The 71,011-nt window shown below is 40.6% G+C and overlaps 1 protein-coding gene across 1 annotated transcript; it reads left to right on the top strand.

The window, feature by feature from the left end:
* The first annotated feature begins 1,549 nt into the window (after nt 1-1,549).
* scn8aa (sodium channel, voltage gated, type VIII, alpha subunit a) lies at nt 1,550-36,609 on the top strand. The gene is made up of 26 exons (XM_068306509.1): nt 1,550-1,828; nt 6,504-6,622; nt 8,031-8,120; nt 8,937-9,065; nt 9,918-10,009; nt 13,043-13,264; nt 13,409-13,472; nt 13,621-13,762; nt 15,201-15,407; nt 15,624-15,905; nt 16,773-17,087; nt 18,601-18,736; nt 18,969-19,207; nt 20,008-20,181; nt 20,379-20,735; nt 20,837-21,310; nt 22,538-22,655; nt 22,872-23,026; nt 23,515-23,688; nt 29,238-29,360; nt 33,777-34,061; nt 34,422-34,475; nt 34,622-34,759; nt 34,856-34,960; nt 35,054-35,324; nt 35,450-36,609. The coding sequence occupies exons 1-26, from the start codon at nt 1,550-1,552 to the stop codon at nt 36,607-36,609; spliced, it is 5,904 nt and encodes a 1,967-aa protein (XP_068162610.1).
* Nucleotides 36,610-71,011: the final 34,402 nt, after the last annotated feature.

Here is a 71,011-nt window from a genome sequence, read left to right on the forward strand (position 1 = left end):
AAAATACTTGATGTGGGTAAAGTTAAGAATAGAAACATAATTATCCTTTATTTTCCCATCATTTTAAAAACACAACAGTGGAATAACAAGGTTATTGCACAAATGTAACTCATCAACCTCTGTACATGATCAACTGCACAGATTGTAGGCATATCTGATATGAAGAACTATAAGGACTTATTTTGAATTATAATACTTATCTGTCTGTTATATTTAAAATATATTTTCTTTAATGTAAATTTGTTGAAATGTTTGACGGGAGCATGCGGAAGCCTCTCCCTTTGTCGTCACCTCAGTATATCATTAATTTACTGTTTGTTCTTTCTGTGTTGTTTTAGTTTTATATGTTGAACTCAAGAGACATTGAACCAAATTAGTTTATGTTCATTGTATTTTTACATGATCTTAATATAATGTCCTTTAAAGGAATATTTCACTGAAACAGAATAAGTAATCATACAGTTTTCACTCTTAATAAATACAAATGTTATGAATCATTTAAGGTCTTCCTGACAGTTTTAGTATTAAAAGGTGTCACATCTCTTCATCTCAGTAGCTGTTCTTATCACTGACTGTTGAGAACTGTATAAACATTATAGTGAACACGATCATGGTGTATCCAGTTACACTTGCTGTAGGTTTGTAGGGCTGCTGTCTATTGATTCCTATTAATCAAGCATTTATTATTTACCTGAATTTAAATAAAGGAAAATCAATTTGCAAAATGGGCCTGTGAATAAATAATGTGGCTTTCAAAATTCAAAGAGTTGTGTGTTTTATGTTTCCTTTATTCATGCTATAGATCCAGAATCAGTGGCACAGTTTAAATTGTTTTTTCTAATATCACAACACACTAGAAAAAAAATCTTTAAACCTTCGCATTGAATACTTCTGGGCGTTTGTTATGTTATGCATTTTGTCACTTGCTCCAAAGCCCCTTCTATTTCCAACTCGTTTTTAATCATGTCTGTCCTCCTGACATAAAATTGACTTGATCAACCATAATGATGAAGGCAGTATCTGGCTGATTTTACATTCCAGTTTCACACATATATTAACTACGATAGTTGATTAAAAGCCTCTTTGAAAACGTGACATTTTTACAAATGAAGTGTGTCATTTATTCCATGGAAACTTGATTTTACAGATGAATCTGAAGGATGGACATCTTGTCCTGAGCCCATCACCCAAATTTTACTCACTAATATGATTTGTTACATCTCATGATACTTAACTTCAGTTACATTCAGCTTAGATATTACATTTATTTTAACAAGAAATTTTTTTTTTTTTTTGCCAACTTAGAAAATCAGTCATGTTCCCCATGGTATAAATACAGATTTATAGAGTCTAGTCTGGACCCACCAGGGTCATACATACTCCTGTCTCGTAAATAACATGCGCCGATCGTTTCCTCCACGCTCCCGAAGAACGGTTATGTGAAGGAATGTATTTCTAGAAGTTTCTTTGACACCCTGTCTGCTTCTCCTGCAGAGCTACTACTGTGGATGGTACAAACCTAAAAACCAAGCAGCTGCAGGATGAAAACATGGCTGCACCCCTTCTTGCACCGCCAGGACCTGATAGCTTCAGAAAGTTTACTTTGGAATCTTTGGTGGCCCTTGAGCAGCGCATCAATGAGGAGAAGAACAAGAAGCCACCGAAACAGGACAGCAGCTACCGTGATGATGATGACGAGAACAAACCCAAGCCCAACAGCGACCTGGAGGCTGGGAAGAGTCTGCCCTACATCTACGGGGACATCCCTAAGGGAATGGTGGCGGTACCACTGGAGGACCTGGACCCATACTACGTGAACTCTCAGAAAGTCAGTTTACACATGCACGCATGCACGCACACAAGCACGCGCACACACACACACACACACACACACACACACACACACACACACACACACACACACACACACACACACACACACACACACACACACACACACACACACACACATAGATAATAAATAACTTGTTTCTAATGAAACCTGGGTATCAAATCTCTGCATTTTAGTGCCTTTCTTTGTAGTTTCTCTTTAAATATTAAGTTCTTTTGTTTGCTGATCTTTATTCTATGTATATATGTTTAATAAATGACAGTATTTATTATCTTATATGTTTCAGTATATCACAAAACTTTATACTGGCACTGGTATCTCAAACTGTCAAATGACGCCCAGTTTTTCAGTCGAATGGTATTTGTCCCTCTCCCTCATGTGCGTATCTAAAACAGCAAAAATAAATTCTATTAATTAGCTCTAACTTAACACTGGAGCCATATTGTTAGGATGCTAACATCTGTGGCATGAAGCATGTTTATTTGCTTCAAACATTCAGATTGTTTAACGCATTGTTTCAAACATTTTGACTCAGAACGATTGGAATCTAAATTCAACACGACCATGTTTGAATTTCATCAGATAATTTCATTTATTTTAATTTGTTGAGCTTCTTTCCAGTCAGTGACAACCAGCAGTTTGTTTGTTTTTTCCGTCTGATCAATCTATATGAAAGCTGCCTTTACTGCACAGACAGGTTGACATCTGTTCAGAAGTATCCCTGGAGCCCTAACATATGTGTTATTCATTCACATGGTCAGCAGATGGGTCGCCTCATGATGTCAGGATGAGTCACACGTCATGACTGGAATTTATGCAGGCAAAGCAGCGCCGTGTGGATTTAGATGTTTTGGCTTCCAGGTGTGCTGCTTTTTTCGGTAATTTTAATTCAGCGATAAGGTTGCAGATTATAATTATATTTCCTTGCTTGAAGACCTTTGAGAGTCGAGCTCTCGATTTGTCGAGTGGGCCTTCGGCGTATCTCTGATGTGCTCACAGGGCTTTGGGGAAAAGGTCAGAAGTGGGAACGGCAGAGAGACCGTTGTTCCACATGACGGACTTCTCTAATTATTCCAAAATGAATTTGTAGCAGAGAAAAGCTGCAGCGGGACAGAGAGGACTACGGTTTGTTGGGGGAGGCATGTGTCTCTCTCTGGGGTTTCAGTAGTGTCTGATGCTCAGTCTGAGGGTGGTGGGGTGACCTTGAGAGCCTCTGAACATCCTCATCATGTATACCTGTCAACCAGTAAAGGAGGCTATTTATTTCTAGTGGCTGTGCCTCGTCAGACCAACGAGCCTTCCAACAAAAACCGTAAAATAGACAAACCATCACTGACCAGGTGAAATTTGCAGCCATTTTGGGAAACCTGATGTACCATAGAGCTAATGAGTTCTAAGAAAGTGTTTTACATGTGTCACTTTTTAAAGAGGCAAGAATTCATTACCATAAAATGGCTGCCAATGTTTAAACGTTGCCGGAGAGGCAAACTGTGCTGAGGTCAGTTTAAAGCTACTGTGTTTGGGAACAGGAGGGAGCAGCAGGTTTAAGTCTTCTACTATAGTGATGTTGTCTATATATATCAAAGACTTATATAACAAATCTGTTTTTTATGTTCGAAATGGTCTCCTCCTACCACACAGGATGGTAAAGAGTGCTGCACCTCTCCATAGCAATACTCTCTAACTTGTTCTCAGTGTAACTTCAGCTATAGAATGACCTACCTGGAAAGCAAGCTGGTGTTGATTTGTATGTGTGTGTGTGTGTGTGTGTGTGTGTGTTATCACTAGCTGGAGGTTTTTATGATGCTCATTCGTTCATCCAGGTGCTCAGCGTCTGTGTCTACATTTCTGTCTTATAATTTACACTTTTTTTTCCTCATTCTTCGCTGACTGTTATGTAACCAGTCCGGTGCACCAGGATGAGACACGATTCCAACACGTCCAGCAATATCGATAAATCTACTCACTGACACCTCACTTTGCCTTCATGCAAGTCACCGATTTGCCATGAGAGATACGAACAAATTGTGCAAAGCTTCTTTGTCTTCCTTAATTTTTGTTTTTCCCCTTGCCTCCGCCAGCCGTCCTGTCACCTCACAGCTTCAGACAAATCTAATTATGGCCCTGGATGTAGTCTCTTTCTGATGTCAAATGGAGCAGACGCTGGTTTGGATGTAGCCATAACGTTCGATCAGGTGATGACCTTGATCGTAGAACGTCCCTCTAGGTGGCTTTGTCACCGAAGGGTGGCAGGGCTGGTTTTGGGAGGTGGGTACTGGTGGGTTGTTGCAAAAAAAGATGCAGGAAAGCAGATCATCTTTTTCATCAGATGTCTAATTGTGGTTCTTTTTGATTGTGTCAGGCTAGCTTAGTGATGACGCAGCATCCAGCTCTCCCTGTTAGCTGTCAGCTAGAACTGGACTGTGCCATTTTGAGCCAAACCACGCTACAGTACGTGCAGACCACAGGCACCAGGCTGATGAAAACGATTTTGAAGGAGAGGGGACAGAGATATATTGGGAGAGAGGGATGGAGGGAGAGAGGAAGGTGTGAGGATGCAGAGGCTCACCTCCTTTCCTTCTCCCTTCGACATGTTTTGATGGGGAAGACCTGAGGCTGTAAAAAAAAAAAAAAAGCCATATTCATGATAACGCTACAGAGCTTTTTGCAATGTCCTCATTTTTTAATTTAATGAAGGAAATAAACACAATTTCTCCTCCACACCTGTCTGTGTTTTTCAGAGAGTAGTCAACATCTGCTCATCTTTACATGGATTGAAGATGAGTATTTACAATGATATCTCAAAAGTCAAAGATTTGACAGACTGTGATGTAAAGAAACTGGCAGAATATCTCTGCGTCATTTTGATGGAAATCAGCACATTTTTTTCCACAGGCATTTTTTTAGGGGTGTAAAATGGCAGTAACTGGGAAAAGGCATAACGAGGAATACATGAGCACCTAGTATGGCAGCTGAGGCTTACGCCATTGCTTGTGTGTGTGTGTGTGTGTGTGTGTGTGTGTGTGTGTGTGGGTGTGTGTGTGTGTCTCTCTTTGGTTAAAAGACCCATAAATCGCAGTCCATTTACCATTTACCACTCTGGTTGAGAGGAGAGGCTCTTTGAAAGGCTGCTGCAGCCCCCATAGATGCAGATTTTGTAGTCCTGCCTGTTCGCTGTAGCTTTTGTGTTTTAGCTTCTCTCTCTCTCTCTCTCTCTCTCTCTCTCTCTCTCTCTCTCTCTCTCTCTCTCTCTCTCCCACCCATCCCCCTTCTTCTTGTCCTCTTCTCCCACCCAGCTCTTTCGCTCAGCCTCCCTCCACCCCTGCGTCCCCAGCCTGCTGGTGCTACAGTTGCTTCCTGCCGGCTTGCTTCACTCACCCTCCATCTCCCCTGGTTTTCTGCCTATTTCCATCAGCTCTGGATTATGAAATTTTCAGTAGCTTTGCAGAAGTTTAGTCATGCGTTACATCAAAAACACTCCTTACATACAGCGATCACACGTGTGAGCGTGTAGATGACAATATTGACGACTCATTTTTGAGTTTTTGCACCAGCGTTGCTGGTGTGTGTGAACATGTCAGACCGTGTGCATGATTATGCGGTAGTTTATGTGTGTCGGTCATGCGCGTGCACGGAACACACATGTGATGGTGGTATTTAACAGAAATGTCATGCTATAGGCCCTTATAGTCAATGTATGTCTCTACCAATGATGGCCGTGCTCACAGGGAATGTTTAGAGTAAATGCGAGTGTATTAACACTCGTGGGACCGTCTGCCGCTCTGACCTATAATGGTATCTAGAGAGTGAGATTATCAAATCATGTTTAACATGCTGCTTGTTAGTTCCCATCAAATTAAAAGGACGGAACTGGGTCTCATCCAACAAGCAGTAATTCTCTTCCTTTCAGTTTCCTTTTCCTCCCTGAGATGTTTCTGTTTATTGTCGACAACATTTACACACGTGTCTCATTTTGAGTGCACACATTACATCAAGTCATGTGACACCACCAGAGCCACCCCCTCACTTCATTTTTCCTCCTCCACTCCATCTTCTCTTCTGAATTCTCTGTCTCTGGCCTTCAACACTGGTGAGGGGGTAGGAGGTGGTGGTGGTGGTGGGGCTCTGCCGGGCTTAATGTAGTGAGGGACGCCTTGTTAAAAGCACATGGGCTCATATCACTTGTGCAAATGCACAGAGTCTCATTAAAGTTTCATGCAAATCCCCATATTTTATTTAAACAATTATGAGGTTATCCTCAGGAAGATGCTTGCCCACCCCTCACGGTTTTACTTGTTTCCTTCTCCTGAAACCGCCAAAGCCATGATGTGCAGAACGGCACTGAGTGACTGGGACAACATACCAACATTAGAAACATCCTGGCCGTCATTTTCACTGTTAGAGTATTGTGTGTTTCAGCTGATTTAATAGGACAGGAAATGCACATTTTATCTTTTATGTCTTATCTGCTTATTTGTATGGTGAGATATGTATTTGCAGAGAACATTCTCATCATGATTCGTGATTTGGATAACATGTTTGCTTTTGAACCATATTGTTTTTCATAAATGCTAAATGATGTACACAATTGCATGTCTTGTTTGATCTGTTTTGTTGTTGATTAATTCTCTCTTCTTTCTGCTCTCCACAGACATTTATAGTGCTAAATAAAGGGAAGACAATCTTCCGTTTTAGTGCCACACCTGCCTTGTACTTCATAAGTCCTTTTAATTTGGCTAGGCGAATAGCTATTAAAATTTTGATACATTCATATCCTTTGAACTGGTGTCTTAACAGCAGACAAAAGTGTTTCCTGTTCATTTGTATTATTCATAATGATATGTCCTGTCCTTCTGCTTTTACCCTCGTATATTGATGTTTCACTGCAGGAGAGAACACAGACAATTGAACCGTAGTAAGGGAAGAGTAGCACACATGATGACTCATCCTTAACAAAAAACCAGGCCAGATCCCTAAATTAGCCTATTAAATGCTGAGTCATCAATCTCAGTGGCCAGATCGATCATTTGAAGGTGATGCTCCTCTTTCTATAGCGAGAGCCGTTAAATGAGCTGGAAATAAATCTGTGGTAGACAACAAGCTGCAGCAGAGAAAAACTGGAATTCTATCAGGCTTATTTTTTAATCTTTTAATGAAAATAACATCATCCATTTTAACACAGCCTCCTTTAACTAATGGATGTGTTGGGCGATGAGCTGTTACACCTTTGAGTGGCCAATGGATGTAGTACCAGCCTCAGATTTAATGCCTGTGCACCAAGGCAGTATAAATCTTCTCTATGTATATAAAAGCCCATTAATAACTTTAAAAATCACATGATTGATGCCGAAAACCTGAAAGTAACGTTTTGTAAACAAACTTTGTGAAGAACAAATAAAGGTGGAGTGCGTGTATCTCAGTGGTTCGAGAATACAGCCCTTGTTCAGTATGGAGGCTTGTCATCCGTCACCCCTCTCCTACGTTTCCTGTCATCTGTTAGGCTATCATTGCCATTTGAAGGCCAAAAGGCCTGAAAAATAAATTACACAAAGAAAAGATTTTATAGATTAGGTGAAAAGTATTTCAAAAAAATGTGTGGGCAGTTTCCCCAGTTGATTTTTCCCTTTGGCCACTTTTTCAATTTCTTTAGTAATCTTGGAAACAGCATCTAAACTGAAAAGGTTTTCATTCTAAACACCAAACATCAGTTTTGATCTCTGATTACATTTACATACTTTTCTCTCTTTAATAGCCACAGCTATTATTGACTTCTGCTATCCGTAAAGCTCCTTCAGAGGTTTTCCTTTGGATTTGAATGACACTAACCCCTCTGAGATCCACTGGTACCCACTGACACCCACGCAGCTTTCAAGCATTCCGTAGTTTTACAATGTTATTGCATTTCCATTAAATATACTGTATACCATTTAAATATTTCATGGGTAAAATAATGGCCTTTGTGGTGAAGAGCACACATAACCATCCATTGTTAAGTGCGGAGTGACTTCCATGACATTAACTATGAGGGCTGACTGGGCTGTAGAACACATAGGCTGCTGGAGGCCCTTGGTACTCTATTTGTTTATTGTTATGTAATGCATGTCAAGTGAGGTTTCACAAGGTGTATGAGGTCTGTCATCTCTTCTATTATCCTTATTTTCCTTAACCCACTCCTTACTCTTTTCAGCATGATCATTATGTGTACTATTTTGACCAACTGTATATTCATGACCTTTAGTGATCCTCCAGAGTGGTCAAAACAAGTAGAGTAAGTACATATCTGGTATTTCACTCATTATTATCAATGAATGCTAACTCCTAGCCCCAGTTGTACCTCCCTATTACCATTACATTGGCATATAGAGCTCATGTGTTCAAGAACAATAAAGGATAACACTGATCTCCTTTTGGAATTGCCTTGACCTTTACTTGACCCAGTCATGTTGACACAGTATAAATAAAGCTAGAGTAGACTGGGTTCATATCAGTGATTGTTTAACTGTAATATTGGCAGCTTCACTATGATGTAAAAAAGGAAACGTATCACTTGCAATCGTAAAGATTTGTTAAAAGTCCTGTAAATCAAAGCAGACCATGCATGTACAGTAAGTCATTCAGGATTTTGTAATTTCCAAACTTCAAATGTGTTATGAATGCAACCCCTTTCTCCAACAAATAGCAGTGATATTATTTTAAAAAGACATTTACTGTATCGTCAAAACTTTCTCATGACTTGGATAATAAATATTTGGTCCTCTGATGGATAATGTTGTGACCAATTAGCCTATTGGCAATTTAATACCGCTACAATAAAACTGACAATCACATCATCCTCAACTGCATTTTGTCCCTCTTTAAGCTAACATGGTGTTACTGTAATATTTATGGTCTAAATAGCTGACCATGCATTTATTTTACATAAAATCCGATCTCATGTGACTTGAATAATAATTAAAAGTAAAAACTGTGGCTAACAGCCTACTCCAAAAACTTTATCATTTTGCATTAATGTTCTGATTGCCTCAAGGCTACATTTAGATTGAGTGAACTTTATTCTGATTTTGTCATTGCTTTTTATTTTCAGGTACACATTCACAGGAATTTATACATTCGAGTCTCTTGTAAAAATCACTGCACGAGGATTCTGTATAGATGGGTTTACATTCCTTAGAGACCCATGGAACTGGCTGGATTTCATGGTCATTTCAATGGCGTAAGTATTTTTGTTATAATTCAGACTTAAATTAATGGATTAAATGAAATTATATGCACAAATCTTGCCATATTTGTTAAAGTGGGCGGGCAAAAACAAAGTGAGTTTCCAGTGCTGCTGATGACTGTTCATTTTTCTGTCTTGTTATTTCTTTCTCTTCTGTATGATAACCAATCTGTGTCTCCCTCATTGATCTGAGACATCCCTGTTCTTTCTCTTTGGGAACTGAAGGTTACATCTGATACACTGTGGCCTCCCTGACAAAACCCACACCTTGGTCTCATTCATCCGATTTATTTTCCTCCTGTCGTCTAACTCTCCATTCATTCACTTTGAACGTCTCAGAATTTGCGACATTCAGTTAAAGGCCCATAGACTGTATACCAACTAGCATATAACACCTACAAGTAAACATCCCAAAATGTTAGGTACCATGGAAAATGCATCCTTATCGTTTTGAGAGCTCTCACGTAGCCCATCTGTGCGTCAATTTTGCTTTTGGTCTAATATCTGCGTGTAAATAATCGGATGTTGTAACTGTGGTTTGATCCTGCAGGTATATAACAGAGTTTGTAAACCTAGGCAATGTCTCAGCTCTGCGCACGTTCAGGGTGTTGAGGGCATTGAAAACTATTTCTGTAATTCCAGGTAAGACAGGATGGGGCAAGGGAGGTGGGGCGGGGTCGGTGTTAGGTGTGTGTGTCTTTCTTTCCTTTTACCTTCCACCCTTCTCCTCAGTGGACAGGCTCTGTGAGTGGCGTCGTTTCCTCCTGGTTCGGTGGTGTTGTGCTCTTGGCGTGTGTGGTTTTTGTCATCGTGTTTGTTCTGTGTGTGATCCTTCCCCTATTTCAGATATATAACAGAGTTTGTGGACCTGGGCAATGTATCTGCGCTGAGAACATTCAGAGTTCTCCGAGCATTGAAAACTATCTCTGTCATTCCAGGTGAGACTCAGTTTAAACACTAAGGCTGATCCTCTCACCCTTTCCTTTCTACTCACTATTATTATGGTTACAATTATGATTTAAGCAGCAACAAAAGAATTGGAGACAACCATTTTTTGATTTATTTTTCCTCCAAAATTATCAAAAATGGTACTAATACATTTTTGATAGGCTTTGCAGTCTCCTCTAGAGCCTTCCAAACTGCACTATTCCCTAGTAGAAATCCTGTTCTGAGGCTTTTTTCAAGGCAGCTGTGTTCCTCCTTGGAAAAAGCTTTAACCTTCTTTTTATCACACCAGGTTTCATAATATAATAAGTTAATTTATTTTTCATTAGCAAAGCAACTGTTAAAGAAAACTATATATTGGTAGTTTAGTGAAGAAAGCATGATCATTATGCCTGGTATACACTAACTAAAGTACAAATAATAGCTTTTTAAAAATTGTCAGAGGATCCATAAGGAAATAATAGTGTAAGTAAAATGAAGTCAAACAATTTCTGGCACTAGTTGTAAACTAGTGGTTGAAATGAAAAGAGAACAATCCGAGTTCCTGGCATCAAAAACATATTGTCCATGTGAAAGTTCATGTGAGAAAGCTTTTAGAGATTCCACAGGATCCATCCGTTATTAATGTATGAAGACTGCCAAGCCTAGTTTGTGAACATATCTCTTATGCTGCATGATGCTTTTCAGTCACTTGCTTTTACAATATTAGCCTTCAAAGAGCTTGGCTGACTAATGGCATTGAAAGTTTCATTTGCCCTCTTTTGTTTTTTAGTTTGATTATTGATTTTCTTCTTGATTTTTTACTTGAATGATGTAACACAAAGAAAAAGGAACAACATACTTCCATCATAGAAGTTGGGAACACAGATGGGATGCTTGAATAACCCCTAGATCTTTTTTTTTTAGTGATACTGACCGCATATTTATTGATAGGGAATGCAGAATAGATGTACTTTAGAACTGTTTGAGGATGGCCTTTTTTAAAGGTTGCCACATTATTTCTACAAATGAATCATGAAATCCATTCAGTGCAAGAGAAAATGGATCATCTTTTGATGGTCATGAAAAGTTCTGAGATTTTGGAAATTTGGTATGCATGTTTGCAGAATTAGAGAAGATCACTACCACTTTTGTGTCTGGAAAGTAAGTATGAAGCTACTGTACATTTATTTTAACAGCAACAACAACAACAACATTAAGGTCTAAGGAGTAACCTAACACATAAAATTCACATCAATAAACTCATGTTTTAATTGAGGATAAAGAACAGGCCAGTCTGATCACCTTAAGGAGATTGTACCAAAGCACAAAGGCCTTGACAGAGAGACCAGCCACCCTTAGTTCTGAGTCAAGACTCTGTCAGTGCCTCGGCTGTCGACCTCAGGTTACGACTGGACACGTAAAGAATCAGGAGACCAGAGATATATTTTTGTGCGATACAGCACAGGCTTTAAAAATTATCAGTAGAATCTTAAAAACAATTATGAAATGAACCAGAAGCCCATGGAGGGGAAACAGGAGTAACATGTCTGCTCATTTTGATCTGGTGAGGAGTTTAGTTGCTGCGTTTAGTACAATCTGAAGTTTACATGTGAACGTCATTTAAAAAACGAAATTAAATGTTTATAATTCCCAAAATATCATAGTACTTCTCCAGTATACAGAAAACCAGTTTTATGATAAAAAGCATTACTAGAAATAAAAGCCGTCACATCCAGTGCAACTTTTTCTTTATGTTGGGTGTGTTTTGTTACTGATCTTTCACTGGCAGTCCCATTTTGTTCTCTGTGGACCTGACCGTGCTAACACTAACTAACTAATTGGCTGCTACTGTAATGTTAGGTTTAATTGAATGACATGAAAGTGGTATTGATCTTTTTTTAAAATACAGTTTTCCTGCTTGTAGCTGCTGAACTGGATGTCATGATTACAGTAAATTTAGATAAATGAAGGCTGTATATAAGGCTGAATATAACAGTAGACTACAATTGAAATGCTAATTCATTTTGTCAATTTTATTTGCTCCACAATATTGTTCTTTGGATTAATTAGAAAACTTGCTTCTGTCAGGTTTGTGTAGTTTTTATTAATAGTTTAAAACTTCATGTAGGCCATATTATATGAGCAGATCCAGCATAAATCTGTTCATTGCACCCATGAACAGAAATGGGGGTGTGGGTCTTTTGGGTTTTATGTTTCCGTATTTGAGTTCCTTGTGGACACATGAGAAAGCTGCCAGAGGATAACCAGAAGGTAACCTGATTCTGTCTTTAGTAAAGGTGTGGATGAGACAAACTGCAGGGTCTTGGTACGGGGAGTCAGTGCTTTCCCAATAACACCTTCCAGGCAGTTCAAGAAAGTGCCCACACTGGCACTGGCATTGAATTGCTCCTGTTCAGCCTTGGAGTTTAAATGTCCTGCATGTGGTTTCTAGCCCCCCCTTGCCTGTGCCTCTGTCCTTCTCATGGCCCCTCTTTGTGCTGCTGTGCTCTATATGGATTTTCCTCTCACTTCTTGAAGTCTTCCCCCTCTTTTATTTTTTTAATCAACGATGATCATTTTAATGAATTTGGTCATTACAAAACATTACAAATCAGTAAAATAATATAGAGGTCTGAAAAGAATGGGAATGCTTCTAAATATTTCCTGTCTGTATTGTTTCCTGAGATGTGATGTATGGAATATGTCAGCTTTTGTGGAAAAAATTTAGGACTAACTATACAGCTAAGTCAACGCAGCATCATGTGATACTTAGTTGTGTTATAACATTTATAATTAACTAATTTAATAGAGATATAGTTATTTGAATAGGTAAAGTTAAAATGAAGTCAGTATCCATTTCTAAGATCATTTCCTAAATCCTGCCAGAACTCCAAATGTAGCATTGGTCAATCCCTAAAAGGGACTAGCATATTAGCTGTAGCAGAAGTCATAATGGCACCACGTGGAAAAGATTTCTACTTGGGTCATCAGCATCTCCTGTCATCTTTGTGGTTTGTGTATGTGTGTGCGTGATTACTCCCCAGGCCTGAAGACCATTGTTGGAGCCCTGATCCAGTCTGTAAAGAAGCTTTCGGATGTGATGATCCTGACTGTTTTCTGCCTGAGTGTTTTTGCCCTCATCGGTCTCCAGCTCTTCATGGGCAACCTGCGCCACAAGTGTGTGATCTGGCCAATCAACATCACTGAGACCCACCCAGCCAATAGCAGCAAGGCCTTTGACTGGGACGAGTACATCATGAACGAAAGTAAGTGTCAAAGCTTCAACAATTTTCATACTGGCAGCGAAGTCGAAGTCCGACTGGTCTCAACTGATCTGCAAACTAAACAACTGCAGTTATGACAGAATGTGAGTGAAAGGACTCATCGTGACCGTTTCTGTTTCTCTTCAGCCAATTTCTACTTCTTGCCTGGCCAGCTGGATGCTCTTCTCTGTGGGAACAGCTCCGACTCTGGGTGAATTGACTCTTGTAGCCTCCAAATGCTGCAACCTCAACAAATCCTTCTGTCACTCTTTAACCTGCTCGAAGAAAATAAATAGTGTTTTCATTTTCTGGGAGTGTCCTTCTCATTTTTCTCCGCCCCCCTCCCCCCACCCTCATAGCCGCTGCCCAGAGGGCTACACATGCATGAAAGCTGGGAGGAATCCAAACTACGGCTACACCAGCTTTGACAGCTTCGGCTGGGCATTCCTGGCTCTCTTCCGACTCATGACACAGGACTTCTGGGAAAATCTTTACATGCTGGTAAAAAGCTGATGCATCAATTAGCTGAGCTCCTTTCATGAGAGGCAGAAAAGACACACACACACATGCACATACACACACACACACACACACACACACACACACACACACACACACACACACACACACACACACACACACAGACACACACATTCTGAAATACGACTAACAATTAACAGTAGAATTACACATAAAGCTGTACGGATATAATTGCCCAAAATTTGTGGGTGATTCATATAAAAACAAAGAAGAATATTTACAGGTTTAAATTCTCGCCATTGGATGTTGGCATTGGATGTTTATATAAAAAAATAAATGAATTGATTCCTTTTAGATTTATTGTACTTATAAGACATCTGCTATTTTGTTGCATTTTAAGGATTCAATTACTTATTGATTACTCAGGGACATACTCAATAGATTAATCAATAATTAAAATCTAATTCATTACTAATATCTAGTCATAATTGCAGCCTTGTGTCACAGTGCAAGGTGTAAATGTTAAATGATAGAAATGCTATCAAATACTTTAATATGTCATCATTTCATGCATATTAAAGAGCAGCAGATACCTGTCAAACTCCTGAGATGCTACAAGCTGCTACGCTGACTCTGGTGTCATGTGTTCCATCAGTCAAGCTGTGTGTGTGCATGCTGTAGCAGGAGAAGGCCATTCGTTGAGTTTTTCTCTCGTTTTCCATTTTGACTGACCTCATCTGCACATCACAGTCATGTCTGTTATGTCTGTCAGCCTTTTCCACCTAGACACTCCGCTCAGCCTCCATGTATGCAAGGAAATATGAAATATTAACAGCTGAGGATTGCCGTTTGGCCGATGAGGAGATAAAACATGGTGGGAGCATTCCAACTCAAATTTTCTTTTTTTTTCTTTCTTTAGGCTCTCACTGCTATTGTGTTTTATATTTTTGGAATAGTTATTACACAACCAATCTCAGGTCTGATGTGGAATCTTCTTGTAGGCATGTTCAGAATTGTACAAAAACCAATGCCTCTTATATTTATTTTTAACTTGTCACATGATATTTGGTGTTACTCAATTTGACCCTTCAATTATTTTGCGCTTCTTTTGATTGAAATGCTGTATACTGTATTTCCAAATACATCTTAAATTATAGCACTTTTTTGACTGTGCAGTGTTCTACATGCTAATACCAATACCAGATATTTTTTTGCGGCTTTTGTCTGGACCGGAGATTCAGACATTTATGCTGAGCTGTTTTTTGCTCCCAGAAATGCTCGGTTTGGCCAATCGCTCTCTTTTCACCACCAACAGCTTACGCAGTTCATTTCTGATGAGTCACTGTGAGATATGACCCCGGGCTTGACTCTGGGGTTGAGGTCATGTGTCAGATGTCACAAATGTCTCTGAGATTTCCTTACCCTATCTTCTCCCCTTATTTCTGCTGCCTTTCAACAGACTTTGAGGGCAGCAGGGAAGACCTACATGATCTTCTTCGTGCTGGTGATCTTTGTGGGCTCGTTCTACTTGGTGAATCTGATCTTGGCTGTGGTGGCCATGGCTTATGAGGAGCAGAATCAAGCCACCATGGAAGAAGCCCAGCAGAAGGAGGAGGAATTCAAGGCCATGCTGGAGCAGCTCAAGAAACAGCAGGAAGATGCTCAGGTCAGCGATCTGCATGACAGAGCATGAAATTATTCCTTACTCATGTCAGATCATAATTCCTCTGCACCAGGATCAGCCATGGCCAGATGTATTATGTTTTGGATTTAAAGTTCCTGTTGACCTGAGACATACAGTATAACTGTGAGGTGGTTATTCCAGCACGGAGTTTTATTTGTTGTTGTTGTTGTTTTTAAAAAAAATCTTTTGTTTTTGCAGGCTGCTGCCATGGCAACTTCTGCGGGCACAGTGTCAGAGGATGCAGTGGAGGATGACGGAGGAGGGCGGTTGTCATGCAGTTCGTCTGAGATGTCAAAGCTCAGCTCCAAGAGTGCCAAAGAGCGGCGTAATCGTAAAAAGAAGTGGCGACAGAAAGAGCAAGAAAAAGAGAAAGGTGACAGTGAAAAATTTGTCAAATCAGAGTCGGATGATGGCAGCAAAAGGAGCCGCTTCCGTTTTCCTGATAATCGCCTGGGTCGAAAGTCTTCAATTATGAACCAGGTGAGGAAAACAGAGGTTTTATCTTTGGCTTATTTAGTCATTTGCTAGGAAAAAAAGAAAAATAATGGTATATTTTTAATTATTTATACTATACCGACCAAGATTTTCGTGATAATTCTTAGCATCAGACACAAAGAGACCAAACAAGAGCTACAGGATGATGTTTTGTTATGTTTTGTTATTTTAGAGAGTATAGATAAATAAGTATGTTGATGTCACTGAATACATGGACTATGCTCGATTTCCTGTTCCCATTTTGGGAACACGGCTGCTATACAATATGGTTTTGCCCCAGCTTATATACAAAGGAGCATATAGTGACCAGAAATGCAGGAGCCCACGTCCGCATGCTGAATTATTCACAGCGATTACATGAATGTTTCAAAGGAAGCATTTCTGCAGCTTTGTTCAGGGCTCATATGGTCCCCACTGACTTTCAGTTGCAGTGTTTTTTGTTTTGCAGCTCTCTTCATATTTGGATCAATACTTGAAGATTGATGGTGTCATGATGCATGTTCCTCCCCATGCGGTTTCAGCTACCTGTGTGTGTGTGTGTGTGTGTGTGTGTGTGTGTGTATGGGTGTGTGTGTGTGTGTGTGTGTGTGTGTGACCTTGAAGGTGTAGGATATCACTGACCTAATTATGTATTTCTCTCTTGTTTATCAAGTCACAGCTGCTCCAGCAGTATTTGCTTCATCAGGGAAAATGTTCTGGTTGCATAAATGTCCCACACCCCTTAATGCTGCCTTTCACAATGACCTCCAAACCTGATGACACACAGCATAAAAATGAGGGTGCAATTAATTGCAATTCAGAAACACCTTGAACTACTCACAAATGTCACCTTTGTGTTTCTTTTACCTTTAGTCCCTCCTCAGTATACCCGGATCGCCCTTCCTGTCCCGGCACAATAGCAAGAGCAGCATCTTTAGTTTCAAAGGCCGCGGGAAGGACGTGGGTTCGGAAAACGAGTTTGCAGACGACGAACACAGCACGGTGGAGGAATGTGAGGAGCGTCGAGGCTCCTTGTTCAGCCCTTATCGGCGGAGCAGCTACAGCGGCTTTCACGGCAAGAGGAACAGCACGGTGGATTGCAACGGCGTGGTGTCGCTCATTGGCCCTGGGCCTGGTGGACGTCTTCTGCCTGAGGTGAAAATAGATAAGGCAGCTACTGATGACAGTGTAAGGAAGTCAATGACTAGACCTATCGTATCTAGGCATGGCCCCCTCTCGTCCGTTCCTTTCCTTTTTTCTTCTCTATCTTCTACTATGTCATCTTTGCAAGTCCGTATGTATCTCTTGGCTAAGCGCTCGTGCCTCCCCCCCTCCCAGCTCTTGCAGTGTATGCTGCCCTCCAACAGTAGGCAAAGAATGGAGAAATAATAGTGAGCATTTGTCAGGTTAGTGGAACGGGGTCTATCAGTGACTTCCAGACAATTTTGTTGTTTGATTTTAACAATGAATGTCATTGTTTTGAATGTTCATATCAAATTACATTCATATTTGCACCATGCTCACACTATCATAAACAAACACAGCTCAGTATCCCATTGGCTCATAAGATTTGATTATATATCAAAGTCTGATTAAATCACTGCACAAATCATATGTAGGATGTCATTAACTTCCTGCTTTATACAGTGTAGTCATGAAACAGCATTCTTCTTAACTAATAGCATACAATGATGAGTTAACATGCTTCAGTGTGTTGATGTGTTCCTCCTCCAGGCATCCAGGTCCTCTGCTAGCCTGTGTGGGTAGATCTACAGTAGGAGGCGGAGAAAACAGAGTGAACCAGCACTATAGAGCCACATTTTATCTACTTCCCTGCTGTTAATATCTCAAATCAGGCACACAAGTAACACACACACCTTCCTATCTGGCCTCACTAGTTTAATTTAATACAAGGAGGGCTGCTGTCCTTGTCTGTCTCTATCTTTCTCTGTTTCCCAAACTCCCCCTGGTCAAAATTAGTGAATTGGTTGTGTCTCATTCCAGTTAGCATGGTAGATTCAAACCCTCAATTCAAACCAGCATGACATAGAGTAGTTTAATAACAGCCATGGTGTCTGTAGTTTCTTCTCCTTCTCTTTGACTTTGAGCATGCTCATGCATGACAACTGGATGAATTTGAACAACCTGCCCCATACGATCTCTTTACAATGCTCTGGACTTGATGGTTGCAATATAAATTATATGGTTTCAAAGTAGAAAGAAACCATAGCATCAATTTGCGAGTGACATTAAAATGGCCAGATTTGGGAGACATTTTCTATTATGATCTCATGATTATATTGCAATGGCAGCAAAGCCTCCATTATTGCATGACAGGACTGAAAATGCATTCATGCAGAAGCAGTTCTCCCAGCACTATACTTCACAATCCATTTATTATTCAATCAGGATGAGCTAATTACATTCAAACACAATTAGGTCAAGCATTTCTTGACTGCTGCTCCCACTTTGGCCAAGGCTTGCATGTATTAACAGTTCACACAAATTTTCCTTGAAACCAATATTGAGAAAGAAACGTCTAAAAAATGCCCTGCCCCCAACCCAAAAATCTGACCCTCAACTACAGTACTTTCTCCTGCCAACGCTGTCGTGCACTTCCCTCTGCCGGCCACCGGTGGTGCTGTGGGATGGTGTTCATGTCCTCTCCATGGGTGCTTGATTCTTCCTCTCCTCCTGACAGCCGACTACTGAGGTTGAGGTGAAGAAGAAGCTGTCGGGCTCCCTGATGGTGTCTGTGGACCAGCTCAATACCTCCTTTGGGCGGAAAGAGCGGGCCAACAGTGTCATGAGCGTCATAACCAACACACTAGTGGAGGGTACTGCCACTTTAACCCAGCTATTTAACCTGCTCTCTCATTATTCTTTAACTAGGGCTGCTCTCATTGGTTGATTAATTTGACATGAATTTCCTGCTTATCTGCTTTGCATATCCAACAGTACCAGATACATACAATGCATACAGTTTTATCATTTGATACCATTGCATGCGGTATACTCAAACACGCATGTATTTTTGATTTTTACTTGTGGTCCACGCTATGTCTTCAGAACTGGAGGAGTCTCAGCGTAAATGTCCGCCATGCTGGTATAAGTTTGCGAACACTTTCCTGATTTGGGAGTGTTCTCCTCAGTGGATAAGGATAAAGGAGATTGTCAACCTAATTGTCATGGATCCCTTTGTGGACTTGGCCATCACCATCTGTATCGTTCTCAACACCCTCTTCATGGCGATGGAGCACTACCCCATGACCCCTGACTTTGAAGACATGCTGTCTGTAGGCAATCTGGTGAGTGGTAATGTTTTTGTTCATTTATTTTAACCTCTGCTTCCTCTTTGCAGCTCAGAGAGGGGTGTTGTCTTTAGGGCTGTAACTGGTAGCCCTTTCATTGCAAATTAAAAGTTGAAAGGGAAAAGAAAACATTTTCAAGCATCCCTTCCCCACCTGTATCTTTTATCAATGCATTTCTCATTTCTTCACTCACACAATCATTGTATTTTTCCCCTACTGCTCTCTTTTTCCCTTGGTCAAATGGGGTTCCTGTTTGCTTCTTTCTGCCTGTTTGCTGACTGGTGGGAGGTTGCATTAGTATTTCACAGAGCCTGATCGATGAACTCTAAAATGGTGCCTGAATCATGGCATGGATGACTCAGCCTATCCATTTTAAGTTTTAACATTTATATAGGTGCAAAGAAAATCCTGCATCTTGACTGTTTTTCAGTATCACATAACTGAAAATATTTTTGTCAGGATCTCAAAAATGAGATGAGAAATAGTGTGTGCACACACACACACACGCACGCACACACACGCACACACACACACACACACACACACACACACACACACACACACACACACACACACACACACACACACACACACACACACACACACGCACACACACACTTAGTCTTTATACTTGCTTTAGATAATGTGATTTACCCCACAAGTGGTAATGGTTGTTTCTTTAATGCACAAATCATATTGGAAATGTCACCAACCATCATGCATCTCCTGCGTCCCGTGAATCATGGTGCCGAGCTGCATTCATTTGTTCCAATCTGTTCTTAAATTCTACCTGCCAGGTGTTCACCGGGATCTTTGCAGGGGAGATGCTTTTTAAGCTGGTGGCCATGGATCCGTACTACTACTTCCAAGAGGCCTGGAACTGTTTTGATGGTTTTATTGTGACGCTGAGTTTAGTGGAGCTGGCACTGGCTGACGTTGAGGGCCTGTCTGTGCTGCGGTCATTTCGTTTGGTAAATCCTATTTTAGCTCCTATCTAACTAAAACAAAAATAAAGTTAAACCGTGAAGTTCAAGCCTTTCTGTTTTGTTGTCTTGTATGGTTTATTCCCTGTTTATGTTTGACATCTACCGAACTGTATGCTGACAAGGTTTTTATGTCATAATTGAAATATCCCTCTTCTCTTTCCATCCATCCCATCCCATCCCAGTTGAGAGTTTTTAAACTGGCCAAGTCATGGCCCACCCTCAACATGCTGATCAAGATCATCGGTAACTCTGTGGGAGCCTTGGGGAACCTGACTCTGGTGCTGGCCATCATCGTCTTCATCTTTGCTGTGGTGGGAATGCAGCTGTTTGGAAAAAGCTACAAAGACTGTGTGTGTAAAATCGACGCCGACTGTGAGCTTCCCCGCTGGCACATGAACGACTTCTTCCACTCCTTCCTTATTGTCTTCCGGGTACTGTGTGGTGAGTGGATCGAGACCATGTGGGACTGCATGGAGGTGGCTGGTCAGGGCATGTGCCTCATCGTCTTCATGATGGTTATGGTCATCGGTAACCTGGTGGTGAGTGTATTGAGTGGGAGGGTTTTCAGACAAACAGTGCTCTTGGCTCTGTCCTCTTCAGGAATTCAAATGTCAATCATTTCTCATTGTACGTCCAAAAGGTGCTGAACCTGTTCCTTGCCTTGCTCCTGAGCTCATTCAGCGCTGACAACTTGGCTGCAACAGATGACGATGGCGAGCCCAACAACCTGCAAATTTCCGTCATGCGTATCAAGAAAGGCATTGCATGGATAAAAGCGAAGGTAAGGATACTGATGGCCAGTCTGCTGAAGAAACCACAGATGGAGGATGAGCAGAAGCCACTGGACGACATGTATGATAAAAAGCTAAACTGCATCGCTAACCACACTGGGGTGGACATCAATCGTGACCTGGACTATGCCAAGAATGGCAACGGCACCACCAGCGGTATTGGCAGCAGCGTGGGGAAGTATATGATTGATGAGGACCACATGTCGTTCATCCACAACCCGAACCTGACCGTCTGCGTGCCCATAGCTGTGGGAGAGTCCGACTTTGAGAACCTCAACACAGAAGACTTCAGCAGCGAGTCTGACATCGAGAATAGCAAAGAGGTCAGTTAAAGTTTGTCACACATGTTTGCAGCTGGGAAACAATAAAAATCAAATATAATCTACCAAAATGTCACAACAACAACAACAACAACAACAACAACAGCAACAATTAGGCAGTTAGAGACTACAACATCCCGCGACACCCCTGAATTCAAAATTTTACCCTGACCTACTTCATGGGTCAGGGTCATTTAATAAAAGACCCATGATCCAACATGAAACTGGTGCATTCTATTTGCCACGAGGTTTCAGAGATGTATACTTAAAAACGTATAAAAGTGAAAATGTGACCTTGACCTAGTTATTCACGGTCAAGGTTGTGATTTAATTTTTATTCCCTTGCCTCCCTGAATATAACGCCTTTTGTTTCGTCTTTCTATCTTATCCGGTATATTAATGAGTGTACAAACATTTAAATTTGACCTTGACCTAGTTTTCTCAAGGTCAAAGTCATCATCTCATTTTCCGAACGGACGGACGAATGGACGTACGTACGAACGTACGAATGAACAAACAAACACACAAACACTTACAATTACAGTACATTACTGCTTTGCGGGATGTAAAAACTAACAAACTGACAAAATACGTTTTTTTTAGAGTAGTGGCGTGTGCCATGTCTTGTTTTTGTGGTTTAATCCTTGGATTCAGTTTCCTCTCTCTTGATCAGTGAAACCATGGGTGCGGCTAAATGCGTTGCAATGCCAGACACTAGTTTCCTTACTCAACAGAGTCCTCTGGAGTGCCTGGAGCAGGCAGGCGATGTAGATGAAATGGATCTGCTGACGTCTGTTTTTTGACTAAATGCATTTAGAAGACTCTCAGAGCAGATGATCTGCCATTTGATAGTCCATTTCACAGTTCGTGTGGATGCTATGTGATGTTAAGAATGGTTGTTGTGTCCATCACTATACAGGAAAAGAGCCAGTGTGATCAAATTATACTCATGATTTTTTTTGTCTTTTTTTTTTGAGCTAATGCAATTTGTTATCACATGTACCGTACATTTCCTGACAAGCTCCAGAAGGAATCATGAGTTCATTTCTGTTCCCTATAAGTGAAGCTGTAGCTATGTCATGCAAACATTAATGTTTATGAATCTGCGTGTGTGTTTGGTGTGTGTGTGTGTGTGTGTGTGTGTGTGTGTGTGTGTGTGTGTGTGTGTGTGTGTGTGTGTGTGTGTGTGTGTGTGTGTGTGTGTGTGTGTGTGTGTGTGTACGTGTGAAGCTGGATGACACCAGCTCATCAGAGGGCAGTACGATCGACATCAAGCCAGATGTAGAGGAGGTGGTTGTGGTGGAGACAGTAGAGGAATACATGGAACCAGAGGCCTGCTGGACAGATGGTGAGACCCCCACTCCCACTGCACCCACTGATCTCATAGATTCACCTGGATGCTTTGTCCTTATATAGGATGACTATATTTCCAAATTCATACGCTGGAATCTTATATTGGAATCTGTCCTGGCTCCCTCAGTCTGCTTCTCTCCCACCAGTGGATCACAGAGTCTTACTTTATCCAACTAAATGAAATTATGTCTCTCCTCCTGTGTGTCTGCAGCTTGTGTGGCCAAGTATAAGTGCTGTGATGTCGACATTAGCACTGGCTGGTGGAAGAACTGGTGGTACTTGAGAAAAACCTGCTACCTGATTGTGGAGCACAACTGGTTTGAGACCTTGATCATCTTCATGATCCTGCTGAGCAGCGGTGCCCTGGTAAGGAGGCCAGCATTAGCATCTGTATCCTCTGTAGTCAGTTGTTTAAAACCCTTAAAATAGAAATCAAAGAAAAAAAGTCTTCATAGAAATGTGAGTTTAATCTATAAATTAACAACCCTAGCCCTGGACAGTGGAAATCTGAAATGGATGATGTTTGAATGAAGTTGGCTCATTAAAAATAACTGTATACCTGCAGTGTGAGGGGAGCATAAAACTCTGTTGCTCCATTTTGTCAGGCAGGGATAGCTGCTTGTTAGCATGTGTGCAAAATGCTAATATAAATAAGGAGGATTGCTGCAAATCTATACTTGCTATCGAGATATTGAAATATTTCAGACACCATTTTTGTAATCAATGTTAATGATTTGCAATGGAAAGGCTGCAGTGTTGTATGCAAAGCCAGTAGTGGAATAATAAATTCAGTATATATTCCAGTATTTGGCTAACTGCCTTTTCATGACGGACGTGTTTTCCGTTCTCCACAGGCCTTTGAGGATGTGTACATCGAGCAGAGGAAGACCGTTCGGATCATTTTGGAGTATGCCGACAGAGTTTTCACCTACATCTTCATACTGGAGATGTTGCTGAAATGGGTTGCCTATGGGTTTGTCAAGTATTTCACCAATGCCTGGTGTTGGCTGGACTTCTTCATTGTGGATGTAAGTCTAGTTCTAGTTTCTTTTGTTATGTGTAGAAAGGAGGAGGATTTATTTTGTCTTGAACCATACTCTGGTCCAACAGCAACACAATGGATGACGCAGTCCCAAACTTAACAAAACAAAATACAGAACTAATGATAATTTCCACTACTTTGACCTCAACTGTAGTGTATGTCACAATTTGTTTAAGCCTTATCACCTCATCACATGCACTACAAATGCAATGTAGATGCACAAGTGAAGATTTTAAAACTTTGTTTCATATAAATTTTGCCCTATTTGTTGTCTGTTGGGTGTGGTTTGGTTTGAAAATTTGGTTTATGAATTGAATATGTGCTTCATGGAATGGTTAGCTGAGAAGGCATGTTTCTTCAAATAACATAGCCTCTAATTATAACTTCTGAAATGATATTAGGACTGTGTGTTCCAGTCTGTCCATTTCAAGTGGAATCATGCCAATCACCTATTCCATATCCGTGAAGCAGCTATCCGTGTTTTTTCTCTTTTCTTATCACTCTGAGATGCTTGAATTGGATCAATAATTATCTGCTTATAATTTGGAAATAAGAGATAATTATGTGTGGTTCCCTACTGAGTGTAAGCAGTTTGTCCTCAACATACTAACCCTATTGCTTTCGTAAGTCCGTAACTTGTTATTTATTAGGTTTCAATCTATAATTTCCATTTGAGGTCATTAAATGCCATTGCTACTCTAACTATGAACTTGCTATTCCCTAAGGCTTGCCAGAACAATAACAGGACATAAAAACAACACATAATACAGTAAAATACAGCAGTCCATTTCAAATTAAGTCATTCTCAATTATATGTTGTTTTTCAAAAAGAATACACAGAAAAATAATATTCAAGTATTGGATTCTTAAAATCTCTACAAAACTGTTAAAATCACAAATTATCATGTACTCTACCATAAATAAGAATAAAAAAATAATATGAAAATAAGTACAACAAACAACAACAAGGGGGCGGCAGTGGCTCAGCGGTAAAGCGGGCGGTAGAGCGGGTCATCCTATGATTTAAGATCGGCGGTACAATTCCCGCTCCCGCTCCCAAAAAAATACCCGGAGGTGAGCTGACAGTGGGAGGTGTCAGCTCACCTCTGGAGCACTGCCGAGGCACCCTTGAGCAAGGTGCCGTCCCCTTTACAAAAAAGAATTGCTCATTTGAGGCTCACCAAGAAGGAGCTGCCTGCCACTCTACCTCCCCTGCATGCCTACAGGCCCCCTGTGTGTGTGTGTGATACAGGGGCCTGTACTCACAAATATATATGTATGCATGCGTTTGAATCAGTAGCTAGAGTGTGCGTTCTTAATTTCCCTTCAGGGATCAAACCAGTATATAAAATTAAAATAAAATAAAAAAATTTCTCCAATATTTAGCTTCACTTGTGATTCATGCGATTGCTTTGAATTCAGATTCGTTTATGGTAAACTTTGTGCTCCTTTAATTTAATCCTTGAGAAAAAGAAGAAAACACCAGTTTTTTCAGTGATTCCAACATCAACAGCCAGAGTCAGCTGTTGATGTTGACGATCCTCGGTACGGTACTGTAGCATGTAGCTTACCTTTAGAGCAAAGGATGATGAGGAGGGGGAATTATTGTTGTTGAGAAGCAGAGTGGTCACCACTACCACTATCTTCACTAGCCTTTGCTTTATCATCCATGATAAACATTAAAGTATTCAATGTGCGAAGACTGACACTCTGAGATGCTCACAGACACAGTAACAAACAACAAGAGGGGGAGTTGAATGTTATAGATATACGAACACAAAGGTGCTGCTCTGCAGGGGTTGTGGCAGAAAGGGGAACTTCAGTACAATAGTTGGATATGGCGGTGTGTGTTTGTTCATATCTCTGAATCTTTGTAAGTCGAATGTTTGTATGTTGAGGACTACTTGTATATCTGCCGGTTCTGATGTTTTGGTACAGGATTACAGGGAGTAATTCACATATAAACACAAATTACAATCAAATGACAATTATTTAAACACAAATTACAATCAAGCAATCAACAGCCAAGCTAATCAAATCCAACCAAATTCAAGTCATGCTCAGAGGAATGTAATGTGTCACAGATGTGTCTGCTGTCTTCGCCCATGTCTCTGACCTGTCAGTTGTTTGATATGTGCCTCTGTCCTCTCTGTATTTCTCTGCTCCTTGTGTCGGTCAAGACTGAAAGGCTGAAACATTGGAAATTCCTGAATCTATTCCTTTTTAATACAACCGACCTGAAGTGAGATGAAGTTGTTGAATTGGGAAGAAGAAGGGTTTTGCTTCAATGGATTCAAATGTTCTGATTTTACAAAAAATATAAACAAAGGAGTAATCTTTGCTGAGAATCGAATAGAAAATGAATTCCCCTGAACTCAGTCTTTCTACTTGAACTAACCACCTCTCCACAGTGTCCAAAACCTCAGCCAACACCTGTGAATGGACTCCTATCAATGGTCAGAGTTCTCCATGTTGATTGATTGTAAACTCTTGTACCCCAGACGCAATGCACCACAAACACATTGACTTACCACACATTAAACGTTACATCTAAAACATGATTTACATAGTTATTCACACGTAGAGCTTGGAGTTAAAACACAAACACAAGTATTTATCTGTTTTATCGGTTATTAAATCACACATTAAATGTTGGATAGCAGTTGTAACCGTACACGCTGTACTGATTCTAGTTGTTGCCATTGTAGACCCCTTCCCTGTAGGTATGTTGTCCAGCCCTACACTTGGGACAGTGCAGGGCGCCATGTTTCCCAAGTTGTGAACATGTCACCAGTCGTGACATTTCTTCTCCCCTCTTTCCCCGTCCTCCTTTCAATCCCTCTTGAAAGTGTAACTTCAGGAATGCGATGATATTGTGCTGAGATGTAATGATGGTGGGTGACAGGCAACTGGTGGTAAGTTTGGTCTTCACTAGTGCTCCCCCTCTCCTCAAAAAAGCCTGACTGTGCCTCTTCCATCCTGTGTTGTGGGGTGAAACCATTGCCATGGACTCAGAACTGGGGGGCACCATCATTAGACCAGCGTGTGTTTTTCTCTCACTGTGGATGTGCCTGATTCTTTGTGTGAGTGTATTCCTACTTATTTCCCTTGTGATACTGTATCTTTCTGTTGCCCATTTGTTTTTTCTTCCTGTTTGTCATTAGAAGAATGTTTTTAACTTTTAGAATAAGACTAAACAATAGGGCAAAAGACATAATGTACGGGAGCAACATGTATAAATCAGCTGAGTGATGGTTGGAGAACCTTACCACATATGTTTCCTAATGTAAGCTGTAAAAAAGGATATGTGATTCTTGTTTTATTTTGAAGCTGAGGTGTGTGCCTGTGAGGATGATAGGTGTCATAATCCATTCATTTTTTCTTTTTCACTCAGATTATTATCATTTTCTTGTGTTTTTCCCTTTGTTTTCAGTTTGCTTTATTTCTGTTTTGTTTGTGCTGTCGTTATCATGGGATCACAGCCCCAGATGTCACTGGCCTTGCCTTGCAGAGCTCTGTGAGAAGGACGTTGAGAAGCTGAAGTCACTACCACACAGTTGGCCCAGCAGGGGGCCAGAGGCCAGGCATCCCAAAGGGGGGTTCTCCAAGGGGTCAGGCTGAAGGTGACAATTACCCCAAACACCGTAGTATAGATCAGGCAAAATCTTTATTTTACTGTCTTATTTTACTTCTAATGACATCAGAACAGCTGTGACCTGTTTGAGGAGGAAATCTTACTGATTTAATAAGAGGCTTTGTGCTAAAGTGTAAAGTGCAGAATCTTAGTAATGGTCCATTCTTTATGCATCCTGGACTGAAAGTAATTACATTTCATACACATATGTAATGAGTCTGAATCCATGCTACTCCTCTGATGTTTTTCTACAGTTGTGATGCTTTCCAACTGTAAGTGGTTGAGAAGTTTGTTTTTTATAATCCATGTCGATATAGGTTCAGTCAAAATTAAGATTTTGCCTGTTGCAAACCTCCCCCTGTGACTTTGGTAAGCTTTGGATGTTGTGTACTTCATGCGGTGAGTTTGACCAGTTGGTGTCGGTGGCTGGTTGGAGGTGCTTTAAAACATGTTCACTGTTGATATTTTACCTTATTTGTAAGGAACTGGTACTCCTTCTGTACTCCCAGCGTCGACTCCAGGAAGATTGCAATTTAGAAAACAGAATCAAATAGTTCCTGAGCACCATAGATGAATTGTCAAACAAACAAAAATTCTCCTGTTTGATTTCGGTTCTATTTCTCTAACATTTGCCACTCAAATTTTGCTTGTAGAATAATTTACATTAAATCAAGAGAGAAGTCTTCAACGTGATCTCTGTACAGCAAACAGCATGCAGGTTGAATCATTCCAGCTCTTCACATCACCCCTAAAAGAACATTAGTGCAGCTTATTGACCACACTCCCCATCGTCCATTTCCTCCTCTGTTAATGATATGACCCTGTGCATATGTGTAACGTCGGTCAGCTATATAGCTCATAGCAATAGAGGAGTCACAATTACCAACCCTAAGTAGGGCCATGTGTAGTAATAGGAGTTTTTAGGGTTTGTATTTTAGCATTGTGTGTAGTATTCTTAACTAATGATAACACAATGTTTAGTACTTGCTGGCTGTAGCAACGCCTTGAGGGTTGCTGATGGACACAGACAGGAGATGCACCGGTTTCTTTGAGGTTGTGTTCTGTTGTTGTTAACCATTGTTAACCGTGTGTAACTTGACTGTTTTCTGTGTACTTTTGTCCTTTCAGTGCCATCCAGTGTTAATAACTATATCTGCCCTTAACCTCCATCCCTGTTTCATGTACGTGGTTCATGTGACTGTGCCTCTCCTATTTGACTCTAAATACTGTATAAAAACTTGATTTGATGTCTGAGAAAGAAAATGTCATAATGACATCCTTGTACATGTTAACTTGTATTCTTTCTCTTAGGTTCCGTTAGTTTGTCTGTCTTAAATTATATGGGATTTTATGCCTCAGCCCAAGAGCGACATGGAGAGACAATGTTAGAGGGGCAAGGGTAAGGCTTTCAAGTCTGTTGGGTTTTTATCAGCTTTTCCAGGGTAACCTGTTTCCGTTCCTCCTTCCCCAACTCCTCTTCCTCTTGTCTGTCAAATCCCCTTGCTTGTATCTTTACTAAATCATGTAGCACTCTTCTCTGTCCAATTTATCCTCTTTGAGTCTTATGTCTCTATCTCCTCTCTTTCTCTCTCAACCAAAACTTTCTTTGCAGGTACAAAGGACTTTTCACATCTTGTTAACTGCCCCAAATTAACGTCAAACAATCCCTCTGGCCTACTGCTATCAAAAATATTACACACATAAAATCGATACTAAACACTGACCTTCTCTCTCAGTGTATATACATGTATAAAAGCAACACTATACATGCATATACATGCATAGATTTATGTGTGTGTGTCCAGCAACTCTCCACCAATGCCAGGCCCGTCTCTCTTCCCTAGTGAATATTCTCACTTCTAACAGTTTGGAACCTCTTTTGCTTCTCTGTTTTTGTATAGGTGTCTATAGTCAGCCTTGTAGCTAATGCGCTGGGCTACTCCGATCTAGGGCCCATTAAATCACTCAGGACACTAAGGGCCTTGAGACCCCTCAGAGCCTTGTCACGTTTTGAAGGGATGAGGGTAAGATCCAAAGCTAAGCAGCTGATCCTTCCGCATGCCCATTCAACAGTTTAAAGCATGCTAGAACTGATCTTAAAACAAACTAAGAAGACAAAAAAACTTCAGTATATTGGGGGATTGTTTTTAAAACCAGGAAATGAAAGACTAGAAGTCAAGTTTCCATGCGCAGTCCTGTACCATGTCTTTGTTAGCGTGAAAGAATAAGTCATGATGCAGCTGGGAGACTTGAGTAAAGTAACACTAAAGTTGTATTACCAGCATAACAACATGAATTTCAATTGAATTTTTTAATCAAAGAAAAAATATTGATTTATTATTGATTCATTTACTCAAAGTGCAACAGAAATATTTTTCACAAAGCTGCCTCATCACATAAGTGACCAACTAGAAATTCTGATTCCTTCATCTTACTTTGTTTCTTCTCGATTGGCCAAAGTGAATGTGAAATTGGTCAAACCTAACCAAACGTACATGCCATCTCATAGAGCATCCAGGTCAACAATTAGTTCTTCATATGGCCTGATCTCAACCACTGCTTTCAAACGAGAATCCCCCCTCCCCCCCATTCCTCCTCCGCTCTTCCTCCTCCTCCTCTTCCTCTTCCCTCCCCAGCTCACACCATTCCCTTACGCATCTGGCATCGAGAACAACCAGCAGGAACCGGATAGCTGCAAGACACCAAAAACGCTACACAACCAGTCACGCCAAAACTCTGCTTGTGGAACCGCTTCCATACAACCACTCGTCTTGTTACGCAAGACTGTGTGGTTTACTGAGCAGGACTCACCCCATGGTGCCTCTGACTGCTTCAGATGTTTCCCGCTAAAACTCACAGATCTGATTGGTGTTCTTGGTGACTGATAGTAGCGATAGGTTGCACCTGGTTGTTGTCTTGTCTCTTTCTTTTTCTCTAACTCTTCTGATCTCACTTTCCTTTCCTACTCACTGTACTTGGACTGGTTGCATTGTCTACTAGTTTGAGCTTCTCTTCACCTCAGCCCCTCCCCACCACCTCTTCAGCCCCACATGTGCAGCATTGTGCAGCACCCACCTCACCCCTACCCCTCCTCTTCTTCCGTAACCCCGTATCCCTCCACTTCTCACTTCACCTCGACCCAGTTTGATTGGACCAGACTGCTGGAGGGTCACCACACTCTCTCCTGCTTGTCCAGGATCGTTTTGCATCAGGGACTGAGAAAGAAACCACAAACTGAGTGTTGTGGCTTTGGAAGGAAAATATTTGTGAAGCTTCTGCCAGTGTCAGCACTTTGGGTACCATTTGACCAAATAATCTGCTAGCAGTTCATTTTTGTGGCAGGTTATTACTGTAATTTTTCCTAAACATTGCCAATACTTCCTTTGGGAATGCAGGTAGAAGCTTAGCAAATATGCTAGACTGCCATTTCACACAAGGCATTACTGCTGTCATGTCATGGCACCGCATACTACCGCGTATACAGCAGGCCCTGGCTTCGTGTTGCCTTTCTCAAGGGGCAACATCAGGCTCAGATGACTCTGACTTTGAGTTCTGGGTCTGGGCCGGTGGCAGCCCATAGGTTTACTAGCAATACAGCATTTGGACAGCACACTCAACCCTAGACAGACTAAATGTTGCTCCTTCACAGCATGCCCCAAAAATGACAGACCTGATTGTAAAGTAACGTCTTATACATACTAGGTATCCAGCGACTAAAATGTGATGTCATTGCACATTATTAGGCCCTGGATAGACTATATGGATGTTCTTCACAAACATTTTATTGAAATGCTATATGTTTAACCATTTGGGAAGGGATGGGATGTCATTTTTGGGGTTGAAATTCACAGCACATATGCTTCGGTCGAGTGTATTATTATTATTATTATTATTATTATTATTATTATTATTATTATTATTATTATTATTATTATTATTATTATTATTATTATTATTATTATTATTATTATTATTATTATTATTATTATTATTATTATTATTATCATTATTATTATTATTATTATTGTTGTTGTTATTATTATTATACAGCAATGCCCCTATGAATGGATTCATTCACTGGGTGTATTTTGTAAGAAAGGTGAGGGCGGTCCAATACTGCAAAGGGTAACAAACAGTGGAATTAAATCCTGCTGTATCATTAATTGACTACAAATGTCTATGTTCATCAATTGCCATTTTGTTTAAACTGAAAATGGAAAACAATGAGGTCAAAGCAATAAATAAATGAATAGGGAAGTACATGAATGGAGAGATGACATCGTTATGAAAGCGATTCATTACTATTAGAATGGTGAGAACTGGTTGAGTGATAAAGCATGACGTACCAGAGACCATTGTATGAAACAAAACCAGTGACCAGTGCAGTTTCAATTGGACTCATTGCAATTCTTACCATTCAATGATTATGGCAATGTACTTTGCTTACTGCTGCTGTGATCTCAGCAATGTGTAGGAATCACATCATCTGTTCCACAGTTTCCGTTAAACTCGTCCTCCGATCAAAATGCTGACATTTATTTCCTGCCACAAATTTTGAGAACACAATAATTTTGGTAATTTGATCTTTGCTAACTAACGGAGGTATCAATCACAAATGCGCCTTCTGATATAATCTTTGTACCCTGAAAATTTATATTACCTCTCCGCACCATCACAAGATTATTTTTGGTGTCTCATCTTAGCCATCATAGCCACCTTGGCCAAAGTAGAGTGAGATTGAGGAACGCCAAAGGCTCAACAGATGCACAAACTTTTTTAATAAGTAACAGTTTGACTATCATCTCTCTATCCACATATTTCTCTGTTTATTTATTTATGTATTTGAGTGGTTCTTAAGATTGCACAATGCCATGTAACACGCATGTATTATAGCGGCCGATGCACATTTTGCATTTTTGAAAGCCATTTTCCCTCTTTCTGAGAACGCTTTCCAGAGAGCATGGCCTACTTGTTCTTTTGTTTTTTTATCATAAACACTGAACTTCAGAAAGCGGTTCAATTGTATTTCAGATTGAGCAAAGAGTCATTCTCTCAGCGGGTGCAAAGGCCTCATTGTGGTGGAAAGACTGTGATTGGATTATTCCACATTTGATGACATAATATTTTCCCGGTTTACCCCTCTTAAATTACTTTTGAAACTCCTGATTGCACTTATAGCACTAGTTGCCCGGTGGAGGTCGTATACACGCTGAGAGAATCCTGCTCTGGAGCTCATCCCTGTCTGTTTGTAATGAGGAGGGAATATGGCTCCACAAAACAAGTCTGCCAAAGACATGCATGCTCAGCTGTCTGCCTGAGAGCTGCTGGTCGGCCTGCCTATCACTGGTAGTTCACTATGTGCTGAGCTTATTACTGGCTACGATATATAGAAATATATATATATATATATATATTGGAGATCTAATTGGGTGGCAAGATAGGCCAACATTTTAAGGTGGTGAGGGGAATTGTATTACTTTAGCTGATTTTCTTTTACTGCTATAGTTTTATATTGTTTAGATGAAGAATGGAAAAGAGCCAGTACTGTTATGGATATTGACTGTCTAGTTTGGGGGTAAAGAATGGACACTTCATAGTGGTATGGCAAATGCTTTCAGTTTCTTTTTTTAAAAGCATTTCTAAGATTTTGTAAGTATTAAACATACAGTATATAGAACCAGAGCTACATCTGTTCTGTCCAAATTTTAGAAACCGTATTTGTTACAGCACTGTTAAATGTTCTCTTTATTATTCAGTGTTTATATTATTTTATAATATTTCTAATACTTACATAAATAAACAGATAAATGTTAAGCTGACATAAGAAGTAGCCTATAGAGTCTAGGGAGCAATAAAGCTTCACAGAGGTGGTGAGTGTGTGTGTGTGTGTGTGTGTGTGTGTGTGTGTGTGTGTGTGTGTGCGCGTGCGTGCGTGCGTGCGTGTGCGTGAGTTTAGTGTGTGTTGATGCATGAAAGAAATTTTAATTATTTTATAATGAGAATAATATCAAAATGTGTACCACTGCAATAGCACACACACTGTTCATTTTACAAAATTTTAAAAATTACACAGACACACGCAGTCTTTGGGTGTGTGTGTTCATGTGTGTGTGCTTGAGTAACCCCCTGAACATTTTTACCCACATGCTTCACCAGATCACAGAGCATCTCAGTCACATCAGTGCTGCACTAATTAGAACAATACTAAGATTCCTTCCCCATTAATTCTCCGTACTTCAGTGAACATGATGGTGGTTTGCAGTACTTCAGATGTAAAGGCTAGGATTGAACTGCTGCTCCTCATGTCACCTGTAAGAAAGCATTGATCTTTTGGTGTAATGCCATAGCAGTATGTAGTGTCTTGTAAGAGGGGTTGATGTAGCTGTAGGTGCTTCCTGGTTCTCACTTTGTCATATCCTGTCTTCCTCCATCTGGTCTAGGTGGTAGTCAACGCCTTGGTGGGTGCCATCCCTTCCATTATGAATGTGTTGCTGGTGTGCCTCATCTTTTGGCTGATTTTCAGTATCATGGGCGTCAACCTGTTTGCGGGAAAGTACTACTACTGCTTCAATCAGACATCCGAGGAATACTTTCCCGTTGACGTTGTGAACAACAGATCTCAGTGTGAGGCCCTCAGGAGTCAAAACTTCAGTGAGGTCAGGTGGAAGAATGTCAAGATCAACTTTGACAATGTGGGCGCTGGCTATTTGGCCCTCCTGCAAGTGGTGAGAGTGTCGCTCCTACTTTTCTTTCAACTTTTTCTGTAACAATAACTAATGTATTCTATAAATTTGCTCTCAATTTTTGCTGCTTTTATGTTTTCTTCATTTTTCTGTAACGTGACAAAAGGATCTTTTTTGTGTTAAATGACATTTGTTTTTTAAAACACACTGAAGGTATCCATTGTTCATCTTCATTGTGTTTCTGTGTCCTTTTCTTTATCTGCTTGTTTCTTGTCATGAACAAGCTGTACCACAGGACATGCATCAGTTTTGGTTTGAGTTTTTAGATTTTAATTTTGTTTTCTGCTAAATCATCGGCTTCATGTTTTTCATATGAATGTAATAACTTCTGTCTTTTAAAAGGCCACATTCAAAGGGTGGATGGATATTATGTACGCAGCTGTGGATTCAAGAGAGGTATATTCATTAGTGTTCTCAGCTATTTATTTGTTGGTAATGTGTACTATGATGATGATGATGATTATTATAGTTTCCAATGTAGTTATTTAAAAATTGTATTGAGAAGACACAAGACTCCATTTAACATCATGTCTCCCTCCAAGGTGGAACAACAGCCAGACTATGAAGTCAACATCTACATGTACATCTACTTTGTCGTCTTCATCATATTTGGCTCCTTCTTCACCCTCAACCTCTTCATTGGTGTGATCATTGACAACTTTAACCAGCAAAAGAAAAAGATAAGACATATTTTTACCCTTAATCCATTTTTGCTGTAGGGGTTTCTGTTCTGAATTAGAATATGATCATAATCAAATATTTGTTGATCCCTTTACTTTGGAGGTCAGGATATTTTCATGACAGAGGAACAGAAAAAGTACTACAACGCCATGAAAAAACTGGGCTCCAAAAAGCCGCAAAAACCTATTCCTCGTCCACAAGTATGTGTTTCATTGGCCCATACTTGAGATCATTTGCCATTTTTAGTTGAAATAATGCATAACTTCATTACTCTATGTTCTCCCGTCTCACAGAACAAGATCCAGGGTATGGTGTTTGACTTTGTGACACAGCAAGTTTTTGACATCTCCATCATGATACTAATCTGCCTGAACATGGTCACTATGATGGTGGAAACAGATGATCAGTCAAACGAAACAGAGCTTGTCCTCTACTGGGTCAACTTCATCTTCATTGTAGTCTTCACCACAGAATTTTTGTTGAAGCTCTTCGCCCTTCGTCACTATTACTTTACCAATGGCTGGAACATCTTTGATGTAGTGGTGGTAATCCTGTCCATTGTTGGTGAGTTATGAAGGTTGAAGATGTAATTAATTCTAATACCACCTATTGATGTATTTGTATTGTGATGATACTGTCCTTTCTCCCTTTCTTCTTTCTTCTGTGTTGTCCGTTTTCCTTTCTCTCAGGCATGTTCTTGGCCGACATCATTGAGAAGTACTTTGTGTCCCCAACTCTTTTTAGGGTGATCAGATTGGCTCGTATTGGTCGTATCCTTCGTTTGATCAAAGGAGCTAAGGGAATCCGGACTTTACTCTTTGCTCTAATGATGTCACTGCCAGCCCTGTTCAACATCGGCCTACTGCTCTTCCTGGTCATGTTCATCTTTTCCATCTTTGGTATGTCTAACTTTGGCTATGTGAAACACGGGGCAGGCATTGATGACTTGTATAACTTTGAGACCTTCGGCAACAGCATGATCATTCTGTTCATGATCACCACATCGGCTGGATGGGATGGTTTACTGCTGCCCATCCTCAACTATGCGCCAGACTGTGATCCCAATTTGGAAAATCCTGGTACATCTGTGAAAGGAGACTGTGGGAATCCTTCAGTAGGAATCTTCTTTTTTGTCATGTATATCATCATTTCATTCCTGATTGTTGTCAACATGTATATCGCTATCATCCTGGAGAACTTCAGTGTTGCCACAGAAGAAAGTGCTGATCCATTGAGTGAGGATGACTTTGAGACCTTTTATGAGATCTGGGAGAAGTTTGACCCAACTGCCTCTCAGTTCATTACATTTGCCAAACTATCTGACTTTGCTGATGCACTAGAGCATCCACTTCGTGTTCCAAAGCCCAACACTATAGAACTAATTGCCATGGACATGCCTATGGTGAGTGGCGATCGCATCCACTGCCTGGATATCTTGTTTGCCTTCACAAAACGAGTGTTGGGTGACAGTGGCGAGTTGGACATGCTGAGGCAACAGATGGAGGAGCGTTTTGTCGCAGCCAACCCCTCCAAGGTGTCGTATGAACCCATTACTACAACGCTTCGACGTAAACAAGAAGATGTGTCGGCCAGAACTATCCAGAATGCCTACCGTGCTCACCTCATCAGGCGCGGCATCATCTTCAAGCGTCACCCTTTCACTAACAATAAGCTTGAGAATGGTGGGACCAACCAAGAGAAGAAGGAGAGCACACCATCCACAGCCTCTCTGCCTTCTTATGACAGCGTGACCAAACCCGACAAGGAAAAACAGGATGACAATAAGGAGGAGTGGGCCAGGAAAGAGAAGAACAAAAACCAAAAAGATGAGTGGGAATCCAAGTGTTAGGGTTCAGTGACTCTCTAAATTAATTGAAACCCAGTAAGATGAGACTCTGTGCTCAAACTCAACAAACATAGAAAAAGTGATAATTTGCAAGAACAAAAAAACAACAAAAACAAACAAAAAAATGTTTACAGACTCACTGCTACTGAGGCAATGTGGTTTCTTGTGTCGTCAAAGACAGCTGAACCAAACACAATCAGTTTACCACGGAACTTTGCTGCATAATGAAGAAATTCATGAAAATGAGGAACAAATGCAAAGTTCAATGCAGTGACTCAGTGTGCTGGCCACTGACACATTTCCTTGAGGATCAACTGCCAAGGCACAGACACACATCTCTGATAGATGATAGGAGAATTGCAAAATCGCTGCCACCACCACAAGTGGGCTCTCACTGCTGTGAGACTGGGTCACATGAATCCCTCTCGAACTGTATCAGCAGTCTAAAGGAGGGTCTGTAACACTGCGTTTACCATCTTTATTGAAAGGAAAACAATAATCAACCAAGCAAGTCTAGCTAGGAATGAAACACTAGCGCAGGAGTGGGAAACCCAGAACCGTAGACAAAGATGTTTTATTTTTGTTCATTTGTGTGGAGTATATTTGCAACTTGACATTATTTGAGCAGCAAAAAAAGATAACATTTAGCCCATGTCACTAGTCTTTTCATCTCCTCTTTGTTATACTGACATTGAAAACAAAATTTTTTACATGGGCTTTCACACTGACCGTAAGGGTCATTAGTCATTGTTTTGACTTGGGCTGAAGGAGACTTGCTCAGACCGAGTTCCAGATAAATAATAATTATTGTGCTCGTTCAATGCATAGAAATGACTTGCATGAAGGCATGTTTTGATCAGGAATCATGCATGAGTAATCATAGTCCACAAGACACAAATTCTCAGACAACTGCAGTGGCTTGATGATAGTTTGAGGCTGTCCACTTGGGGAGATTATGAGAATTATAATTGGAAACTGAAGGTTATGGATTTAGGTATATAGGTTATTTGAGGAATGATAGTTGTATGATTCTTCACTTTTTTTTTTTTTACTCTTCAGCTGATAGATCTGTCATTTAAATTTCAGGTGAATGAAGGATGACCAGGTCTCAGTCGGATGAGCTAACAATACAAACTAGAAAGGGTTTTTTTGCTGCTCTGAATGTTAGACAGAAAGAGTGTGGAATGTATGAGAGGTAGGCAGCAGAATGTCCTCATGTTGAGGATGCATGGATTTGGAGGGTCATGTGATTTGTCCTGAAACAAATCTGGGGCTTACATCTCTTTGTTCGCTTACATCCATCATGCAGTCATTTTCCTTACTTACCTGTGGTCTCTGTTGTGGCAAAAAGAGCAGGTGATGTTTTTGGCTGAGGAACCAATCTCTAGCATTAGTAACGTTCTAGTGAGCTCATGTGTTGATAGGTATCCTCTCAATTGCTTTACCTCCTGGAGAATGGGTCAAAATAGTTTTGAATTTTGTTTTTCATTGATTTGTTTTGGGCTAGTGGAAGAACCGAAGACCACATCTATATTAGACAGTACTCTTAATTAATTTCCTCTTGTACTGTCTGGTCTGACCCCCATCAGAACCTCCCATAAATGATGTCTTTAGGTGGTACTTCTTGGACAATTTGAGCTGCAAGATTTAAAAAATAGTCTTGAAGTCGTCAGATATCCTCGTGATGCAATCATTTTCAGAAAGAGCTTTGGTCAGTGAGTGTGACGCTGACTGAAACAGCAGCATTAATGGAGACTTACCACGAGGACATGCCTTGTCGTGCCTAGCATGTATGGAAGGTCGATGGCCGTGAAGAGCTTGTGGTTTGGACTCTAAAATCAAGTGGACTTTGTGTGATCTTTCAGGGAGCTGGATGGTGATAGATAACTAAATATGGACCAATAAACAGGTAGAGCCCCTACCTTCAGGGTTTTAGACTGACTGCCATAAGAACAGGGGTGATCTGGAAGAGAATAGTGCTTTGGTCTTGGAGTGCTGAAAGTCCCATGTTTGTCAGTGTATCATTGTGCTTTTGTGGGACCTCTTAAACACTGTGTGGTGTTGGACCCTGGCTCGCACCATCTTGTCACATGATTGCAGTCTTTTAAAACTTTCACCTGCTTCAAAAACAATTAGCTGAATATGGAGGTAGAAACACAAATATAAAACATCAGAAGGCCTCACACTGACGCAGCTATGTTGTAAAATAAGCTTTGTGGGTGTTTTTCATTAAAAAAAAGGAGGCTTTGTTACATAGTAGACAAACACAACTGCCTCTTTAAATGTTCCTGCCATTTTTTCTACACAAGAGTGATGGTCCTATTTATAAATGGATGATTGGACAGAAATCTGGCATCCATCATCACACCACTAATGCCATTTGGTGTGTTTAACACTGCCTGTTCCAGAATCCCAGAAGTCTGCAACAATAACTGAGGTCTGTTTACAATATGAGGTCTTCAAATCAGTTTGGCTGCTGCACACTGAAACCAAATACATTCCCAATGAGAACCACAAGAGGAGTGAGTAATGTCATCCAATTTATCCATGTTCATCTTGGATGTAATGTTTTAGAATGATTCATTCACACTTGGAAAAAAAAAAGAAATAAAAAATTAGAAAAAAAAATGACAAAAAAAGAAAACAAAAAAACAGATGTACAGTGCAGGCTATGATGTAAATGGCACAATTGCTGAAAAAGAACAAACTTTTTGAGAGAAACTATAAATATTGTATAATATTCTTTTATTTTATCAGCATGCTTTGTTGTGTTTTTTTGTAAATACTGAATTTTAAAAATGTTACTACTAATATTCAAAAAAATGATAATAACAATAATATAGAATGGCTTCCAGCTATGCCCTTTGTCACATTTGTTACCTTTTGGATTTTTTGAGACACTTTTCACTTTGTTGACGGAAACTGAATGAAATATAGATATTATATAATACAAAAGATATACATGTATACATATGTGTCTATATGTATATACATAAAAGAGAAGAACACTGTCACATTTGATTTATGTGCAACACGTTCAGTGGATGTCTAAAACTGGTTGTTTCCAGCACCCTTCTTTGTTGGGGAATAGCTCATATGTGATGTTACTGGAGCTGCTTGCCATGGATTGTAGCCTGATCATTACGAAAGGATAATGTTACCAGCACATTTCTAACTTACTGTCATATCTCTCACTTTCACTGAGTATACAGGACATACCCACAGTCACGGACACAACCACACACAGGTGACTCTCCTCCCTACCCTTCACCAGTGATCTCTTCCCTGAGGAAGTCAGCTGGTGTGACTGACTGCCTCTTACACCTTGAGAAGTTACCCACCCCTGGGTATTAACCCATACTCACACATCAGTGCCATTACAGCTCAACATGCATACAATCATGTACTTGCTTCTCATTATCACATTTCTTTTTTTTTTAAATGGTTTTAATGGTTCCACTCAATGGCATGTGCCTTTTTTCTGCTTTTTCTGCAAATCTGGATGTCAATTCCACACAGAAAATAATAAAAGCAACAACAGCAAAAATAAAAAATAGAAAATGAAATGTAATGAAATGAAAATCACGTTCCAAAACAGTGGAAGGTAGGGTTATTGGGGTGAGCACAACATTAATCAGGGATGTGGAGTCCGAAATACTGCCAGAGGATCATCAGACACCCCACTAATATTTAATAATGTGTGATGTTTAAAAAAAAGCAGCTAACTCAAAAATGTCATGTTCTTAGTGCTATGTGTGTCACCCACTTGGCTTGTGAAAAAGCAGCTTGCCTTCTATATTTGTTTTGTTTCTTTAATACTTCTGTTTCCATCTGAAATTTATTTTTGTATTAATATTCGATTATAGACCTCATTCTTTTTCTAGCATGGTTTATTATGAGAGTTTTTCTTTCATTTAGCTGAAAAATGAATAAAGTGCTTTTCAAACTGTTGTTATAATTTGACACCATAATAAAAGAGGATATACAGTACAATATGATGGTGTGTTGCACAACCACTTGGACTCTTGGTAAGAATATATGAAAGATTGTCTTCATTTGAGCACGAACCTTTTTATTACCAATAAAGCAGCCTTCCAGTTACGACTTGTTTGTTGATTTTTCTTCAGTTCATTTTTGCTAACTGAAGATGCTGCCTGTGTGAAACATATTCCGTACAGATATGCAACAGACATAATTCTCTAATTTCCTCCAGGTTTATGTCCAGATAATTGTGTCCACTTTGCCTGGTCAGTTTTTTGTATGGTTCATTTTGTGGTTCTGTGTATGAATGGAAGTGGCTCACAAAATATCATGTGAAATGGAGCTAAGTGGCATTGTGGTATCAGGATCATGAAAGGCAGTGTTTAAAATGTAATGGACTTATTGAATTTGTTAAGAGCCCCATGATGACATCCCCCTCGCAGGCAGAAGATAGACCATACTCTCATTGTTAAGCAGTCAAGCGGTACTGCAAGGCTCTTGTTCGTGGTTCACCATAAAGTAAATAGCATTGAGAGGTATGATGTTACAGTCATCAGTCCCATAGCTCCTCAACCTCATGAGAATGAGCTGAAATAGCTGTGTTGGGTGATATTGATCTGTTTGTGCTTTTCAGACGGAGGAGGAGTAGGAGGAGGATAAGAAAACCTTCCTGGAAAGAAGGTGCAAAGTCTGACAAATTATTCATGAACCCCCCCACCACCACCACCACCACCACCCTCCCCAACCACCCATGTCCCTCTCTGCTGTCTGTCATTTACACATACTAGGAGAATGGAACTTGCTGACGATCGACCCCCCCCCCCCCTTCAAAAAAACAACTAAACAAAAACCCCTCCCATTACACATGGGTAATGGGAGGGTGGCTGTGAGAAAGTGCAGTGTGGTGGAGAGAGAGAGAGAGTCAGGAGCGGGAGGGGGAGGTAAGGGAAGTAGAAGGGGGTGGGAGGTGGTAGAGCACTGCAGTGCAGATAAATTAATGCAGCAGTGGAGGCTGAGTCAGCAGCATCCTCCTAGTTTGGCCCACTGCCTCCATCGGCTTGTGTCCGTGCGGGGCGTGTGGGGGTGGGGGCGGAGGGGTGGGGGCGGCTCAAGTCCCTCTTATCGTCACCTGAGAGGTAAAGGCGCCGTTCTTTGGTGTTTGCACATGACCGATGCCGGCCGCTGCAGCTGTCCGTGCGGGAGGAGAGCATCCTCCTCTGCGCGGCTCCGAGGATCCTTGGGCGGGGTTGGATGGGGGGGCGCAGCGCTGACTGGAGCGGAACGGAAGCCAGCCACAAAATGTGTTGCGGAGTGTACGGAGGAACTCGACCTAATTCTTGCACAGCCACACCTACACCCCCTCTCCTCCTCCTCCTCCTCCTCATCCTCCTCCTCCTCCCCCACATCCCACATCCCTTTCTCTGATGTTGTAACGCACCATGTGGTTTCTCTCCGGGTGGACTGAAAGGTTGCTAATTAAAAAAACAAGAAAAAAAAGACACATATAAGATTTTTAAGGACTGACTTTCTGTGGATAGGATGGTGACACAGACTGCTCTTAATCGTGAATGAAAGTTATGCATCATACACGTGGTCTCTTACATGCACATAGCTTACAGTTCATTTTATTTTATTTTATCCCCCTCCCCCATATCTTTCTCATTTTGCCAGAGTCCTGCTGATAAATGTCAGACAGACAGTAAGTGCAAATGGGCGGCAGTAAAAGGGGTTTTTTCCAATTATCTGAACCCATTTCAACCCTTGACTGAGATCAGGTGATCGCATTTGAGATCAGCTGGTGCTCCCCTCTTTCTCCTTCCCTCCCCTGGTCTCCCTTTCTTTCTCCCCAGGGAGTCATACTAGGGAGGGAGTCCAAAGAGGGAGCTGTGTGTGTGTGTGTGTGTGTGTGTGTGTGTGTGTGTGTGTGTGTGTGTGTGTGTGTGTGTGTGTGTGTGTGTGTGTGTGTGTGTGTGTGATATTAATTCATCGTCACTCTACCCCCTTCGTCTGCTGTCGCGGGGTCGTGAGGCAGGGTACACATGATCAATTTACCTAAACTGCATGTTTTTTAGGAGGTGTGACAAACCCGGGGAGAACCCACGCAGACACACACACACACACACACACACACACACACACACACACACACACACACACACACACACACACACACACACACACACACACACACACACACACACACACACACACACACACACACACACACACACGCTTAATAGTCTACGTAAGTCACCATCTCCAGCCATAACCTGCAAATCTTCACCAATATCCACCAGTGGTTCTTCTCTAGTGTCATAGTGTAATTTCATGTGCAAATAAATGTAATGGTGTATGAATAGTACATATAGTGTGCGTGCAAAAGAGGTTATATTTAGAGCAACATCTTTTTTTGAAATATGTTTAAAATTTGTGCAGTATGAACTAGTTTGTTTTTTCATTTAGTGAGCAACAGCACCCTCTTCTGGTCAAAAGCACGCATGATTAAAATGTCCATTTTAAAATCAAAAAAAATACTTGCTCAACTCGACCACCGTCAGCATCAAAATTGGTGCTTTTGATGCTTTTTTCTGAGCCAAAAAAAACGTAGAAGGAAAAAAAAAATCGACGAAGATAATTGTGATTTCAGGATATTTCCTGGCTTACATTTAGTCTAACATACAAACAATAAACAGAAATAGATTAGTTTTTTTGTATATTGCTTTATGACATGAAGCTGTATCATGCATAGAGAACTTGTGACCTTGGCAGTGTCAAACCAGTGTCAAACCTTCAATCAGGAGTAGGTCTTCATGAAACCTATAAAGTAAAATCACATTTTTAAAAATGATTCATTACTTTGTGTTGCTCCATAGTGCCCGGAGTTTCCCCCGCCTCACGTCCTAATCCAGGCTCCAGCTCTCCGTGACCCGTTATGGCGGATAAAGCGGCGAACAAAAATGGATAGATGAATAAAAACAACCAAACACCAACTTCAAGATACTTATTGTAATATTTTTATTTTGAAACAAAATTACATAAAGATACTCAGTTGCTATGGATAAAGTGGAAATGTTTGACTAAACTACCATGACTGTTGCACTTAATCTAAATGAAATCTGCAGCAAAGCATGTTCTATTCTTCTCATATAGTCCATCATCCCATGTCCAACATGCTGTTTCTGGTAGACATGTTGCTGTTGAGCATGTCCTCAATCTAGGTTAGTGCTGGCCAGCCACTCCAGAAATTTTTTTGCCTTAATCTTATCGAGGTAAAGTGTGAATTCGCTGGCAAAAGTCCCCTCAGAATGTCTCTTCAGATTTCGTATGATGCTCTGTCCTCTTTCCTTTCGGTATGAATACCATCTAACAAAAACAGTGTTGACAGGTAAAAGTTATTTAACTGACGGTTGTTTTCAGCACTAATCATTAATCTATATTTATGTAAGTTTTTTTTATTTAATTTTTTTAAACAGATGCTTTACAACAAATGTCAAGTAGTTTGTTAATTCTGTAAAAGTGGCTACACAACACATTTAAAGAGAAAAACATTTAAACATTAAACATTTATTTATGTCACTAACTAATTTCATAGAATTTCTGTTTTGCTTTCAACATGAAGAAATATTACTAAAACATACCGTGCTGGTTTGATTTCATCAACTACAATCTCTTCACTGTAGGAACATAGAATAAAGGTCAACATGCACCACATGTGCGGACTCATTTTCAGGCCACCTAATCAACACAAAACTGAAAACACCGACATGCTGCTTAATCTACAACTGTATACAAGAAAACATTCAGTTTCCTAAATTAGGGTCAGGTGAATTAACTCACCCTGGAAAACTTCAGCACAGTTCAGTGAAGTACTGTTCTCCCTTGTCTGGGGCACATTCAGCGTGATAATGATCCAGCCGCGGAAAATTTGGTCTGAACTTTGAGAAGATACATCAGCGACTTTTCAGTTTATAAAGACAGCAGGTGTTCCAGTGTGACAGGTAGCTTGCCCCCCAATCCCCCTGATGTCCTGACTTTCTACCTTATTATGGTGGCCTGGGTCATAATTCACCTGTGCTAGACTGGCATGTGCTCACCAGACAGGTCAAAGGTCAGAACTCTTTCTCTCACTAATGCTGATAGCAGCAGGTGTGAAACAGAGTCCTAAATTGTTTATTTGAAGTCACGCCTCCAGGTGTGGCTGTAGTCCTCCACACTGCAAAAGCTGCTATTATCTAAAATGTGATCATAGCAGAGTAAAGGACACAAAATACAGAATGTATTTAAATAAACTGTACCAAGGATTTTTTAAAATAAAAACATGAATTGATGATTATTGACTAGTTTTTGAGTGTTAACTGACTGTCAAACCTTAAGTTACATATTCCACAATAAACTACTGTATAAATCTAACATATACGTATGTATGATGTGCAACACATGACTCTCAAAAATCTGTGCTGTGAATTCATAATCTGTTAGTCTATATCAAAATACACCACAAAACAAACTGACAGAGATGGAGTAATTTTTTTCCAACTTGTGTTTTTTCTCATAAAGGCAGCCTATCTATGTGTCAGTTCCACAATTCGTTAGTTTTTAGTATAAAAATTGAAATACTGATATAATTTTCTGTAAAATCATGAAATATGTATAATCACCTGGATATGAAAATATTTCTTATCTTTGCCTGTTTTCTATCCTTGCCCTGTTTGCGTATTTGTAAATGTGAGTTTTATGGTTTGATCCTGGAACAAATTAATTCCATTTCAAAGCATGGAGCAAACTGGCGCTCGATAGTGGATTTAAAGGTGAATAGTACATTAACCAATGGTCCTGAAAACATTTTAAGAGAGAAAAAGTCTGTGCCTTTTGACTTACATAGTTCCATCTTGATTTATTTAAATAGCTACTGAGACTTAAAGCCTTTTTTTCTATGGTTGGCTCTTCTTGTATGTTACATAGTTCCTGATTTTCTCCACTAGGTGTCAGACTTAACACAAGACTGAACGACGGTTTCTTGTCTGCGTCAGGAGACTGAGCGTAACCTCTAGCATACAGTTTCTCAGCCCTCTTTAATGACTTGTGACGCTAGGCTTGGCCAATTATTTCCTATTTTCAACAGCCTTCAGTGAATTTCAGATGGATTCTATAAAATTACTAGTAAATCTAATTTTATTCTCATTAAAAAATCTAACGAATATCCATCAAGAAAATTTCCCTCAATCTCTTTTTTCAAACACCTTAATTTTGATAACAAATCCGACGCTAGACAAAGTTTTCTCCTGTTTCTACAAATTAAAATGTTTGTCTTAAAAATCAGGGTCTATAGTTAATCAATTTTTCTTTTTGGTCGTAAAAAATGTGGCGTTTTGTCCAAGCATCATATATTGAATGTCTTCTGTTCTCTTTGCAGTTACTTGGTAACATTCCTATTTCATTATTCTTCCCTTGTCTTACACAAGAGGTCACTCGTTCATATTGCATCATGTAAACGTCTTGTAAGAACTTTGTGTAGATCTAAGGGGAGTGTATCCCTATGTGATCACTGTTATATTGTGCATGATTATTATTTCTGTGATCTGAAACAATGCCGATTATTTAAGATGGTGATTTTTCTCATTACTTCTTAAAATCATGGATATTATCTACATCTGGATGAAAATTATAATAATGTATTAATCATCAGAGTTGATGTTACACAGGATAAAAAAAGTCTAGATTTAAAATGCACTCCAGAACAGGGCCTCGCTTGGGGTATGATGTAATGTCATTGAATTATAATGAAAGGAAGACATTTATAATTTATCTGCAGCAACAAACACCTTCTTTGGTGAGGAATGAGACATTTTAGAAACACTCCAGGAGATGGAACAACAGGCTGTAAACATAAACATGATTGAGAGCAGTTATCTTGATCAATTTATTTGGCCGTTAATGACAGACCATCAGATTCCTGTCTCCCCTTTCTGCTCTCTACTCTCTTCTGTTGCCTGAAGGACTGTTTGGCTGAGCATCTGGAAGTAGGCTGCTGAATAGTCTCCATTCTTGCAGCGTCCTGTGTTCCAGAAAGCGGTCTCAGGGCATGGACACTCGGCCATGGTCCAGAGAGGACGCTGGGCTGGCAGTGGGGGTAGGGAGGAAGGGAGGAACCCAAAGGAGCCTGCATGAACACAGCAGATCACTTTAGGTGCTTATGTTAGGCTCTTACTGCATTTAAAAAAAATACAATGCATTCCTACTTCCCATTGAACTTTCTCTTGTCCTCTGTATATGTTATTTCCCTAAAAGTGGTAAGAGATCCTAGAAAATAAATCCTGCAACAGTAGAAGTTTAGTTTTTTTTCCTGCCCTTACCTCATCACAATATATTAAATGCTGAATAATAAACAGAGATGATTCCCTTTCTTGACAGGCAGGAATACATGGAAAGGGTTTGTATAATACTCGCCTTGGTTGAAAGTGGTTGAAGACCAAGCTGAGGATGTCTATTTTCAGCAGTTTTGAAGGGTGCTTGTGGACCACTGTGTTGTCAATCCTCAGTTAAGAAGTGATTTCCTGGTAATCTTTCATAGCCTGTTGAGACCAGGGCAGGGTATTTTATGGCTGTTTGAATGTTCATCTTCTTATAATAGTCACTCAAAAGGATTCATTTATTGATAGTGAACATTTTAAAAAAAAAATCTCCCTGCCTTGTCACTGTGCAGAAAAAAATATTTAGAGATAGTTTATCACAGTGAATTTTAATCTCTGTTTTAGACGGTAAATTGGAGCTGAAACGATCCTCTTAATCCTTGTGTCTTTGAATGTGATACATCTTGTGTCCTCCCTCTTTGTTTACTGGTTCAAATGATGAATCAGTGTTTTTGTGTCTGTCTGGGGAGGCTCTGGCTCAAGTCGAAGCAGATCTGTAGAGGATAATGAGATTGTAAGTGTTTTGCAGACAGGAGTAGTAATGAAATGATGGACCGGGGCTTTCAGAGCGAGAATTTTTAACTGACGGCTGCCTGTCTTGATGGATAAACGCCTCAGAGCGTCACAATGTTTTTGTATATATTAGAGACTTGGAATGGGAATAGTGCTTTCCCACAACAACTGTTCCTTCTGACTGTCAGACTGGATCGCAGAAGCTGTTTTCCCAAGCTGTCATTAGCTCTGTGTGGTGAGCTCCGCCTCACCAATATACCTGAACCTCACAGTGTTGGTAACTGAGCGTGTTGTAACAGGCAAGGTGTGGCCAACTCTTGCATTTCCTTCTCTACTGATAGTTCTTATCTCACAAAGCAGAGAAATAGTGAAATGATGCCTGGGCAGCTGTGGAAACTGTTAACTTAATGTGTGTTCCTGGGAGACAAAGTCTTGAAAAGGTGTAAGGAAAAGGGTAGGAATCATCCTAATACAGTTTGTAGTGAACTCTTGCAGGAGGCAGTTGTCAATTGGGTTATCTAACCTCAACCAAAAAAGCATTTGATCGTGTTGTGATATCATATTCCTGCTAAATCCCTGCAAAAACCCCCATGGCTATTCTATGAATCATGCTTCTTCTACTCGTCCTTTGAAACCACAGTATCGGTGCATAAGCCCTGTATGTATCCCATTGTGATTTGATTTGGAGAGCAAAAATGGCAGATTAGACTTAAATCCGCCCAAGTAGATTATCTACTCATCTCTAAAGCTCATGCATTGAGGGCTCCTCATAATTGCTGCTTGCAGTTGAGGGGGCAGGAGTGTCCAGCTTACTCGTGGTCAGGAGACCAGGACCAATCTGCTTCCACAATACCATCCGCTTCTGCTTATTAAATATGTAGTTGACCCTGGTTTTTCCCCCTATGTACCTCTTCCCATTGTGTTCTATGTGATTGATGTTGATTGGGGTCACCTAAGACCATGCAAGGGAACATAGCACGGTGCACAGGGGGGCTAAATGTTTACATGCATTCATTTTCAATGTTACCCAGGGGTTTGCCGGCCCAATCCAGTGTTGGTTTGTATGTGGGCAGACCAGACCATATGTCATGCTTTTCTCCACCAGTGGGGTGAAGGACAGATTCATCAGGTTATGGTGGTTAGTTTGGAAGAATAGGCACTCTGTGTGGGAGGGTCCACACACTGTGTGTTTGCCCCAATGTTACCAAACATAGCTAATAACACGAGTGAGCTGAAGAACAGGTATGTCACAAATGTTTCCTGTGTCAGCGCTGAACTTACAAACAAGACTAATACACAGGACGGTATATAAAGTGTTGTGTTCCTGGTACTTTTGTGTAGCCAAAGGTGTCAGTGATGAAAATTGATGAAGAAGTTTAAACAAAGAGCTCCGGGGACTAAAAGTCAGACCTTGAAGCAACAGGACAGACACAAACACACCTGTCTCCATACACATCTGCTCTATTTAATCTCACTGTCACATACAGTACAAGGAATACAGAAAAATATAAATAAATAAGTTGACAACCTCGAACAGGGATGTGACAGAGCTCTCTGTTACAGCAGTAGATGTGTGTCAGCGCTGTGTAATTCACCACCATTCATTAATCAGACTGGTAAACATCCATTGTTTTCACATAACATTTCAAATCTTTTGAAAGTTCTCTCTTTCTCTCTCTCTATTGCTTATGCATTGGAATGCAAGTGTATGTGTGTGTGTGTGTATGTGTGTATGCAAGTACATGTTTCTTAAATGAATGTTAACGTAAGGGTGGGGTCGGGGTTAACTGATTGATGGCTGAGTTAGTAAGTGTTAGCTGAATGTTTGTGAGACGAGGAGAAGAATGGGGCACAGAACTGACTGTGGTGGTGAGGATAGAAATGGAGGTCCGTGGTTTATTTCTTTCACCCATTAACCAGACCAGGTCCATTGTTGCCGTCATTTCCCACTGGCACACTGTTGCTGTGATTGACAGCCTGACATCCTGCTTCTGTGGGTCTGCCACATGGTGGGCTGCTGAATGGGGAGTTCAAAACGCCACTGCTTTGTACAAACAGCTTACCTCAACTCTTTATGTCACCAAAGCTTTCACCTGTGCCTCACTTTAAAGTTTTATGATGGCGCTCTCACAGCCCTGAGGCTCAAATAGATTGTGAGTGCTGGTTTTTAAGGTCTTCACATGATTAAAACTTCACTTACTTAATTTTTTTTATTGATTTCTAAATTTGTAGATGTCAGATTTTTGTGTGGTTGTCTTGGTGACTTATACGCAGTACCACTTAATTTGTCCTTCATGCATCGTATGGCTGCTCTGTTGCTAGTACACATTACACTGGTGCATAAATGTCAGTATCTAGAGAGGAAAACTTCTCTAACCCATCGTGGGAAATAAAGTCCACATTTTGGTCGTCTCCACGCATCCCCTGTGGTCGGCCATCATGGTGGCATGGAACATGGGGTGAGAGACAAGACGTGTTGAACGACTCTCGCGGGCGGAGGCTATCTCATGGAATTCCAGAGTCTAAGCAGAAGGCTGAGAGGAGGCTGCTGGGAAACAATAGCATGGGACATCTGTCATGCGTGGCTGCACTCCCCTTCATTTACAATGGGTCTGGGGGACCAGTCAGTGGTGGCTTTCTTTTCTCTCCCCTCCTTTCCGGGGACACTTCTGTCCCTTACAATGGGCCTTTTGTCCCCTCCTCGCTTTTTTGGCAGCATTTAACCCTTCGAGTCTGCTCCTTTTTCTGCTTCTTCTTTCTGTCTCCACTAGAAACAAAACATAGTTGAAACCACGACTATTCATTTACCTCCCTCTGCTGCTGTTTCACATTATGACTTGTGGCTCCGTCTCTAGCTGTGCGCGACTGTCTTTGCATGAATGTTTTCAGACATATCATGCTATGCTTGCATGCTTGATGAAGACAGACAGAGGCTGGAAATGATCCCAGCACTCATCATCCTCATCTACATCCAGGAATAGAATAAAAGCCTCACAGTTCAGCGCTCTCTTGGTACGTTCCCAGATCTGATTTCACCAGAAGAGTCCATTAGCTTTGACTCAGACGTGGCAGTAGCCTCTGGCACCTGACACGTCATCCCGGCTCAGTATGCTCACGTCGGTGTTCTCTTCCCACCAGCACCATTGCTTCGTATCCAGGTAGCTGTGTTTCCACTAAAAGCCTGTCATCACACACTTACTGTCTGTTGAAGCAGCACAAATTACTTTCCTGTTTGATACCTGTCATTGTGCTGAGTTATGCACAATACAGAGAAGGTGGCTCCCATTCTACATTTTGTCATCTCTGATCAGTGTGCACTTCACTTTTTTCAGGTACTCATTTGAATATAAAGATGTTGAATGATGCTCACATGAACGTTATACTAGCTGTCATTCTCTGCAGCCTTTTGACTGTCGTCCTCGCTGTCTTCTTGTCTTTAGTGGATGATGTAGAGACTTCTTTTACCATAATTGATCCTGTGATGTTTGTGTCATTAGTCCAACAGCTTGCTAGGTTTCAAATGTTTTTGTCCTTATCATATTGAACAAGAGGATGCCCATCAAGTAGCAGCTGGCCTCGTATTGCTAAAGCACATCATTCGATGTTACGTAGCCAAAACTGAGGCGCTTTTGCATTTCTGGAGGCCAAACTGAAGGAACAAAAACTAATAACCTGAAATGAGGACTATCTGTATCTGTTTTCAGACAAATCAATTAAACTATTGATGCATTGGTCTCATCTTTGTCATCATAAGCTTTTGAAGCTGTCTCTTTCCTGCACTTATATCCATTTTCCATGCCCAAATGTCAACTGTCAAATTCTCTTTCTAGAATTTGAGAGATGTAAGATGAGAAATGTTTCTAGTTTCAAGCCTGTTAGCCTGGAAACATAAAACTGTACAGACATAATTTAGGCTATTGTCATCACTTGTATCTACTTGAGTGTGAATGGTAGGTCTGTGATTTTTACAGTCTGCTGCCTTGATGTAAACCATTTCATACTGGGAAGTTCCCCTTGTCTGCCACCGGTAATGCTTTTCTCAGCCTTTTAATTTTAATTGTTCAGTTGTTATTGCCTCCCCTCTCCGGAACCAAAAGCTTAGTAACTTTTTGTTGGAGTGAGTAAACGTCTCGCTTTGCAGAATCATGCCAAGGGTGTAGGCAGTACACAAAATCATGCATAAGGGAATGCCTTATTGCCAGCACCTCAAACAATTTGGTAACAGCTGTGATGTAAATCCCAACATTGACTGCTTTTCTGTCTCTACAGATCAAAACCAACGCGGACATGGAAACATGGGGGAGTTGTACAAGCCAATTTATTCTTTTTTTCTCCACCTAAATGAATTCAACCAACCTTCCATCCATTTTCTTGCTGATGACAGTTAATCCGCCTTGCGGGTCACAGGTAAGTTAATAACTTCAAGTAAATCCGTAGTAAATTTTCCACTGTTGGATCATGTAACCTCTTGTGTACACCTTATCCATAATAATTTTTCGACCACAGCTCCAGCTTGCCTAGGATGTAAATGTTCTTGAATCTTGAATTACTGAAGATGTGTTTTCACCACACATCCAACTGATGTAAATTACAAATTGATTTTTTCCTCAGCTCCTCGTTCTTAAGGACTTAAGGGGTTCAAGCTGGTCTGCAATTGATTGGACAGTTTGCCATTTATTATGACTGTCAGCAACAAGATTTTTCAAGGGGAAACTTTGCATTTTACTGGGTATTCTGAACTTATCCTCTCTGCTATGTTAACTTAACAAAGCAAAACCAACTAAGTACTACAAACTATAACTCCTCCTAAATCCCTTCTATCACATTTATGTCCAAACCGATGTTTTGGGTATAACCAGCCTAAAAACGTTCCCAAATTATGGGGGTATGATTTGGGTGAGCAGATTCCACAACATCTCATTCACAGCCCCAAGCAATTGTGATTCCACTGCCGTAGTTCACAGGGCCTGCAGCATAATGGACTGACTGGCATGTTGCACGGCTGTGTCCTGTCCTGGCAACTAATTGCTGCCAGCTGCTGGAGGTCAGGGAACAAAGAGCCGTTTGAAAAAGGTGATCTGTTGATTGGAGTAGCTGTCCGCCCTCCTTTAATGGGATGTGCTTCATGTGAGATGTGGTATCTGTGTACAGTGCTGCCTCCTCTCACACATGTCCCCGTGGGACCCAGTTCACTGTAACACCGACCCATCTGTGTTTTGTAAGCGGAGATCTCAAAGAGTGACCATCAGGACTGAGCTGTAAACGTGCTTTTCATATTATTTGAAAGAGAAACTGGGAGGCATGTCTTAAAATTTTATTAGTATAATGATTAATGCCTTTTTTTTAGTTATTTTATCATGCACTGCAGGTGGATAAAATTACATCCACATATCTTATCTGGATCCTGTCACTGGTGCAGACAGGTTCTACCTACCTCTATGCAAGGTTGAGGGGGTTAAAAAACAAATGTTTCATATGAGTGGTGACTGTCCGAGCAGATTTTTGAAAGGGAAGCGCATTTTGTTGGAGATAACATTCTCGGCGTTTCTCTGTCAGCATAAATATTTAAGTCAAGCTGTCAGGGGTGTTCCCTCCTTCCTTCATAGAGGACGGACAAATGGAGAGTGATGGAAAGAAAAAGAGGCAGAGACAGAGACAGATACAAGCCTTTGACTGATGTCTGTCTTTCAGCAGGACTGCACTTAAAACATGGACCACTTAAAAGTAGACAGGTCCTGTGTGTGTGTGTGTGTGTGTGTGTGTGTGTGTGTGTGTGTGTGTGTGTGTGTGTGTGTGTGTGTCTAACACCTCTCAGAGCTGTCTGTGTGATCGAACGGCCCTGTAGGCGTCCTGTTGTGACAGCTCTCTCCACGCCTTGAGAGACCTCATCTGGGGTGTGTTCTGACAGGGCATCCGCTTGGAATAGCTTTGTTGAGAGGCGAACGCAGACCTCTATCATCCTCCTACTGCTCCCTGTCACTCTCGCTTTCTACCTTTCTTTCACTGTGTGTTTGTCCGCTGTTGTCTTTGTGTAAGTGTGATCAATGAAATTGCAATACAATAAAAACTCTATTATGCTAGAATGATGTGTGTGTGTGTGTGTGTGTGTGTGTGTGTGTGTGTGTGTGTGTGTGTGTGTGTGTGTGTGTGTGTGTATTTATATAAAAATTACATTTGTGAAATTATGCGTATAGAAAATCAACTGATGTAAATCTTGACAAATGAACTGTATGTGAGTTGTTTGCTTTACTTTTATATTTAAAGGAATTTTTAGAGCATAGGATCAGGTTGTGTTAAATCTGTAATTTTTATTGAATTTTTGCTGCATCAAATAAATAGAATAAATAATTCATCAAAAAACATATTTACTGTATGCACTAGGGCTGCCTAGAAAGCAGCGTTAACAGTCGGTGGATTATTCCAACAAAATAAAGATAAACCATCACTAAAATCTCTTTAATATACATTTCCATGGAAAGCAATAAAGGTAAATCAGTTGAAACAGGTTTCACTGACAGGTCTGTATATTCTACTGTATTACAACAGCTAGATAGTTCATTTCTTTATTCTAAAGTAAAGAGACTGAAGTTAACATGTTCTGAATGTCTATTCCTTATGTTTTGCAGTAATTATTTTCATCCTTCAGTCTCTTTGGACCTGTAGGATGAAAATAAAATTTACAATACCGAGCAACTATAATTATATGTGTCACCTCTCAGATTATTTTGCACACGAATCATTTTCGAATTCTTATTGAATTTCACTAATTGTATTTGACATTCTGCTATTTCTAAATGCATCTGACTCTGCCATGAGACCAAAACGACAACAGATTACAACTCAGCAAGGAAAACAATACAAAAAATAGATTGAACAACATTTACAGTCATACAACTGCAGGACTAGTTCTGATTGACAATTTGAAGATGAGATAAAGCGATGGGGGCACTAAAAATGTCCTTGACAGAGCTCTGCCCTGGTCATAGTTAACAGATAAACCAGCACCATCTGTGACAACCCCAGAAGCAATTATCCCCTATCGCATCCTGACTGACCATCTATATTAAAACCTGCTCACAACACCTGATATTAACCCTCACTCACACTTCTGCCATAATCTTGGCTGTCCGGTGTTCCTCTTGTGAGGCTAAGCCAACAGTGTGGGGGCTGGTTCAGGGTCAGCTTGCACCTTGTTGTACGTGTTCATCCAGGCTTCTGCTGCCACTGGCCTGGTCTGCAATCATGGCTATGGCCGTCATAAAATGTCCTATAGCTGAAAATGACTATAAGCCATGCTATTGCAGGCAGAGGTACTGAGAGACGGGGGTGGGGGGGGTTGGCTGTAAAGTAGCATCATGGACTTGTCCCTCAAATGGCATCTGAAGGTCAGCCGTTGGCCATGATGATCCAGCCGTGAGCTAACCCTCACAGAATCACAACCACTTTGGGGTTTTCTACATCCCGCTTCAAAGCGGTGATGTAATCGTCAGTGTTCGTGTGTCCGTCCGTTCATTTGTTCGTTAGGAGTAAGAACTGTGCTTTGATTTACCCTGACCTATGAAAGTAGGTCAGGGTAAAATTTTGGATTCAGAGACTTCAGCATCCCGCGACTTACCCTGACCTACCCCGAAGGTAGGTTAGGGTAGGTAAAATTTTGAATTCAGGGGTGCCGCGGGATGTTGGCGTCTCTGACTGTCATGTTTGCTTGTTTTTTGGGTTTTTTTGCTTATTAATGCACATCTCATTAGTTATGTTGTTTAAATGTTATGCACTTTGAAGCACTTAGTCCTGGTATTTTTTAGCCAAATCCAAAGGTCTAACAACTGAATGAGTGGCTGGACAGAGAAAAGGGTTATTCATGTGATCTGTGTTGCTTTATGACGCGTTGTGCCTTGAAGGCCTACATAAACATCACATTGCACATTATTTCACTTTTCGTAGTACTTGTTAAATTCACATTTTCAGGCTTTAGGGGTATAGAGACTTTCATTCCTTTGAAAGTCTTAAGAAAAATATGTTCTGTCTGATCAGTTTGTTCTCGGATGCTCTCTGTGTGCTTTCAGCATCGAAAATTAACAGACCTTCAAAGTACAGAGAGCCATAGACACCACCAAGACACCCACACTTGCGATGTTGTCAAAGTGAAAGGTACTGAAATGGCCCTGATAAAGTGCAGAGCTTCTGTGGCTCAATGAGAATTGAAGGTGAACAGAAAGACGGCATTTAGTCCAGGCTCTTCATTTACGTTGTGATGTTTTTTGTTCACACTTGGACGTTGTTGTCTTTTTGTGTTCTGTCCTTGAGTTCCATGTTGCAGCCTGTCAAAGCCGTATCCTCATCATCTGAAGAGGATAGCAATGTATGGAACACGAGTAAACATGCGGAAGAACATGCTATTCCACAATGGATAATTGTAAATTATTGGGAATATGTGGGACACTCCCAATCTCTCTGTGCATGTTCTTTGCGGGGGTCGTTAAACTATCAAAGATGTGGCCTGTGAAGAAATGAAACATTGTCCAGAGCTGGAGAATTCCTCAGAGCTGGGGGAGGATAGGGAGAAAAAGCGGTGTGTGTATGGGGGGGATTAGATGAGGTTTGGAGGTGGAGGAGAGGGGAGATGATGATGATGGACAGACATGTGGGAGCCCCCCCAGTATCAAAGCAGCAGGAATGTAGAGCGGGCTGGTAGGACCTGGAACGCTCCTCTAACCCTCTGATCTGATGTGATGTGTGAACTGGAGGGGTGAGTCAGAGCTTAGCACTCCACAAAGCACTCTAGATACAGACCAGGACCACAGCCCTGCAGCTGGTTAGCAGACTCACACCAACAATACACAACAGGAAAAAGAAGGGATGCAACAGGCTTCAGAAGAAGTGGCTCAATAATCTACCAGTCAAAACAAATATATTTTATTAAAAAAGGTTTTCTTTGCTTTAATAACAATTCAAAATTTTCTTTAATCCAATATAATACAACACAAAAAACAAGATATACAGTGTTTTTCTTCAAAAGTGTGTACAGAAAAATACTGAGTGAATTACCTGAAAACAGATTTAAAATTATCTATGACATAAGAAGGAATTGTGCTTTGCTGTGATATTAACGTGACCTGAAGCCGTGGAGAGCAGCCCCACTGCTGCGCCGTTCACTCCAGGGAAAGACTTTGGCCCCCAAAGCGCTGATGAGCACAGAAACACTCTTTGGTTGTTTTCCTCACCACAGAATTGGATTAAGTTGTTAATTTGAATTCAGTCGTGTGATTTGATCGGGTGCACATGTTTATCACTACTGGAATTTGCTGCTTTATTAGCATTTGTATCTCAGTCATGGAATTAAAATTTCCCTCTTTTGATTGTTATTATAATTATTAGGTCTTTTTTAAAATCAAGCCATCCAATTTCTTGGTGCTTAAGCTTTCTGGTTTGTTTGTCAGTAACTACCTGCTCGCATCGATGGAAAAAAGGGGGGATATAGTCAAACGTATGTCCATCTATCTGTTCTTCTGTCCATCTGTCTGTCTCACTTTTAACATTTTTCATCTAGAACATATCTTACACACATATACATTTCAGGCTTCATCAAACTTTACGAGTAGAGCAGCTGCAGTGCCGCTGCTGCATTTACTGGCCCCAGGCTGCCAAGCAGTCCCTATTGTTGGACCCTGAAAATAGCAGTGACTTTTATGGGGAGCAGTCATTAATTTTTTTTATCTTGCTATGCGTTTTGTTATATGAGCATTTGATATGCTTTGATGAATACCCTCTTTGTAGTGTTTTTGCAAAAAAAGCACTACATGCCTCACAACATCAATAAATCTTTTAACCTTATGATGCCTCCTGCAAAATCTAAATCCCATGCCTGTTTAGTCAGAAGAAAACCTTGTTGGTTCATGTTATTTTCTGTTTAACCTGGTGTGATGATCGATGATCACTACCTCTGTTTCTCACTGGAATGCTGTGGTTAAAATGTATGGGGGAATTACACCTTTTCTGCTTCATTGACATGGGCAGTTCTCCATTGCTGCACAGGGTCGTGAGCTGGCCTAATGTGACCCAGCCTCCATACAGTTTCATTTCAGAAAAAGCTCACCTCTCCCTTTACGCGTTTAGTTGCATGGACACATGGAGAACATCTCTCCTGCCTGGAGTCCGGTGCTTTCTGTGGTTAGCCACTGCAGAGATGCTCAGAGCTTTTACATTACCATTTCAATTATCAATATAGAGCCACAACTGCTTAAGTCCATTTGCTTTTACTTAATGCCCCAACTGTTCCCTGATGCTTTGTTCTTCACTCTAAATACAAATCTTCCTGTCCATCTCTCTTTCCTCTCTTCTTTCGTCTCCAGACTGAGTGGCTCTTGCACCCCCCCCCCAACACACACACACACATACACACACACACACACACACACACACACACACACACACACACACACACACACACACACACACACACACACACGAACATAAGTTACTTCTCACTAGTGGCTGTAGGGTCCTCAGCACACTGGAAATTTGGGCTTTCTTACTTATTTGGTTTGCCTTGCCTGGAATGAGAGAAACAAAGGGAGAAACACTCAATAGTTATTGATTTGGAGACATGCAACTTTTACTGGAGATCCCATTTAATCACAAAAGCTGATTTATTGTAGACCTTCTGACAATCCCATTAAACTGCTGTCTAGCTAATCAAGTCCATTCTTCCTCCTGGAGGAATAATCCTTTATGGGACCAGCAGAAGAAAATACTGGCAATAACAGGATTGGTGGGGAAATGAAAGGTTGAGAACTGTGTCGCTCTGCTGCTAATAAAAGAAATCACACAAAATAATAAAATGATTTCATAATTAGGTATTGATTTGTATTTACCGGAAAAAGGCACAAAACATATTGGATGAACAATCTTTTCAAATAATTTGGTAGAAGAGGACTGGGGTGGGATAAAATGAATATCCATACGATATAGGAGAAGCATGTAGAGTACTGCTGGCTGGATGACAAATGTGCTCACTACTATATTTTTGTTTCTATTTATGTGGATGACAATTTTCTTAAGTAGTGAATTATTATTTTACTTATGTTTCGTATTACACATGCTTACTATGTATGTTTTTCTTCAGGTTTGAACGAGGTAAAGCCCAAACATGGCACACTCTCATAATTAAATTGTTCTTGTAAACCTCTGTGCTTTCCCCTCTCTATGGTGTGTGTGTGTGTGTATCGCATCTTTATGGGTCAATCAGTCATTGGGCTCCAGCTCATCCACTTAATGCATCGGAAACCCAAAAGAAATGATCGCTGAATCCAGGAGAGGAATGATGATAGATTATGACATGTTGATAATTCTTTTTTACTGGTGTATGACCTCTTGTCTCATTGGATAACTCCACCAAAGAGGTTATTTCTCTAATTTGTTTAAATTAAATTTGCAATGTTCTACCCTTCTATGTGTGTCTCATCGGTTCTTGCTTATTTCATCTTGGTATTTATTCAGCATGGCTCTAAGTGCAGTGCTTTTCTCTTTCCCACTTTAAATCATTGCACTGCTGGTGTTTTTTTGTTCTGTGAATGAAAATGTCAGAAATAACATTTTCATTACAGAAAATTGATATTGTTTCAAATGGTATGTGATGGAGAGCTGTAATTGCTTGCTGTCGCAGTACCTTTAGGAATTCAATACTGTCAATGGAGTGCAATTTTGTGTCATTTACTATTAGTTCACTGAGCATGTTCTTTTGATTGTCAGCTGAAATGAAACTCTAACTGGACTGCAGGGTATCCATCGACATTGTGTTTTCAGTTCTGGAGCCATGCTTCCAATAAGATGATTTTCTGTGCAGTCCATCCTTTTCAACGAGAACAAGTCCATTCTGTTTACCTCAGCCACTCATTGATCCCAACGAAAACATGACACAATCAACATTGTGCTTTAGCTTCTAGCTTCTAGGGCTATGTGTTTTCATATAAGGGAGCTTATTGTTGCAGAGTATCCTTGGCCCTAATAACATAATATCCTGTGAAGAACTTACTCTGACACATCCAAGACACACAGGACAGAATGCTGCCTCTGCAGGCCACTTCAAACGTCCAGCTCAGCACCTCTGGTCCTCTGTGGAGCGAGCATTGATTTGATCTCTTCACTTATTTCTCCATTGACATGGATACACTGTGTCAGAGCTCCTTGACAGAATGAATCTTAGTCAGTCTACACAAGCTTATTGTCAGCAGACATTGTAAAGTTTTTCCTTTGGTGTTTATGGAGATTTTCAGCTCCCAATTCAATAGGATCACTGCTTAGCTTTAGATGGTGATTGCATTTCTACACTTCTCATTTGCATACTAAGGGTGGGTTCCAACTGGAAAGATCAAGGCAATCTATGAGTGACCAATGCTGGGACACTGCCAGGAAGACTTTGTCGATTCCATTAAAGGTGGGGCCAGATGTTTGTCATTACCTTTATTGATAACCACAGGGTCAATACTGTGATTTATTCTGCTGGGATAGGGCTAAGCTTTAGTCACAAGTTTCACCAAGGCTTAATCAATAGTACACAATGGACAAGTACAACATGACCATACATGAACTGAAAGCATCAGCAAAGTTGTAAATCTATTATAAAGTTTTGTGGGTAGTTGTAACGACAAAGAACTATTAAACTGTTGTGTTTCAGTCTTTCACTTGAGCCACAATTACGTTCATTATGAAACGATTGTTAGCCTGCATGGGAGACAGTTTATGTGGATTTCTGTAGTTGTTAAGAGTTAAACATATTTTGTATACCTGTACTAGGTACTACTTCAGTGCTGGCCCAATCTGATCAGTTTTAAGTCCATCTGTCCATCCATCCATCCATCCATCCATCCATCCATCCATCCATCCATCCATCCATCCATCCATCCATTGTCTTTAATAAAGAGACAATTACAGCTTTTCTTCTCTGTGGGTTGCGTGTGTTGCTGGCGCCAAGCCCAGATGACTAAGGGCAAAAGGCGGGGTACGCTCTGGACCCGTCGCCTGCGCATCACAGAGCCGCATGAAAGACAAGCAACCATGCACACACTCGCACCTATGGGCAACTTAGATTTATCATTTCACCTGAATTGCATGTTTTTGGAGGTGGGGGTAAGCTGGAGAACCTTGAGAGAACCCACGCAGACATGGGAAAGGACTCAAACCTGGAACCTTCTTGCTGTGAGTTGCCACCGTGCACCACCTCGATTTGAGTCGGAATAACTGTACTGTAACTGTAGTTGATTATTTGTCGGGTCTTTGATAAATCTTAAATTTTTTAAAAAATTATCTATTTTCTATCTGTCAATTATAATTATGTGTCATGGCACAATTTTCTAGTAAACAACGATTCAGTGGAATCGTTTTGTCCACAGAGTGTCCAGCACTGAACATTGCTCTGGTGGCTGTGGTCACTGACAGCAGATTTTGAATAGACGCTGAGTCGCCACACTGGGCCAAAATGTAATTACCTCTCCTTCACAATGTCACACTGCAGACCTGAGCCTGACAGCAGCTCAGAGTGGAACGTAGAGGAATGGATTAACCTCCACCTGAGAACGGTGTTGTGTGTGTGTGTGTGTGTGTGTGTCTTTGTTTGTTGGTGCATTGTGTGAACCACACGTACACCTTTTGCATATCTGAAATTCACAGCATTTTCTTGAACTCATACTACCAAACTCTCATGCAGCAGTGTTCCTTTCCCAAAATTGCTGGAGCAAAGTTGATTTTTTTTCATTAACTATTTTAATCCCCGAAGGGAAATTAAGAATCCACTCTACACACAAGTTAGTGGGTACATGCGTATATAGTGTGTAAAGGCCTGTAACACAAACACACACAAGGGGCCTGTAGGCATGCAAGTGAGGGGGAAGTAGAGCAGCAGGCAGCACCTTCATGGTGCGCCTCCAGTAAGCAACTTGTGAAGGGGATGGCGCCTTGCTCAAGGGTGCCTCGGCAGTGCTGAGGAGGTGAGCTGACACCTCCCCCAATCAGGTCACACTCAGGGTGTTTTTTTCTTGGGCGGGAGCAGGAATAGTACCGCCGATCTTGAAACACTGGACGACCCGCTCTACCGCTGAGCCACTGCCGCCCCCTGTGGCACTTTGTGACTTTTGACTGAAGCAGTCGACAACAGTAATCAGCTCCGATCACTGATTTGTGTGAAACACTGTCAACCTGACTGGTAGCAGTAACACAACAAACATTCTACCTCCCTAGGCATCACACACTCATTGCAATGATAAACCGACAGCTTCCATATATCCATGAAGACTAGAGAGAGTTTACCCCTGTGAGTTACATTAAGTTTCTGCTCTGAGCACAAACCCTTTTATTGTCTTTTACATCAGATTATTTTCAGTCACTTATTCAGCTTAATATTGTCATGATGTGATTTATTTCCCTGGTAGTGTACTGTATGTACTGGCTGAATGGGCTAATGTAATGTAATGGGGACTTAAGTGAGCCATTAAACAAGCAGACCCAAGGGTAAAGCGAACAATGGGGATCCTGGGAGCAAGGTGTAACTACAATGTGGGGAAGTTCTGACATGCACAGAAGAATTTTGATTTTTGTTTTTTTACGAAAGCAGTTGTTTAAGGAGCTCTCTTTAATTATTTTTTTTCGAACTCATTATCTTCAGAAATTTATTAGACCATATGTCCAATCAAAGCAATAACAACTATAATACGTGCATCATTACACCATGAAAAAATACCATGCTTCACTACTAGATTAACATTCTCTTCTGAAAATGTTCTCTTTAGAGCTGTGTATTCATAACACACAGACAGAAGCAAACCGACATTTTAAAGTGAAGACCACAGATGTTCAATGATCAGAAACTGGAAATGGAGATAACACTGTGGAGGTGGCGTTACATTATTGTCTGTGGGATCTGTTTTGTATTATAATTGACCCTATGAGACAAGAGGGAGGTGGGAGACAGCGAGTTGTCAGGGGCATCCTACCTGTGTAATTGAAAATCATTCAGACAGCTGTACAGTTTAACCTTGAAGAGCTATAGTCTTAGTCACCAATTGACAGGTTGGCATGGAACCGGCAATTTAAAAGTGACACGTATGCAGGTAGAATTAAAACCGGTGTGTGTGTGTGTATCCCTTGTCTTTGGATCCGTTCTATCTTCCAGTGCACTACTGCTGAGGAAACATTGCATCTGAATGTTTGTTGATTCATGAGAGGACAAAACAGGTTTGTAAATCTTACACTACAATGATACAATTTGATAAAATATCCCCTAAATCTAAAGTATCTTGTGTCTGGAAGTGATACACGCCAGTGAGTTGAGTAAACGATATCCAGGAAGTAATAGATCTCTCTGTTCAGTCATAGCAGAATCATGTCTCCTTACTCCATGCAGAGGGCTGGAGCACTAAGGTTGTCTCTTTCCTCTTGAAACCTGATGCATTATTGATAGATCGCTGATTGGGAACTCAATTACAAAGATTACTGGGTTGGTAGACACTGGGAAAACACAACCATGTCAGAGCAATTGAATTACAACATAAGGGAGAGAAAACGTGCCCCACAGAGACGCCTCTTCTCTTACTATAGACCTCCTGGGGATGCAGAACAACCACAGCCTGGTTCATTCTCTGACAGATGACCTTCGTAAACACAGTAGCTGTAGCTGGGCAGCAGATGGATAGAGCTCTGTGGTGCAGCGGGGAGAAGCTTAATACAGTGTCTGGACAGTGCAGTGATGTTGTTGGATGTGGTTTGTGGTCGATTTTAGTGTTTGTGTGTGTGGGTGCAGGCATATTTTTTTGAGTATGCCTCACTATAATTAATTTTATGTATGAAATGACAGCTGTGCTTTCTTATTACTGAAGTAGATGCAATGAGGAGAGTGGCTCACAATTCGAATGTATAAATATTGGTATTTCACAAAATCACATTCATATAAACATGGCCTTCCTGCATGAGAATCATGCCTTGCAGGGTCGTATGCTATTACAAGTTTAATGTGAAATCTGGATCGAAGAAGATGAGAGACGGGGGCCTCGGCATCTCAAATGGAAGCATTCATCTTCCTTTTCTGTCGGTCAGCAAATGTGCTTAAAGAAAAGGAAAAGGCAAGGCGAGAAAAGCTGATCTCAAAGAAGATGAATAATTTTATACCAGATCACATGGTGAGGCCTATTTCACCCTTTGGTCTGGTAAAAGTGCAATCCTAAGCCTCTGTTTATTGTGAAGATATGGAAAACCAATCTTCTGTGCATGATGCTTCACATTTCTACTCCAAGAGCTCTTTCTTAGAAGGGAAACTATTCCACATTTTTGTCATTTACAGAAAAACTTTTCTCCCTGTATCATTTGCAAGAAAGCACATGTGTGATCATGGATAAAGTTTTCTGTTCCCAAAGTGTCTTTCTCTATTGTTAGTACATCAGTGTTTCCCTGAAGAGAACGGCTCTTGAAAGACACTATTGTTTGGATTTGGGTTGTCAGTGGAGACGGGGCCATATCTAGGATTAGGTGGACAACAGGCAGCTTTCACCAGGGTCCTTGCTTTGTCCAGGTCTCTTCCAACGGCATGGACACTTTAGAAAAGACACCCCGGTGAGCAATGCCCCGCTCCATTGCCCCTGTATTTCTGAACAGTGGGCACAAGGTAGACCTTGGAGAAAAGGTTTAATAAGGAGTGGAGAATGGCTATTAGCTCCCTACCAACCTCTGTTGATGGGGGACAAAATAGAGCAACCAATAGACCAAAAACTGCTATTGGAGTTTGTATGGGAGAAACTGTTTCTTTTCTTGAGGTTAGTCAGATTGGCCCATCAATTCTAAGCATCTTCTAACATTATAAAATTTAAGAGGCCTCAATTCACAGGAACTGCTTGTGAATTTATATTTCCTGCCATGTTACTAGATTCAGTCACCAACAATCTTGTATTTTGGATGTAGACATACAAAGATTGATATCCCTTCACCATGTATGAATCATTCTTTAAAAGCAAATCAATTCCCCTTTAATTCTTTTCTGCCTTAAACACAGCTGCAGATTCCGGTTGGAGAGGATGGTAATTGTACATTAATTAAGTTAGATTTTATTGGCATACACTTGCACCACATAGGTCAGAGAGACAGATATAGGCAGACTGATCAATATCCTATATTTGTCGTAGAAAACAAATCAGAGGTTTTTCTCTGTAAACCGTGTGTTTTCATGTGATAATTGACACATAACTGCAATAACCTGTTGCAGCATCTATAGTGACACTAGTGTGACTGTGAAGTGTATTATAATACTATTGGGCGGCAGTGACTCAGCGGCAGAGCAGGTATTAGAGTGTGTGTGTCCAACGTTCGCAAGATGTGCGGTTCAATTCCTGCTCCTGCCCAGCCACCCGGAGTGTGAGCTGACAGTGGGAGGTGTCAGCTCACCTCCAGAGCACTGCAGAGGCGCCCTTGAGCAAGTTGCTCATTTGGGGTGCACCAGGAAGGAGCTTCCCACCACTTTACCTCCCATTGCATACCTAAAGGCCCTCTTGTGTGCATGTATGGGTGTGCTACAGGGGCCGGTACATACTAATATGTATGCATGTGTTTGATTGAAGAATGACTATCTACAGTGTGCTCTTAATTTCCCTTCGGGGATCAGACTAGTATACAAAATAAAAAAATATATGAAAAAAATATAATATTTCTTCCTTAGAGCTGAATAAGCTGAAAGTGCACAGTAGGCTCTGTCAGACATTCTCATGCCAAAGGAGGGAATCCATTGAAGATGAATACATTCATTCATGTTGCAGCTGACCTACTAACTGTGAATAAATGCATACTGTTATTTAAGGCAATCATCTTCATTATGAGTAGTTCATCTACTCCTAAATATATATACATGAGTAGATGAACTACTCATATATTTAGTTTCAGTGTGGAAAAATAAGTTTATTCATTACTCTGGGTCTGTTCAGTTGTTGCATTTGAACTACAGGAATGTTGAGTTTAAATCACTCATTGACAGTAAATGGTGTTTGTTGTTGTAGTTAGTGGATTAGTTTAGCTGGCAAGATGAAAGGATGCGTACACAAAACACACACTGTATTAAGTTACACTGCAAAATCATTTGAATTATTACCAACTTCTGTTAATAATTTTTGAGAAAGAGATTATTCATTCATTCATTTTACATTTTGTGTTTTATTTTCTTCACTTTGGTATATATTTTCAACATACATAGAACCACAGTATTAAATGTATGACATCAGACATGGTTTTAAAATTAATGTGTAACAAAAAGCACACATTAAATCAGGGACCCCACTGACTCTCAGCGGGAGATCACCAGTGGGTTGTGGGTCCAGGATATTTACTATATCAAAAACCTGTCAATGCCACCGTGTGTAAAGTCTAAATTTACCTCCTTGACTTCCATACATCCATGGTACTCTCTCCATGTCCTTGGATGGCATGCCTGCAAGATGTGGAAAGTTCAGGTTTCCCAGTTCCTAGTGTCATATGTCCCTGTCCAGATTAGCAACGTGCATGAATGTGACAACAGTCCCTCCAACACTAAATTCAGATGTCAACAGTGTATGCAGCAGAGAAGCTCCATGTGAGTAAAGCTTGCATTTTGAAATGTAAAGCTGGATGTATTCAAAATGTGATTGCTCCTTTCTGAACCATGTGGGGTACAGTTTGGCTTCATCAGGGGTCTCGCAAAAAATAATCTGATATAGCTGAAATAACAAGTTGCTATGAAAATGTAGATTGTTAGCCACCTCACACGACACCAACATTTGTCTCACATACTCTTTTCCTCATGTCACATTAATTTATCTGGGCCATCTAAATTAACATCAAGTGATAACTCAGAAACAGGAGGCCACTAGCTTGACAAAGAAAAGATAAGAAGAAATTACAATGGTACTTGTATACTGTAGTTTCATCTGTGTCTCTACATTCTCCCTACGCTCCTGCTTTGTGGTATGGAATCATCCCAGCTTGATAGCAAATTTAAAGGACAGTTAACAGCGATGATACATTTCATTTTGTTCACTTTAAAAGCCAACACAACTAACAAGAGCCAGTGAGGATGATGTGTGTCAGAGAAATTATTAATTTTATCTACCTAGGGGCTGAGACAGCAGCAACAGCATATTTAGACTCAAAGAAATGGCAACGGTTCCGTTGTCAGGCTATTGAAGAGGTATTGACATGTCTGCAGATACTGAAGATTTGCTGTTGAAAAAGAATCTGATACAGTGGGAAATTACATGAAGAACAAATATAAGGAGCAACTGAGGGCTGTGAACCAGGAGCACCGATGTTGCATCTCCATCCTTGCATTTTGTATGCCCCACCCCACCCCCCACAGGCTCAGGTTTCCCACTCATTGGAAGTCAGATTGTAGTAGTAAAGTTTTGGTAAGCATAGAGGAGTTGGAGGGAGTAGAGGTGGTTAAGGAAATGGTATTTGGAAGATTGAATGAAATATTTTATTTCTTTTTTTTTTCCTTTGGTGGAATGCAGGGTATATTCTTCAAAATATATTCTGCTGGGGTGACTCAATATTTTGCAAAGAACGCAGAGTGACAAAGGTAGAGAAATGCTGCTCTACAGTACATTTCTGCTCACTGGTCAATTTTAGCAATGTGAAGAGGAAGCGAAGTGTTTCAATCAATTCTGTAAATAATAATAATAATAATAATAATAATAATAATAATAATAATAATAATAATAATAATAATAATAATAATAATAATAATAATAATAATAATAATAATAAACTAACAAAAATTGTGTTTAAAGGATTTTCAGAAAATATCTGATTTAAAAGAGGAGACTCAATAACATTTTGACCATTTTAAAAAGCCTTTTTGAGCAAACTAACGCAGCCTTGCTTTCTTTACATGCACATCTATATCTGAAGTGTGAAGCTAGTCATCGACCTGTGAATTCTGTGAGTGTCTTATCACTTCAGAGCGGTAAATCTGATGTGTCTGTTCAGTTTTGAGAATGACCTCTGTGTGTGTGTGTGTGTGTGTGTGTGTGTGTGTGTGTGTGTGTGTGTGTGTGTGTGTGTGTGTGTGTGTGTGTGTGTGTGTGTGTGTGTGTGTGTGTGTGTGTGTGTGTGTGTGTAGGTGCTGTGTCAGGATCTGTGAGCACTTTCAGTCTGTGAAGCCATGCCACAGGGTTTAACCCCTCTGCATTGATCCCCAGGCTGTTCAGGGCGGCTGCCTAATTCTCCAATTTTCAGCTGTTAGAGATAGAATTGGAATAATAAACAGCTGAACCTCCCACTAATAATCCTGCTGACCCCCTCCCCAGTCATCCCTTTCCTACACACATGCACTCTCTCTCTCTCTCTCTCTCTCTCTCTCTCTCTCTCTCTCTCTCTCTCTCTCTCTCTCTCTCTCTCTCTCTCTCTCTCTCTCTCTCTCTCTCTCTCTCTCTCTCTCTCTCTCTCTCTCCTCTCTCTCCGTTCAGTTCCCATCTCTCTCCCCACGATGGGAACTGAATGTTCAGTTCCCATCGTGTAATGTCACCGGTCCAAACAGTACTGGAAACAAGTGGTTTTCTTGAGGTCAAACCTTAAGTCTCATACCTGTCTGATCACATAGATTTATACAAGCTCTTCATAGCCTCTATATGTCAAAGCCTCCAGACATAATGATTATCTAATTCCAATCCTAGTGTCAGTGGACTGTTAATTAACAGTAGTGTAACACACATTCAAAAAGGGTTGATGGCTTCACCTTGCCTCTACCAGAGTTTACAATTTTACAGTAGTTAGACAGTTGTTATGACAAAAACATATAATGACAAAATCATGGTAAATGACAAAATCATGCTAAATACGTGCACCATGATAAATTATGGTGCACGTATTGCACAAAAATCAAAGCGAGACTGTAGAAATTACGCAAGTAAATAAACATGAATCTATGCTTCTATTTGCAATATATGTTCATGGGGGTTCAGAGAGGTAGGGAAAAGTGCACATGCTTCAACACAAATAATAATATTAATTTCTTTTTAAAATATATTATTGATATCAACCAGGAAAAACATTAATTCTTCAGAATTCATTGCCTAAAAAATATTATGTTTTGAATACAGCAACTTCTCTCTCTCTCTCTCTCTCTCTCTCTCTCTCTCTCTCTCTCTCTCTCTCTCTCTCTCTCTCTCTCTCTCTCTCTCTCTCTCTCTCTCTCTCTTCTCATGTATATATGTTGGTGTATGTGTGTAACCTGTATATACTGTACACACACACACACACACACACACACACACACACACACACACACACACACACACACACACACACACACACACACACACACACACACACACACACACATATATATATATATATATATATATACACATACATATATATATATAGATCCCTTTATTATATTCCTTACACATAGAGGAGAGAATTTTGTTCTCAGCAATGAAATTTTACACAGGCAAAGATCTTTCTTGTTGTCAAGTGTGACGATGTTTAGGAGGTCTGCTCTACTTTCACAAATGAACTTCAATATAGTTTCGTTCCCTCTCGGATTAAAAACTCTGTTCATAAAGCCATTAGGAGGTTTATTTTACTTAGGTAATCACCCTGTGGAGCTGTACTGCATGCAGGCTTTCATTTACCCTAATTAAATATCAGCCCGCTTCATCAGTTTGGCTCAATGAAACAAGCTGACCTGCTAACACAGTTCATCACAGAGCGAACAACCTGCTGAACAGAGGTGTTGAGTTGGCACGCCCCAGAATATGAAGTCAAACACACGTGTGTTGACCTGCACCCTCTGTCCATTCAGAGATAATTTTCAGCCTGCCACGGCTCTTTTGTTCTCGTCTCATATCTATCCATTACCCTCAAAAAACCAGGCACCTTCCAGCCCTGACTGTAACCCATGCCTCCCGGTGTCCACATGACATGACGTCCTCTGAATATCTTGTAAGCTTTAGTGGTGACAAGTGTGCAGAAATATCTTTATACGTGTCAGAGAAGGAGGTGGGGCGCTTTTTAACACCTGTCAAAACCACTCATGTAACACAGGGACTAGTCTGTGCAGACATACCTGCTCAGATCCTTTTTTGGTCTTATTTTCTCATTTTTTCTTGTTTCTCTTGTGTCCTGAGGCCCTGAAGTCTTTGTGCAGTGGTAGTGCTATGCTCAGCAGGCTTCCTGTGTCCACACACTGCTGCCTCAGCACGAATAAGGCAATAGAGTGATGGAGAGAGTGCCAGAGTTGTCTGCTTTCAACATCCCTACTCAACCATACCCTCACCTAACCCCCCACAGAGATCCCATTAGCAAATCTATTGAGGATCACATATTACAGAAAACATTAAGGCTCTAATTGTGTTTCTGAACTGGGACTCAGTGGGTATGTTAAGCCTTGAAAACACTCTAATGAGTTGCAATTTCCTCCGATTGGTTTACTACCCTACATTCCAATTTGAGCCATGTCATTGACCACTGTGGCATCCCTTAAAATAGCTCAGCCCACATGTCTTCTAAAAGAATTATTGGAGGCCATGCCTAAAGCATATATTTGTTTTATTTTCAATTTTGGGTCATCACTTCTCTCACAACAGCAATCAGTAAAATAATTTCTAAGATCGAGGAACACACAGACAGGACAGAAAACACATGTCGATGATCACACATGCTGAAATATATCATTCACAGGAGCTGTGGATTTACTGATTTACTGCTGATCAGTATATTTACAAAGAAATTTAGGTAATACAATCCCAGTTTATCTTTCATTCAGTATAAATTTCTCTAAAACTGCACAGTCCATCACACTGGCTAATATATTTTCAATTATATCTCCACATTCAAAATAAAAACAAAATTATTTTTTAATGATGTCAGTCAGGAGGTTTCATCACCAGCAGACATCTTTAAGTTGCGCAGCCACATCACAGGATGGTTCGTTGTTTTTATCAGCAGGTTCCTGACAACCTTCCTTAGTACTGTTACATGTTAAAGTGTTAAAGGGCACTGGATGCTTTGCCCTCCAAACAAATGATCAAAATGTCCCTCTCTTTTCCTGGCTGGCTTTCTCATTCTGTGAGCTCACTTGCATTAGAACGTTTGTGGTAGACAGCGTGGGTGGGCGGTTCTCTGCAACTTAAGCATCACAGCAACAGGAAAGTCTGACTGAGCGTTGGCTCCATGTAAGAGGAGAAGATGACTGGACCCTCAGTGTGGCACCGAAAACAGCTGAACAGCTGCGGGTGACCAGCTAGTAAATGAAACTGGAGCATCACCTGACCACGGGACGGATGGAGCAAAGAAACATTTCTGAGTGACACAAATATTGGATATATTTATCTCTCTTTGTGTGTGTGTGTGTGTGTGTGTGTGTGTGCGTGCGCGCGTGCTTGTGCGTGTGTGTGTGTGTGCAGGCACGATCGTGCATGAGAATGTGTGTAGTCATGAAATCAATACCTTCTTGGCTGAACATTTGGACTTGTGACCATCAGCTACAGTAATGA

This window comes from Antennarius striatus, chromosome 2, assembly GCF_040054535.1.
Source record: "Antennarius striatus isolate MH-2024 chromosome 2, ASM4005453v1, whole genome shotgun sequence".
NCBI classification, from domain to species: Eukaryota; Metazoa; Chordata; class Actinopteri; order Lophiiformes; family Antennariidae; genus Antennarius; species Antennarius striatus.

What these genes read in the sequence shown, in the direction of transcription:
- scn8aa (XM_068306509.1), top strand. Translation starts at nt 1,550, where the DNA reads ATGGCTGCACCCCTTCTTGCACCGCCAGGACCTGATAGCTTCAGAAAG. An exon ending in ATTTGGCCCTCCTGCAAGTG is followed by an intron (nt 34,062 to 34,421) that starts GTGAGAGTGTCG and finishes GTCTTTTAAAAG; the next exon opens with GCCACATTCAAAGGGTGGAT. An exon ending in AACCTATTCCTCGTCCACAA is followed by an intron (nt 34,961 to 35,053) that starts GTATGTGTTTCA and finishes CCCGTCTCACAG; the next exon opens with AACAAGATCCAGGGTATGGT.